Source organism: Ananas comosus, linkage group 7, assembly GCF_001540865.1.
Source record: "Ananas comosus cultivar F153 linkage group 7, ASM154086v1, whole genome shotgun sequence".
NCBI lineage: Eukaryota > Viridiplantae > Streptophyta > Magnoliopsida > Poales > Bromeliaceae > Ananas > Ananas comosus.
The window spans coordinates 4842276-4914364 of NC_033627.1; the positions used below are offsets into that span (position 1 = coordinate 4842276).

At 36.8% G+C, this 72089-nt stretch overlaps 1 protein-coding gene and 1 pseudogene across 3 annotated transcripts; both read left to right on the top strand.

Annotated features, from left to right (window-relative positions):
* Window positions 4353-9188, top strand: LOC109712793 (annotated as a pseudogene).
* LOC109712954 (disease resistance protein RPM1-like) lies at window positions 12883-50040 on the top strand. Of its 3 annotated transcripts, none has more exons than XM_020236796.1 (3): window positions 12883-13153; window positions 35246-38112; window positions 49752-50040. In XM_020236796.1, exon 2 carries the CDS (start codon window positions 35325-35327, stop codon window positions 38067-38069), a length of 2745 nt encoding a protein of 914 aa, XP_020092385.1. In that variant the 5' UTR covers window positions 12883-13153; window positions 35246-35324; the 3' UTR covers window positions 38070-38112; window positions 49752-50040. The 3 variants fall into 3 exon arrangements, with proteins under 3 accessions (XP_020092385.1, XP_020092384.1, XP_020092383.1); XM_020236795.1 differs by having other exon boundaries at window positions 12883-13148; window positions 49758-50040; XM_020236794.1 differs by having other exon boundaries at window positions 12884-13153; window positions 49758-50040.

Consider the following 72089-nt stretch of genomic DNA (forward strand, 5'->3'; position numbering starts at 1 on the left):
CAATTCTTCGATTGCTGTCGAGGATACCGAGGGGGTTTCTTTGCATTTGGCCGGCCCCCGGCACCGCCCGCCGCCCGCTTCTTCCCTTTGTTTCTCGATTCGGCCATAGACTCGTGCTCCTCTGGCGCGTAGGCGTTGCCATGCTCCGCACACAAAGCTCGATCAAAGACTTCCGCAAAGGTAGTAAGCTTGAGGATTTGCACGGCCTCATAGATCCTCGGTCGGAGTCCTCGTAAGAACCAATCAGCCTGGTCTAGATCATCTCAAACAACATCCGAAAAACAATTGATGATGTGGGAGGACTACTGCTCGTAATCCGCCATCGAGCGATCTCCTTACCTCAACTTGCGAAACTTTTCTTGCATCTTCCGCTTCACCGTGTCAGGAAAATAGTTAGCGAACATCGCCCTCTTAAACTCCTCCCATAATATAGGCAGAAGGTCAAAAGACCGATCTCGCTTCATCCGCTTCCACCACACCTTCGCTGCCTTCTCAAGACAATGAGTGGCGAGGAGCACTTTGTCTTTCTCCAAGGGATAAATATCCTCGAAGAGCGTCTCCATGGCATCGATCCACGACTCCACCATCGCCGGCTCCACCTTTTCCCCATTAAACATAGGTGGGTTGAATTTCTTGAACATAACGAGAGCCGCCAACGCACGCTCTCGCTCCGCCTCTGCCGCCGCACTTTCGGAATTTAAAGTTCCCGATCCGGCCGGCACCGCCGTAACGGGCACAGCCGCCGCGGCCACGCCCTCCTCCACGATCGGCATCGCTACAGGGGGCGCAGAATGCTTGGCCCCTACTTGAGCCGCCGCCGCCTGCTGCCGCTCTAAAGCCTCTCGAAGACTTTGAATCTGCTTCCTCTGATGCTAAACCGCCTCAGCATGTTGACGCATCAACTCTGCTTGTTGCCGCACAATGCCGACAAGAGCGGACATCTGCTCCCGAAGCTCCCCGTCGCCACTAGCTTCGGATTCCATAGGAGCCGCACTCGATTCCTCGGGCGTAGACCTCGTTCGGGGTCGACCACAAGGCATTGCTTCCTGAAATGAAGCAACTCATATTAGTTACATAACCACTATACTCGGACATACCCAATCTGGCGAAAACAAACAAGTGTATTTATTTCCATTCCAAAGCAGTATGTCGTCGGCCGTCGATCACAAGACAAGGAATAGAAAACAATATCTACTTAAAGTTTAGCCCCTAACCACATTAGAGACATATTAATATCAACCCAATCATAAAGCTTTCGCTATAATTTAGTTCCACGTCACTCACATTTTCTAGATCCTTAAGATTTTTCATTCCTAATGGTCTCTAGGTCCATTCTATACTTTCACTTTTGGGCTCTGATACCATTATATTTGTCATGCTCCGAGACCGGCCATATTTGGTCCGTTCGGGCTCGTCGAACAGACGCCGAATGGACAGTACCTCCCTTGTCCGCCCAAGGCTCAACAACAAGTACAATTTCAAGTAGAAAAATTTGAACATGCGGAAGCATACATAATTGGCTTGCACGAGGGCAAGCAATAGCCAAAGTGAAAGTACTAAACTAAACCATTCATACAAGTAATATGATTAGCTTTTAACTACATACATAGATACAACTTGGCTAATCTTTTACATTCTTTGCTTTAACATTATTTCTTCTCTTTTACATTACATGATATCTCAAAATATAACTTGCTTTTACATTTAAACATTTATAGTCATCAGAATACAAAAGATGACATAAAAGGGTATGCAACTAAACCAAAATGTGACCAACTCGGGTAGTCCCTATCTATGGCGTGATACCTTTACCGCGATCACTGGCCAGCTCACTCAGTACCGGCTCTGTGGAGAAAAAGGGGGTGAGAACTACAATAAAATTTTCAGTGGGTTCGGCCGCTGACCTCGCCGACTTTCCTACTAGGTCTAAATCAGATATAATAGAAGAATGGGTAGATAGTAACCAACTAAACAAATACAGCTAATATGCCTGAGCAATATATAATCCATGATTATGTTCAAATAGAATTCTTATGATGAATGCAAGATTACTTTTCAATTCTTAACTTTCTTGGCTAGCCCGTAGGTTTCGCCCTCAATTAATTTTACCAATTCAAGTCCCTACTATCGGGCCCTCAGCTTCTTCCCGACGGGCCAAATCTCTAATATCGGGCCCTCAGTTTCCTCCTGATGGGATCGTCTTCTTGGGCTTACCATTTCCAGTGATGACAACTCCAGAGCTCATCACTCGAGAGGGAGCGACCTCACTCAAGCCAAGACTTATAGGCGAGTATGATCAATCCTTAACTTTAAGGATTCCAAGTTCAATCCAATTCTTACTATAAGAATGCAATACTCCTATGACCCTTAACTTTAAGGTTGCTATGTCATAATATCACTATCTCATTTACTTGCATTATCACTTTTTTTTAGTGTCACTTGCACTATTGTTCTTTGTACTCATTCACATGCATTCTCAATTCACTAATGCCACACACTAAGTGTTCAACTCTAGCATTCACATTATGCCACACACTAAGTGTTCAACTCTAGCATTCATAACTCATTGATGCCACACACTAAGTGTTCAACTCTAGCATTCATAACTCATTGATGCCACACACTAAGTGTTCTTTTCTAGCATTCATTGTTTACTAATACCACACAATCCATATGTCATAATGTTATTTTGTTCTTTGCCTCATCTAGATTCATTACTCTTTCCTAGGTTCTTGTCATTACTCATACATACATAGGATTTTACAAGTTCTTATTCTTTTACTATCATTTCATATGCATTTGTACTTACAACATGCATCACATGCTCTCAAATAAATCTTATTATGCACAATGCTCAATATACACGTATGCTCAAAAATGACACTTTAGATATAAAAGAAAATTCAATAATTTCGAAAAGCACCACCCAACTCGTATGGTTGCAAGGGTGCTACAGTTCAATTTTTAAAATTTTAGAGTACTTATTCTCTTACCTGCGGCAAAACGAAGCCAAATTAGACTTTTTATCCAAAATCATTACTTATACTGGTCGGATCACCGAACCGAGTTTATATAATAGTTAGAAATATCCCTAATTTAGTTTCTATAAGGTCAATCTGTCTTTAAACCACTGTAGGGCAAAAGCTCCAATTTCGATGCCATAACAATGCCATTTGTCCAATCTCTTGATTTGATATTTAAAACAAGCAAAAGCAAGCTTGTTCAATATCTAGAAGTTCATCTAGAACCTTTTATAAGCCATTCAAATCATTTCTAGGGCATACAAATCGAGCCCTAGAAATCCACCATAGAAGTACATGAAGAAAACTTGATTTTCATGTATTCCATGGCCTCTAGAAGATTCCTACACTTGTAAGAAGATCAAAACCAAAAATTTAGGGCATAAAATTTAAGCTCTAATCTTAATCTTACAAGAAAATCTTACCTTTGCCCAAAGCCCTCCAAGGTCCACCTTGTAAGAGAGCTCCCAAGCCTTCAAAACCCCAAAAATCTCCTCCAAATCCTTTTCTAACTCCTTGTCTTAGCTCCTTAAGTGGGCCCATTACTCTATATTCCTGGTTTGCCAAAGAGGCCCTGAGTTTAAATTTTTTTACCTGCATTCAAGTTTTTTCAAATTAGTGATACAAAATTAATGTCTAAACTAGAGAAATTTACAAGTTTTTTAAACATATTAAATATGTTAAATTTAAATATCTACCAACATTAAAAATTTAAATAGTAATACAAATTTCTTCTAATTTAAATTTAAATTTTTAAAATTTAAATATTTAATATTTAATATTTAAATCAACATATTTAGAAATAGTAGTATTTCTAAAATTCCTAAAATTCAAATTGATGCGTAAATTAGGGGAACACTAAAATTCCTAAAATTAAATGCATAAATTAGTGCAAAATTAATGCCTAAATTTGGGATATAAGTCAATTCCTTAATCAATGCTTAAATTAGTGCAAAATTAATGCTTAAATTTGAATTTTAGGAATTTTAGAAATACTACTATTTCTAAATATGTTGATTTAAATATTAAATATTAAATATTTAAATTTTAAAAATTTAAATTNAAATTAGTGCAAAATTAATGCTTAAATTTGAGATATCAATCAAACTTTCTAACATTGCACAGTTTAATTACAAAAATACCCTCGTCGTAACCAGCTACATATTAAAATAACATCTTTACTCTTTATTAATCAACGGATAGAATTTTTTAAATTTTTTTTATTTTTTATAAAATAAAGTACCGAATCATTTCTCAACCAGTTTTAACTCAGCCCAACACTCTAAGAACATACTAACTAATAATCCAAACTGTAACTTCGCCAATTTGTCTATGTCCGGTATATTACACTATAATATTATCTTAATTGGTGTAAGGATTGACTTTTTTTATGATAAACAATGAGTTTAGTTGATCGAAGGGTTACTTATTTAATATGTACTAATTGCCCCTGAACTCTTTTTTTGTTATCCATGGTCCATCTGATTTGTATTTCTCAGACTCAAAAATTAGTTAATTCCATAGCCATATTAAGCAAGCATTTAAAGTTGTTTTTTCATAAATTTTTAGCATTCATTTATTTGTATACAACATCATCACTAATTTTCAAAGCTTTTACTTCTAAGCTATTTTAAAGTTGTTTTGTTTGTGCACTAACATTTGGTTCTTCTTTCGGCAGATTAGATGTGCGAGGATATCAATGTACTGAATTTCTAAGCACTAAAATCTTAAGAATTTTCACTACCGAGAAACAATAATAGCCGAGGTTGCAGTGTTTTTAGCCATTGAAAAGCTTGGTGATGCATTAGGAACAGAACTGTTGAACCAAGCTAGCTCTCTATTTTCAAAGCTACTAGCATCATTGGCAGAGCTCCCTGATAGTATGGGACGCATAAGGCGTGAACTCCACATAATGCAAGGATTCTTACATCACATTGATATGGTAGATAAAAAAAATCAACTCCTTGAATCTTGGATAGAGGAAGTGCGAAAAGTTGCATATATTATTGAGGATATTGTGGATGAGTATATCTATCTTATAGTTCAAGATCAGCGCCGACAAGGTGGACTAGTTGGTTACATGAAACAAGTGTTGAAGCAACCAAAATCGTTTGGTAGCTTCTGTCTTATTGCCTCTCAACTAGAACGAGTAGAGAAAGACCTTGACCACTTCTCACACTTAAAAGATCGATGGATTCAAACAACGAGTATTGGCCATAGTAGTAGTTCAGATAAGGTGAGCGAATGGACACAACATCTTATGGGAAGCACTTCTCTTTTCATGGGCGAGGAACAACTCGTAGGGATTGACGAAGACCAACATATGTTAACTAATTGGTTGAGGTCTGAGAAATTAGATCTCTGCATAATAATAGTTTGGGGTATGGGCAGGCTTGGAAAGACTACTTTAGTCAACAATATTTATAAAAGTGAAAGTAGAACTTTGACTGCCGTGCCTGGATTTCTGTATCTCAAACTTTTAAAGTAGAAGATCTTCTCCGAAAAATGATTACTGAACTTTTTGGCAACCAAAAAATAGTTCCAACTGATATTGCCACCATGGATGGTAAAAAGTTGGAAGAGACACTAGCGGAATTCTTAAGACAAAAGAAGTATCTAATTGTACTAGATGATGTATGGGTTCCAGAAGCATTTTATGTATTGCGTGATTCTCTTGTCGCTAATCAGAAAGGAAGTAGAATATTTATTACAACAAGAATTGCAGAAGTAGCATCACTTGCGAACGAAAACTATAAGCTTGAACTCAAACCTTTATCTGGTCTTGATGCATGGAAACTTTTCTGCAAGAGAGCATTTATGAATTATCCAAACCAAGAATGTCCCCCAGAGTTAGAAAAAATTGCAAGAGATATTGTGGCCAAGTGCGAAGGGTTGCCACTAGCTGTTGTATCACTAGGCAGCCTCCTGTCCTTAAGAGAGAAGAGTGAGACTGAATGGAAGCGAGTTTATAATCAGCTTAACTGGGAGCTTACAAACCACCCAAGTCTTGATCCCGTGAGAAACACTTTGAATTTAAGCTTCAACTATCTTCCTAAATATCTGAGGAATTGCTTCTTATCTTGCAGCATGTTTCCAGAGGATTGCCTTCTTAGAAGAAAAGGGCTTATTAGAATATGGATAGCAGAGGGTTTTGCGGCAGAAAGAGGATCAAGCACGGCTGAGGAAGTTGCAGAAGGATATCTCATGGAGCTTATCCGTCGGAGCATGCTGCAATTGGTAGAGAGAAACCACTTCGGTAGGGTAAAGTTTTGTCGGATGCATGATCTCGTGTGCGAGCTGGCTGTCTCTTTATCTAAAAATGAGAAGTTCCACATTATTTATGAGGATAATGGGATGGAAAGAATGGTGGATGCTAATGCTCGTCGCCTGTCTGTTCTCAAACACAGCAATGATATTGGATTCAACATTGATCTACCGCGGCTACGAACCTTTGTAGCATTTGGCACTACTATGCCGCCGTCCTCATTTTTATCTGCTTTTCCATCCAAATCAAGGTATATTGCAATTCTTGAACTGCAAGGCTTGCCTATTGAGGAGATACCTGATGCTATTGGAGACTTATTCAATTTGCGATACTTGGGTTTAAGAGAAACGAAGGTAAAACTACTACCAAAATCCATTGGCAAGCTTTCCAACTTGTTGATCTTGGACCTCTATCAGTCAGCTATACAAGAGCTGCCTCGTGGGATCACAAATCTCAAGAAATTGCGCCACATGTTTGTTGAAAGGGTAAATGACCCAACCGGGAAAACCTTTCGCTTGTGTAGTGGTATACATGCACCAAAAGGTTTGTGGAATTTAAAAGAATTACAAACATTGCAAGCGGTTGAAGCGAGTAGTGAGTTGGTTGGGCAACTGGGAAATTTGACCAACCTGAGAAGTTTTAGAATATGGAACGTAAAGGAAACCTACTCTGCACAACTCTGCGCAGCATTATCACAAATGCATCATCTTTTTAACTTAGGCATTAATGCAAGTGATGAAAATGAGTTTCTCAATTTGGAAGGCTTGAACCCCCCACCCCCGAATCTTAAAAAGCTTAGTCTAACAGGTAGATTGGCACCAGGAACGATGGTGTCTCCTTTGTTTCGAGCCCACGGGAAAAATCTCCAAGAATTAGGACTATCTTGGTGCCAGCTAACTGTGGATCCTCTTCCGTCGCTCGCTTGGTTGTCAAACCTCACTGCCTTATGTCTTCACAGAGCATACGATGGAGAACAGTTGTGCTTTCGTGCTAAATGGTTCCCTAACTTGCACGAGCTTCGATTGATTGACCTGTTGCAACTCCGACAAGTGAAGATAGAGATGACGGCCTTGTCAAACTTAGAAACTCTATATCTGGAAAGCCTAAGTAGCCTAGTAGAGGTCCCAAAAGGCATTGGATTCCTCAAATCATTGCAAAAGCTATTTTTGTATGATATGGATCGTCAGTTGACGAGTCGTTTAAAAGCCAATGCCAAGCTTCTACACATCTATTTACACTTATTTGAAGTGCCTTCCTTTCATCTGGATTCGCTCACAAGTAAGTTTCTACATGTCACACCCACGCATTTCTTTTGCAAATTTCCAAATTTTACTACGTTTAATTTCATGCTTAACCCAAAACTGCTTACGGCACATAAAACTATGTTAGTATCTTATGTCTAATTTATTGATTTTCTCTCCTTTGGTTTGATTTTTGTTCATTTTCATCTCATTTGGAGCCACCAGTATTCGATCAAAACATATTTTTATGAACTTAAATTCCATAATAAAGTTCCTAGTTAGGCAATTGCTTAAACATTAATTGTTTCTTTCAGTACACTACTTTTGATCTCATATTTATTTAGTCAACATAGAAATTGCTACTATATTGAAAATAAACCAATGATATTCACTAAGTCCTAAAAAGAGCTTTTGCCAATTTAATTTGTATATTTTTTAGACTCTATGCTTTCTACTAGCAATGCTCATGCAAATTGACAGTTCATTACATATTCAACTTGTTTTCTTACTATATAATTTAAGTAATAAATTTACTAGTGCAACTGTACAGATGTACTATGCATTTTTTATTATTATTTTTTTCCATCACATATTTCGTTACCATGCATTTATGCTACTTTTATTTTTTTTCTATACTATGATTGTGTGCATGCAACATGCGCTTTGCACAAAAATAAAGAAAAAAAATTTAAGGAGATGCTTTTATAAATTTTGAAAATTTATAAATTTTATCTGATTGTAATCATCTAATCTGATAGAAAAAATAGGAAGAATTATATTAGATTTAGTCAAATTAGGTTTTTTTTTCAAATTTCATTAATTTAAAAGTTAAATATCATGTCGGTTAATACATGAAAAACTTACTGTAGAATAAAATCAAATAAAAACTGTTACGTACGTGTTTCAAATATAAATGTATTTTTATAATAGAGGAGTATTTTTTTTAAAAAAAGAGTATATCCTACCCTTTATCCATTCACTGGGTGAGGTGTTTTCACCGGTCACTTAATGTGATTGGTAGTTAACACCCCATCCTTTGGATGGATGGGGTGTAACTTGTACACCTCCTATGGAATGTACAAGTGGCATTTTTCAAAAGGAATTTGACTGGCCCAATATTTTTACTCGCTCTTGTATTTACACTAGTTAAAGTGCACATGCATGTAATGCACACTTTGCACAAAAAAGAAAGTAAAAAAATAAAAAAATAAACTTGAGAAATAATTTTAAAGACTGTGTTTGGGGGGAAATTTGACATATTCAAAATTTTTATTCGCTGTTTTATATATAGTACAATTTTAAAATCCGATCAAATTTCAGAATCAATAACTTGTAAACTTTAAGGTATAAAAACATCATAAATGTTATTTTTCTTCACTGGCCATCATTTCCTTCCATGGTCAATTTATATGCACACACCTCACCTTTTTTTTTTTTGGAAATATATAAATAGTCTATTTTATAGTTGGAATTAACTATCCCCTTAGTTTTTTTCTTGTTCACTAGTTTATTCTGTGCATGTGAAACTTGGTGCTAATTTTTCAATTTGTACTTCTCAATTTATTTCTTTTTCAATTTTTTGAAAATTCAGGTCATCCTCTCCTTGGTTTTAAGCCACCGAGTACTTCTCAGTGTTTGTCGGTCATGCCATTATTTGCTTAATATAGCATTATTATTTGTTTGTCCACTAAATTATTCCTGCAAACTCAAACAAAGTTGTTGTATGTATTTTCTGTATTAGTTTAGTTCTTTCAATCACATGCTATATGTGTTGTTTTACAATATAATATACCGACCGTCCTTAGAGCAAATGGCAAAGGGCTTGGTGGTTAGTACCCGAGGTCCTAACTTCGAATTCTAGTTGATTCACATTTTCTAGCTAAGTTTATTCTAAATGAAATAAACGAAACAGATAACATGCTATCTATCTCTCAAAAAAAAATATATATACGGCGCATGATATATGATAATATCTTGTGGAATTATTCTGTAAGAAAACATTATTGATAATAATGTGTCATTTTGTTGAAACATTTGCATCTACACTAACTTGATTTTCCGTATTCTCGATGGATTTACATCCGTTGTATACAATAGCAGGAACTCTTACAATAGAAATACAAGTAACTTCTATCCAATAGAGGACATTGATTGAGAAACTCGGTAAAAGTGGCAGGTTTGAACGGATAGTTTCGATCTATTGTGGGCGTGCTGACTCGATCTATCAAGTAATGGATTGTTTAGCACATTTTGATCTTACAAATAGTTGCGAGAGTCTATGTTAGCCAATCACTTCAATGCCCTATACAATTGCCATTCATGCAACTGGCTCACAGTTACAGAAGCCCTAAAAAAATGTCTGGATTTTGTTTTCCTAAAAATATTTGAAAAAGAAAAATATTAATTTGCGATGAAATTTTGAAAATAAATTTTTAAAAACTATTTTTTTTTAACCAAATGAATGGAAAACTGAAAAAAAAAAATTCCATAACATTTTCTTGGCAAAAAAAAAAAGAAAGTTTTTTTCACGCTTTTTCGACAAACAAAGCACCCCTTAGCATCGCATAAAGTCGACGTTTCTTCGGCATTTCCTTTCCCGCAAACGCTTTATTATTAGTTAGCACCTCCACTATCTATCTCGATATTTTCAATAGAATTGTATTAAAACCATATCCGTTTAAGGGTTGTTTGGTTCCTCAAAAAAACGCGAAAAAAGAACTTTAATTTGAGAAAAAAGTTTTTTAATTTTCCGTCTATTTAGTTTCACCGAAAACTAGATTTTTTTTTTTTTTTTTGAAAAGAACCATATCCGTTTAAGGGTTCTTTGGTTCCTCAAAAAAGCATGCAAAAAAAAGTTTGAGAAATTTTTTTTTTTAATTTTCCATCTGTTTAGTTTCATGGAAAACTAGATTTTTTTTTTTGAAAAGTTTATTTTCAAAATTTATGAAAAACTAGTATATTCATTTCCTAAAAAATTAAAAAAATTAATAATTTGTGATGAAATTTGGAAAATAAATTTTCCAAAAAAAACTAATCTTTTAAAACTAAATGGACAAAAAACTGAAAAAAGAAATTTCATAAATTTTTTCTAGGAAAATTTTTTCTCGCTTTTCCAACCAATCAAGCACCCCTTAGCATTGGATAAAGTTGATATTTCTTCACATTTTCTTTTCAGCAAATGCTTTATTATTAGTTAGCACCTCTACTATCTATCTCGACTTTCGCAATAGAATCTATTACTATATATAAAAGTAGAACCCTTAATGAACCCTATGTGAGAAGCTGGCACGTGGCTTTCTATATGTTTGCCACGTGTCAAACTCAAATATGTATATTTGGTTACGAATTATTTGAAATTATTGAAAATCAATATCTTTTGCTATATTATTAAAAATCACCTATAATGAAGGAGAAATTATTTCAAAGTCACCTATAATTATGTTGAGATATTTAAAAAATTCACGGATATTATGTGGCAAAAAAATTGACCGGTGCAGATATTATGCGTGAGAAGAAAAATATTTATCTTTATTTGGGAATAAATTACTACTTAGTTAATTATTTGAAATGATTGATCGAAAATTTCTGGACATAAAAATATTAGTAAAAAAGGATAGAGACATTTTTGGAAAGAGAAAAAATTCAAAACTAGTGTTTTTATAAAAAAATAATATCTTTTACTATATTATTAAAAATCACATATAATGAAGAAAATTTTATTTCAAAGTCACCTATAATTATGTTGAGATATTAAAGAAATTTATGGATATTATGTTGCAAAAGAATTGGCGGTGCGGATATTACGCGTAAGAAGAAAAATATTTATCTTTATTTAGGAATAAATTATTACTTAGTTAATTATTTAAAATGATTGGTTGAAAATTTCTGGACATAAAAATATTAGTAAAAAAGGATAGAGGCATTTTTGGAAAGAGGAAAAAATTTAAAACTCACATCACTCCTGTAATTTTCTTCGCTCTTAAATATTGATGCTTTAAAATAGAACATATTATTTCCCTACTGTCACTTCTGTAATTTTCATTTCGTAATTTTTTTCCCTTCTGTCACTCATGTAACTTTTTATCTTCATTCAACAAAATTTTTTTTCTTTATATTTTCTTGAAAACCAACATCTATATATTTTTGAATCTTAAAAGCGACAATAGGAACATAATATATGTATGCTTACTCTAATTTGTGTCAAATATAAAAGTTTAGTTGATCTCATTATATGCTTAAATATTAATGCCATTTATAATTTTTCATATCAATTTTAGTTATCATTTTATTTCGCACATCAATATGTAAATGTAAATTGTTTTGTATACCAATTCATAAATAATAGAGCAGAATTGAATTTTGCATTTTAGTTGAATATTTACTTTGGTCCATTTTTTTTTTCTCTAGCTTGTGTACTTTAATATGTACTATAATTAAGATTGATAGTATATTTTTTTATTTATTAAAAAATATAAAATTAATTAGAAAATCTCTTTGTTATTATCACATAATAATTTTTATTATTCTATATTATTATATTAGCCGTGCATCGCACGGGTGAAAATCTAGTTATATTCAAAATCATATCCGTTTAATGGTTGTTTGGTCCTCGAAAAAATGTGAAAAATTTTTTTGAAAAAAAAATATTTTTTTTTTTTTCAATTTCCATCTGTTTGATTTCGAAAAACAACCAGATTTTTTGAAAAAAAAAAATCCAAATTTTATGGAAAAACCAGCATTTTTATTTTTCTAAAGAATGCAAAAAATAAAAATATTTAATTTGCAATGAAATTTTAAAAATAAAATTTAAAAATTAATTTTTTAAAACTATACGAACGAAAAATTGAAAATAAAAAAAAAAAGCACAAAAGAAATTTTCTCAAAATTTTTTTTTTTTTTTGATTAAACAGGGGAATACCCTATTTGAAACTTGGAACAAAGTAACAGAAGTTGTAAAGAAATGCAAAAGAGCAAAATAACAGGCCACATAGAGATAACAAAACAATCAGGAGAACAACATTATGGTGTGGCTGCTGCATAACTGCAAAAGTGTGGACTGCCACAGCACAAGCAGAACAACATTTTGCTGCATAACTGCAAAAATTTTTTTTCAAATTTTTTTTTTTTTTCATGCTTTTCGGACCAACCAAGCAGCCCTTACCATCAAGACGAATTCGGCGCTTCTTCCGAATGCAGTACCCTTTCAACAAACGCCGTAGCATTAATTAGCACCAACCACTCTCGCTCTTCGTTTTCAATAGAATTGTACAATTCCTTCCAGATTCCAGATCAGCAAACGCTTTAGCATTAATTGGCACCTACCGCTCTCTATCTCTTTGTTTTGCAATAGAATTCTATTCCTTCCACGTTTCTTTATCATTAGTTGGATCCTCCTCTATCTATCTCCCTATTGCTAGTTTCTCCATCATTTCTCTCTTCTCTTATCTTTCTTTAAGGCTGCCAGGCAATGCATGGTGGATATCTACATGATCACTAGTTAGCTTGAGAAGACACTGGAGGAAGAAGAAAGAGAAGACGGCAGCTGCTGCCGTTTGCTGCCACCGCGACGCGACGGCTGTTGCCATTGGAGGAAGAAGAAGGAAACCATGGCTATCGCTACGGGTCTGGTTGGTTTCGATAAAACTTAATAGCAGATTACTGCACATATAAGATTATCATATTTGGTCAGTAGATTTCAATAATGCTAATAATAAAATTTATACTATTTTAAAAATATTCTTACACTATATTCATTTAAATATCAAACTTTAATTGTAAATTCAAGGTCTAGATTTGAATTTGAATTTTAGATTCAAGTTCTGATTTTCAATCCAAAGTTCGATTTCAATTTTTAATTCGAAATCGGATTTTGTTTTCAAGATTCTAATTTTGGATTCGAAAAGGAAATTTAAATAAAGTTTCTAAAATCAAATTTCAACTTTCAAATTTAAATTTAAATAATTTAAATTTATTAAAATTTTAAATGCAAATTTAGATTTTGAATTTATATTTCAGTTCGACTTCATACTTTTAATCCAAATTTAGAATTGGAGTTCATATTTTATACACAAATTCAAATTTAGAATTTAAATTTAAATTATTTAAGTTTTAAAATCAAATTTAAAATTCAAATTTAGATTGGAATTCAAATTTTAACTTCAAATTGAAAATTTAAATTTGGAATTAAAAAACTTAAATATTTCAATTAAATGAGAAATTAATATTTAAATTAAAATTTTAGTCAATTGGTGGTTGGGTAGGGGCCACTTTGAAAATTTTCATAAATTACAGAATTAACAACAATCAGTAACATAGGACATCTATCCCCTCATCGGTAATATTTTGTAAGTAATCTTACGCTGTCAGTAAGTCTATAATTGACAAAATTACATACCAGGTGAATCAAACACAATAATTTGAAAAGATTCATACATAATTTTCGATAATCCTGGTAGGATAGTACAAACCAAACAGGGTCATTATAGGCCAAGCTCTGACTGAGTCAAGTTCGGAATGATAGGCCAAGCTCTGGGAATAATTGGCTAAATTAGGACAAGTGAGACAACTCTTAAATCTTCTAGTGATCTTGGGCTCTGTATGTAATTGGGTTGACGACAACGTCAAGGTTTAAGCGGGGGGAGTCAGTCTGTGACATCCCAACAATTTTACATCGGATAGGAAGAGAGTTATGATTGAGTATATAAAAGACTATGAAACCTATAAATAAAAATTGGGATTAAGCATTTTAGGTCGGTGGTTTGAGCCTAACGAGTTATTATTGCTAATAGATCGTGTCATTATAATTTTGGAAAAGTAATTTTTGCAGAACTAATTTTAGTTTTGGGAATTGATTTTTGTTAAAAGTTATAGAGTGTTTAAGTGAGTGTTTAGAGGAAAACTTATTTTTTCTGAAGTGATTTTGTAAAGCTGTTTGACAAAAAAAAAATTTACTATTTGCAAATAATAATTTTTTTAAAGAATTTTATTTTAAAATAATTGAGAGTTTGAATTTAAATTTACTATTTTAAATTTTAAATTTGCATAAAATTTAAACATTTTAAATTTTAATTTGAAATATGAAATTTATAATTTATAATTTTCGCCCGGCCGTTTTACACCCCTATTTGAACCATTGAATTTAGGGCATGTTTGGTTCACCTATTTTAGATTATGGAATCGGAATGTAATTCATTGATTCCGATAGTTGCCTGTTTGTTTTATAGGAATCAGATTTTTCATTTATGATCCAATCCGGCTTTCGATCCTGGATTGACTCATTTCAAAGTAAATTATTCAAAATTCTCTTTCATCACTACCTACCTCATCTCCTTTCATCACTTTTCTCTCTCTTAATCAAAACCCTCTCTCAAAAATTTTGAATTTTCATTCCGATTTCTATTCCAATAATGAACCAAATATTTTTGGATGATTCGTCATTCCATTTTCCATTCCAAAGCAATTCAATTTTATTTCTCATTTTTATTTCAATCATGAACCAAACATGCCCTTATAGTTTCAGAACGTTGACTCAAGGACTTTATTCATAAAACGAATATGACTTTCTCGTTTTAGCTACGTGTGGAACAATCTAATTATTGTTAGATTTGTTATTGAATTTCTGCCTTATTATGCGATCAATTCAACCCATAAACATTGTAAACTTGGACTGATCAGCCAAAAAAAGAAAAGAAAAGAAAAAAAGAAACGAAACTGCACATTAGGCAGAACTTGCGTGTTAATTTCAACTCCAATTAATAATTCAAGTGGTGTTAGATTCAGATTAAGAGGATTATTGAGTCTAGTAAGAGTTAAAAAGAAAATAACAAGATTAAAATTTGTAAATAGTATACTCTTGCATATAATAATACAACTATATATAATTTCGGTTTAGAGCGTGATGATCAATCCAAACTAATCAAATATTTCTCTAATACAACCAAATGCATGGTGGCTACTCTATGCATAGTTAGTAAATTCGCGAATTATTCGCGAATTATTCGCGAATTTTTGAGAAAGCGAATTAAACAGCCGAATAAGTATTTTTCCAAAAATTTGGAAAAAAACGCATTTTTTTGGAGAAAAGTAATTATTCGCGAATTATTCGCGTTTCGCGAATTATTCGCCCAAAAAAAGGGCCCGCCCGCGCCCGCACCCGGGCCCGCCCCCTGGCCGGCGCCCGCGCAAGGCCCGCGCCATCACCCGGGCCCGCATCCTGGCCCGCGCTTGCGCCCAGGCCCCCTTCGGCGTCTTGCGGGCTCGCGGCTCGGCTGGCCCGAAACAAAGAAAAAAATAAAAAAAACTTTCCAAAATCCAAATTCAAAATTCAAACCTCGCACCAAAAAAATAAATAAATAAATCTTTTCGAAACGTTCACTCTCCTCTCCCCCCCAAAAAAAATCACTCGATCAAAAAAATTTAATCTCTTATTTATTTAATTTATTATTTATTTTAAGGTATAATATAGTTTGCTATTTTTTTTACGTAATTAGCTTAATTTTGTAGTTTTTTTCTTATATTCTTAAGAAATATGATTATTTATGCTAATAGCAAAAATTTTGAGAGAAAAAAATTTAATTTAACAGCCGAATTTTTGATCCCGAATTTTTAATTGGTAAACGTATAATATCCGTATAAATTACGTATCCGAATAATTGACGAATCCATTTTTTAACCGTATTTTTTAACGAATTTAAAAATTAAAAGACGAATTTTATTCAAATTATATCCGTACTGAATTTTTGCCGAATCCGAATTAACTAACTATGACTCTATGCTGAGATTTGAAACTGTGTCGCTTATATTTGATTTAGATATGCTATGCTTTTGACATTGGCATATTTCTTTCATGCTGAGGTAAATTGCTTATTTTGAATTTTTTACCTTGACTTCATCCTGAGCATATCTTGTCATTGCTCAAATCTATTGAATAACTTTCTTGAGACAAAATACAAATCTGAATTTTCTTGCACATAGCGTATAAATAAAAAAACATAATTGTTGTCCCAAATGGGGACCCTACTAGTGATCATGGGTCAATACAAAATAGTAGATGCTTCTCAATCTTCTTTGCTCTTGTTGGCGCCATAAAAACGGCGCCACGTGATAAGATAGCTTGCACCACGTAGAGGGCTCCCGAAGCCGAAAGTGGAGCGGCATGTGGTGCGCTAGGATTTGAGAAGAACACGCCCCAAATCGAAAATTGGTTAGGCGAGATGCGGTTGAGACCGTGGCCCAAGAAATAGGGATATGGCCGAGATACACCCCATAATGGGGAATAATTGAATAAGAGCAGACGCGACTAAATATACAGAATACACTTGCTAGAAAAAAAAAAATTTCCTGCGAACAAGAAAACCATTCTATTTCCAGTATTTGCTTGCTTTTCTAGGAATAGTCTACTTGTAGTATTCAATTTCTCTCCCATTTTCCTATTTTCTTAGGAGTAGTTTTTAAGATAGAATTCCTTGTAACAATGAAACCCATCATTCTATAAACTTCTTTTTTGCTTTTGAAATACATATCAGAATCACTCGGCTCATTTTAGCCGAATATATAATGGAGTGCTTGAACTCAGCTGAGTGGATCCCTCATCAGCCTATTGCTTGATTTAGTCATGTGCGCACACTCGATGGTCACTGTCGGAAGTTGTTCCTTTCTCTGCTCCTTTCCCACAACGAATCTCTAACCGAATCAACAGTCCAGGAATTCAGTTCCTAACAATTTTTTGGCATGCCGGTGGACATTCAGGTAATTCCCAATTTACTTTTTATGTTATGGCCGACGACGACGCTATGAACCTCCGGAGCAAAGTTATTCCCAGACCTTCAAGGAATGACCAAGCCAATAACTTCGAAAATGCAAACAAGCATTAGGCGATGTTACCGATCGAGGGTGAGACTAGCAAATATTCAGCTCATTAGGAGCCGAGTTTAACACAGGCACTCGGTCAGATGACACAAGTCCTACAAACGTTGGACCAAAACAGTCATCAAAGTACTGCTAGACTAGACGTGGTACTGGCCGCTATTATGGTCTCCAATGAAAATATTGCCAGAATTGGACAACTTTTGGCTCGAAATGAGCAAACTTATGGAGGTCCACAAGGACCTCTAACAATGCCGGTGACACAAACCCTGATTGTGCCAACTGCCGCGCAAACGCAGCTGCAGATGACACCCTTCCAGGCTGTGTAACAAACGAACAAATGTAAACACCGGTCCACAGCCGAAGATAGTGTGACACCCCAACTTCCCAGGGGGTCACCCATCCTAGAACTACTCTCGTCCTATCACGCTTAACTCTCTTAACCTCTTGAGCCTTGCCACCACCCAAAATGCTTAAGCCGGGTTAAGAGTTTAGCCCTATTATATCTTATATATGGGACTATCTGGGGTCTCACAATCTTCTCTCCTTTAAGCCCTGACGTTCTCGTCAGGCTCAGACTCACAAGTACCAGGCGATGTGAGACTTGTCTAGCTAACCTTGTCATTCCGACCTCGGCTTAGCCGAGACTCATCTCACACTTCCGGCTGGTAATTGGCTCTGATACCAATTGTGACACCCCAACTTCCCAGGGGGTCACCCATCCTAGAACTACTCCCGTCCTAACACGCTTAACTCTCTTAATCTCTTGGGCCTTGCCACCACCCAAAATGCTTAAGCCGGGTTAAGAGTTTAGCCCTATTATATCTTATATATGGGACTATCTGGGGTCTCACAGATAGCATGGGGATTACCTCCTCCCCCATCCTTTCTAGTCTATCAACCCCAAAACGGGGACATGAGGGCTAGAGGGCAAGGCCCCAACATATTGCAGGGACTCAACCTTGCAGCGCAAAACTATGGACTTCCTCCTGGGCCAAATGCGGTTCAGGCTCTAGTTCCTCCTCCAGCGATAGGAAACAATGAGCTATATGCTCAGATTGAAAAAGCAATTCGAAATACTTTCAGCGTAGGGGCTAGGCTGACAATGCAACTCGTATTTAGATCCGCTTATCTCGCTAACATCGATAAGGAACATCATTATCTGGCAAATTAAAAAATACCAAAATTTGACAAGTTTTCTGGTGATGAAATTGAGAATATGGTCGAACATATAGCTCGGTTTACGGCCCAGTATAGAGAAGCGGTCGCGGATCCATTTTTAAAATTCCAATTGTTCAATACGTCATTGACTAAAATGGCATTTACCTGGTATACAAGTTTACTAGCCAATTCTGTCTGAGATTGTGACGAGATGGAAAGAAAATTTTATGAACAATTTTATAGATCAGAACTGGAATTATCGGTAGTCAATTTGGCCATTACCGGTAAAAATCGGGTGAAATGGTTAAAGAATATTTGAACCGTTTCAAAACGGCGAGGAGTCGGTGTTTTGTAGGAATGTTGGAGTTTGAATTTGCCAAAATGGCATTTAATGATCTATATTTCAAAATAAAAGATCATTTTGAAGATAAATATTTTTCGAACTTGTTCGACTTGGGCTTTCATGTTGCCCAACATGAACAATTTCGAAAAGAAAATAATGATGATCGACCACTATGGAGCCGAAACAAAAAATGGAACAAAGGGAAAGAGAAGAATATCTCTTTCGTTGAAGAAAGTTTGACTTGGGATAGGCTGAATACCTCGAGTAAGACCGAGGACTCAGCTGACGAAGTGGCGGTATATGCGGCAAAAATGGTGAAAACCCGACAACTTTATAAGTGTACGCTGCTTAAACCAGCAAAGGCTAGCGAGACAAGTGCGAGTGCCAACGTATATTTATTCTTTCCATGTCGCCAAAACTGATAAGATATTCGATCGGTTACTAAAAGATGGGAGAATTAAACTCCAGGAGGGAAAAATAATACCCTCCGGGTAGGAATTAAAAAAAAGAAAATATTGCAAATGGCATCATTCTTGGAGCCACAGAACTAATATGTGCACAGCCTTCAAGAGGCAGATTCAGAAAGAAATAAATGAAGGTCGGCTAGTATTTGCCGACCAAGAAAATAAAAGTGATATGAAAGTTGACCAAAATCCTCTTCCTTCTCAGGTCAACATGGTGGATATTAAGGGCAAGAAACTACTAGAAGAGAAGGTCTAGGAAAGCATTGCCAGTGCGAAGAGAGCACTTCGACCCTGCATCAGATGCAAGACTGAGATGACACATCGAGATTGGGAGGCTATAATTCAAGAAAAAAAGTTATATGGAGAGTGAAAAGAATCCATGACTTCCCCCAAAGAATGGAAAGACTTACCAAAGGCCGATGGGAATTCAGACGAATGTTCAGAAGAAGCCTCGAATAAATCTAAAGAAGAGGTGGAATCCAAGAAAGACAAAAGGGATCTCTTGATCCGAAAAGTCTTGGACGATTATTACCATTCAAGAGAGAGAATAAGCCGAGGGGATTACCCAAAACAACCCTTCAGCGTCCAGTACAAACACCCGGGATATCGGCCCATATAGCACCAGCAGTCTAGGTCAAGACCTGAACCAAAATTTGAAGGAATAATCAAGGGGGATATAGAATTTCTCGATCACAAGTAAATGAACGAGCTCGGCATCCATCCATGGCGGAGATCGTAGGAAAGAAGAGAAATATTGAGGGAGCACCTCAGGGCGTCAAGGTACCAGCCAATGTACCGACTAACCAGTGGATCACGGTAAAGCACCGACTAGATAGCATGGGCTGGTGTTAACGAAGACAAAAGCAGCGACAGCAAAGAATACAAGTCGAGATGAGAAATCATTGGGAAGAGGCAAAAGGGATAAAGTCGAATACATAGAGACGACCTGAGCAGCGGCCACTTTATCGGCTTATGAAACATGACAACAAAGTGGGCGATCCAAACCTCGTACCATGGTTAAAATCTAAGATTGAGCGATCGGTTGCAGTAGAGCCGACGAAGAAGGTCGTTCGAAAAAAACTAGAGAAGATTGCTTCTCTTGACACCATTATTAACCGAGATAGGTGACCTCCTAAGGAAAGGAAAATTCGGCCGAAGAGTGATTCTTCAGCCGAATTGGCGAAAGAATCTGAGGAACACCTATCAAGAGAAAGAAATGAGCAAGCAAACCAATTGGCTCAATCGGCTTCAGAATATAAAGAGCCGAAAAGAAATAGTCAGATCAGAATGGGAAAAAGATAGCTATCGTTGGTTTATACACGAAAGCCAATGATGATACCTCCCGTTGAAGTACAAGATGATTGGAGAATACCCGTGGTTGAGTTTCTCAATGATCCCAATAGATGAGTCAGTTATCAGTTACGAAAAAGACCACTTGGCTATTGTCTATTACATAGCCAACTGTATAAGAGAACAGCGAAAGAAGTGCTCCAGAAATGTTTAGGAGCTGATGAAGCTTTGATAGTCATGGGTGAAACTCATGAAGGATTATGTGGGGCATATCTGGCCGAAAAAAGATTGAGATGGATAGTTCGGCAGCTGGGATATTATTGGTCAATCATGCATGAAGATTGCATAAAGTATGCCAAGGAATGTCAAGAGTGCCAGTTTTACAGCTCGGTACAAAAAGTGTGGGCTTTTGAGATGCATGCAATTATCAAGCTATGGCCTTTTCGTGGTTGAGCTATGAATCTGATTGGAGAAATTCAGTCGAATTCATTGACTAGACATAAATTTCTAATAGTACCCATAAATTACTTTACGATGTGGGTGGAAGCAAAATCTAAGAGAATGGCCATTCAAAAAGACATTGTAGAGTATGTGGAAGACTACATCATTCATCATTTTAGGATTCCTAAGACGATGACAGCCAACCAAGGAACAATGTTCATAGGGCAACAATTCTCGAGGTTCTTGGAGTCAAGAGAGAGCAAGCTGCTTCATTCATCACCATATTATGCACAGGCCAATGAATAGGCCGAGGCAGTGAACAAAGTTATTATAAATCTTATGAAACGGCATATTGGAAAACATCCAAGTGGAGCGAGAAGTTCTCCGAGGTATTATAGGCATGCCGGATGACCGTCAAGACAGCAACAGGAGTCACACCCTTTCGATTGGTCTACAGTCATGAGGCTGTATTACCGGCTAAAATAATGATTCCCTCGTTTAGAGCTGAACGACAAAAAGAGTTGATATCAAGAGAATATGAGATCTTCATGTATGAAAATTTTAACAAAATAGATGAGGTTCGGCTGTTGGTGCTTGACTATCTGCAAGCTTATCAGAGCCGAGTAAGCAGTACATACAATAAAAAAATTAAGGCTAAACTTTTCACAGTTGGAGATTTAGTCCTAAATTTGTTTTACCGATCGACCGAAAAGTCTGAATATATGAAAAATGGTCTCCAAATTAGGAAGGCCCATTCCAAATATACAAAGTTGTCAGAGGCAATGCATACTTTCTAAAGACATTAGATAGATCAGAAAATGACAAGCCGATTGATGAAAAATATTTAAAAAAGTATTATCCTTTCATGTGAAAAGGCGAATGAAAATGTCACTATAAAACAAACAAAATAAAAGTCAGAATATATTACAACCGAGGTATAAATAGAAAGCCGATTAAGATAATAAATCCTTGAGTTGATTCTATTCGGCTTCCAAGTTAGACTGAGCAAGATCGATTGTGTGTTTCCTTCATTTCATCATAGGATGGAGTTTATAGAGTTGGGAGAGCTAATCATGTATCACCATTCCTTCATCTTTCTTGCCCTGGTATTGAGTTTGCAAGAAAACATGCTCTTCAGATGTATGGGCCAAGGTTTTCACGGCTTCGGCAAGTTCCTCTCTGAGGTAAGCAATGCGCTGCCGAAGAGCCGATTCCTGATCTTTCAAAACATCATCCCGCTTGTTGTAGTAGGTTAATAGAGCTACTACCTCACTAGCCTTTGCCTTGAAGGAGCCGACTTGCGAGAAATGGGCATTCAAAGCAACATGCTCGGTAGAGAGTGCTTGCTGTCAAGCCAAAAAAGAAGAAACATTAGCACACAAAGTTTCCGCGAAATATCAACCTAAATAAGACAAATCAGGCTAATCTAGGAGGTTGAGGAGAAGTGCTCCGAGCCAATCGAATTGTATCAAGCTCCAAGCCAAAGTAGGAAGACCGCAATTGTACAGTCTCAAACACTCATCCAGTTTTTGTTGAGTGTCAGCCGATGAAATGGTGGGGAGGTCTTCTCCTTCATTGGACATAGGGCTCTAAGCAACCAATTCTTGGAGAGAAATGGCTAGAACATCTGCCAATCCGGGCGTCGAGATAGCAACTGAAGTGGAAGTCTCAACTGGAGGCTCGTCGGAGAAAACTGGACCAACTCTCTCCCTCATCCTGGTTTTGTCTTCTACTTGTTTCCTCTTCTCCTCATCTTTCTTTTTCTCTTCTTCTTTCTTCTTTTTCTCCGCTTATTTTTACTTCTTTTCTTCTTCTTCTTCTTTTTTCTCCTCTTTTTTTTTTTTTCTTTCTCTTCCACTATTTTTTTTTTCTTCTTGTTTCTTTCTTTCTTTCTCCCTCTCTTCCTTACTTATCTCGTCTTTCCGCTTTCTCTCTTCCGCTTGTTTTTTCTCTTGGTACATCTCCCGACGAAATTCCCTATCCCGTTGGAGAATCACTGACTTAAGTGCCGACAAGAATCTAGTTCGAGGAACTATTGCTGGAATTCCGCCAAAGGCTGGCTCCTTCAGTTGTTCGACTGTCGACTCATGCGGTAAAGAGTGAAGAGGAGAAGGAAAATCGATTAGAATAGGCTGAGGTGTATCTCGCTGATGGAGGAGTCTATTGTGGGCCTATTTCGGCAGGTATCGACTCGACAGAAGCCTTTGCTCGAACTGACTCGAACCCCTCTTCGACAGAAGCAGTGGCGTGAACCGAAGACATAGGACCAGTGGTCGGTTCTTTGACAAGTGACATGCTTTCTTCAGCCGACGCAGGTGAGGGAGGAGCGAATTTTGACTGTAATTATTTTTTGCTGCTTTTGGTTCGACGGAGAAATTGAAGAAACAGATCCAATCAATCGCTTCTCTAACTTGGACAATAGAGCGGGAACACGTACCGACTAAACAGAATGAAAAGAATAAAAACAAGTTGAATAGAAGTAGAAGTACTAAGAGAGACGAAATATACGACTGACGGATGAGGCAAGATCTCTAGATCCTTGTCAGACTCCTCACCTAAATCCTTTTGTTCTGGAGAGTCAGGTGCGACTTCTTTACTCATAGAAGCACCAACTAAGGAGCAAACAAAAGAAATTAAAGAAAGAAAGAAAAAATAATCGAATTGAATCGAGAGTAGATATAAATACTTTCTTCTGTATGGAGGATTTTTGTGAAAGAAATAAGATAAGGTCTTAAAAAAGATATAATTGCAGAAATATTCCCAAGCACCTCAGAAGTGACAATCAGTCACCCCTGTGTGATTTGACCAAAAACCCATAGGGGTAAAAAAGTGCCGGAGACGATTCCTATAGCCAAGAGTCGATCTGCCTTGACTGCGCTCTTCGTGGGAGGATGGCTACTGGCGGAGTTAACTGTAAAGAACTTGGATAAAGCCGGGATTGCTTGGACAAATCCAAATTGACGCACCATATAATGGGGCAATAAACTTTAGTACTCGGCGTCAACTTGGAACGAGTCTTCAAGCCAACGTGAAAATCTCGTGGAGCCAAGAATGAGTACCAAACCTCAAAATATTCGCTGGCGAAGTATGAGGCCTTCTGATCCTGGACAGCCTCCTACCGAGCGATGAATTAGACTGGGCTGGTTAGTCGCTCTCCAAAAAGGGACCAGTTGATAGAATGCCGATGGTCTGTGGCATAGAAAAGCCGAAAGTATGTCGGAAAATCAACAGGTTGGCCCCAAGTAAAGGGCTACGGGCAGCCGAGAGCCAGACTATATGTGTCAAATTAAGGAGCCGAATCTAGATCGAGGGGGGTTTGGCACAAAACTGGAAAATAAATTTGCAAACAAAGTTGCAAAAACCAGAGAATGTCGCAACAAGAGTCGATCACCACACTGTTCTTCGATGGCAGTGGCTTGATCGACTCAAAGATCTCTCGATAGAGGAAAGATTGAAAGGACGAATGGAGTGCCAACTTCTCGCCATAGGCCAACGCAACGGCAATGGGGACAAAATCTCGGTTGATCTTCTACGAACAAGTGCCAAAAAGATTGTGGCAGAGTCAGTAAAGGAGAAAAGCAATACGCTCCTTCTTCGTGACCGGAGCAGGAGCCTGACCGGCAAACCGTCGCATAAATTTAGTGTAGACAAGGTCTGCCTTGGGATCAAGATGGACCTCAAACTCCGCCACACCATCGAGGTTATAGGTCATAAATAAGATGACACCATAAGGGTAGAGACCAATGATCGCCGCTATATCGAAAAGGGTCGGGATGAAAGGCCCTTCCTTGAAGAAGAAAGTATTAGAAATTGGAGACCAGAAACATAGAGCCGCAAATTGGCGTAAGACACCTCAACTCAGTTCAACCAAGCCAAAAGGCGTCCGAAACGCGAGGCCAGGTACGAAGATTTTTTCCTAATGGCTTCAAGGTAGACCAAAAAGGGAGATGAATGACATCGGCCATTAGGAAAAGCCCTTCGGCCGAGAAAGAAAAGGCATCAGGTGTAGGGAGGCGCCATAAAAGAAAGGCCAAGCACAAATCGATATGGGTCCAACTCGACATACTGTCTGAGAAGAGTATAGTCGAGAGACAGAGAAGAAGGAAGAGAAAGAATCGGTGTCATCGAAGGAGACTTGGAATCGAAAGGAAGAAACAGAGGTTTGAAGAAGAAAACCCTTAAAAAAAATGAGGAAAATGGAAAAAGAGAAGACGAAGGGTTGCAAGAAAAGCGAAGCTGTTATGATGACGAAGTGACGGTAGCTATTAATGCCCTAGATGAGACAAAAGGGTACAAGAAATTATAGCCGTCAAAGAATGAAATCAAGTACAGAGGTACGGCTAGGAAGAATGGGCGATGTAGAGCGTTCAATCTCAACGTTCTATAGCGGCTTTCAATCTTGGCCATTGCAAAAAGTGACGCCAATCACCCGAAATAGTTGTTCGAGAGGTTGCCGAGGGGGTATTGTTGGCGCCATAAAAACGGTGCCACGTGGTAAGTTAGCCTACACCACGTGGAGGGCTCCCAAAGCGAAAAGTGGAGAAGCATGTGGTGCGCCAGGTTCTGAGAAGAATACGCCCAAAACCGAACTTTGGTTAAGCGAGATGCAGTTGAGACTGGGCAGGAGTGGCCCGAAGAGGGACCTGACCGAGATACACCTCATAATGGGGAATAACTGAATAACGACAGGTGGGACTATAACTATACAAAATACACTTTCTAGAAGGGTCTTTTTTTTCCAACGAACAAGAAGACCATTCTATTTCCAGTATTTTTCTGCTTTTATAGCAGTAGTCTACTTGTAGTATTCAATTTCTCTCGCATTTTTCTTGTGAGACCCCAGATAGTCATATATATAAGATGTAATAGGGCTGGAACTCTTAACCCGACTTAAGCATTTTGGGTGGTGTCTAGTCCCAAGAGATTAAGGGAGTTAAGCGTGCTAGGACGGAACTAATCCTGGGATGGGTAACCTCCTGGAAAATTTGGGCATCACATTTTTATTTTTCTATGAGTAGTTTTTAAGATAGAATTCTTTGTAACAATAAAACTCATCATTCTGTAAACTTCTTTCGCTTTGAAATACATATCGGAATCACTCAGCTCATTTCAGCCGAATATATAGTGGAGTGCTTGAATTTGGATGAGCGGATCGCTCATCAACCAATCGCTTGATTTAGTCTTGGGCTCACTCTCGAGGGTCACTTTCGGAAACCGTTCCTTTCTCTACTCGTTTCCCGAAGCGGATCTCTGACTGAGTCAGTGGTCCAGAAATCACTACAACAAAAACAGTCTATAGCGACACTTTTAAATATCGGTACAGGTCAAAAAAAGTACTGCTAGTTAAATTACCGACAGTTTTGAATAGTGTCGCTATATGTGGGTTCGCTAGGTATATAGTGACAGTTAAAGAGTATTGCTATAGGCTAAAAAGAGTGCTGCTAATTTACCAACACCTATTTAAGCATTTAACAACCGCCGGAACTCTACCTCGTTGGCTGCGGTGGCGGAGGAGGACAAGAGGGAAGAGATCTTCATCTAAGATTTCAGTAGATTAAGTGAAGGGAGAATGGGGATGGTAATTGATTTTTTTTTTTCTTTTTTATTTGTAATAGGCCGAATGGGCTAGGTAGGGTGGGTTGAGTAGAGTAATCTTTTATTTTTGGTTGGATTGAGCTTTATACTTAGTCATTAGTATATTTTTTTTTAAGTTTTGATATAAATGAGACACTTATATAAAAATGTTCTAAACATGTGTCTCTATAATTTTATTTTGTTGCAGTGAATTCGACTCCCAACAGCTCAATTTTTAATAATGACTAGTGAAAAGTACCATTGAACATGTCCAAAGGCCATGGCTCTTGGTGAAATATGAATATTTCTGTTCAGTAACTTTAGTTTGACAAATTTAATGTCTGATATGGTACATGCTATTATTAAATTCTACAATACTTCACTAATCAATATATTTTAGTTCTGTTTGAAATTCAGTTGGACAAGTTATATTTCTTAGAGGCGTGCTACAAATACAATACACCACTTAGATCATAGCTATTAACTTTTTAAAAAATTAACGGCTGAGATGTCACTTTGACTTCATAAGAACCGACTATTGAAGCCCGGTACGAGTCATCCAATAGGAATAAAAAATTACTAGTGATCCGCGCAATGCAGCGAATAAATATATTATAATTTTTTAAAATTTAAATTCGAAATTTTAGATCCTTATATTTCTATAAGTTATTTTGTAAAGAGTAGAATACATTTACTTTAAAAGTTTTAGTAATTTTAAACTATATTAAAAAGTATGAAGATTCTTTTTTGAACATTTCAATTTTTTACACTGAAGCATCACGATAGATATCAAAACACATTTATTTCTGACAACTTTATATAGATGGCTTATTATATAGATAGTGACGTGTATGTTTAATAAGAAACAATAGAAAATATATTTAGCAAACAAATTCTAATATATTCATTAGATTGCGCTAAGTATGGCGTTAGGTTGCGTAATAATTGATCATTGCAAAACTTCTAAACCCTAATATAAACAAATCTACCAAAATTTTCAATACAATCAAATCATTATACAATGGAGATATTATGATTTGTAAACAAAAATAAATATAAAAATTTATAACATAGTAACCAAAATATTAAAAGCAAATATTAAAAAAATATAGAAATCCTAAAAAAAAATTATCTTAAATTTGAAGAGTCGAATCTCACGTAATTTAAAATATACTGTACGGTAGAAAAATCTGATTAAACAAATAAAACATCAAATTCAAATCAAAGAAAAACATTTCAAAATATAGTTAATCGTTACAGGCAGATACGGTCAATTTTCTTGAGACAAAATAAACAGTATTTAGTATATCATTTTTTATTCATCCAAAATGAGTATGAATACAACCCTTTATATAGACTCTAAAATAACATTTAATATTCTAGGATGACTTTTCATTTTCTTGTATTAAAATATATGACTTTTTATATTTCCAACTTTTTAAATTCTTAAATTTATTAAGTTATCCAATATTTCAACTTCTAATTAATTTTAAAAAATAATAAAAAAATTGGTGGGTCCGACACCATTAATTTAAGGGGTAGTAGGGCCACATTCCCAAATCAACGGGATGGTGATCTATCCATAGAAAAAAAAAATGATGAATGAAAAAATTCAATTAATTTGAAAAAATAAAAAAAATAGATGACTTTTCATATTTCCAACTTTTGAAATTCTTCAATATATTAAGTTATCCAACCTTTCAACTTCTAATTAATTTTAAAAAAATAATAAAAAAATTGGTGGGACCCACACCATTAATTTAAGGGGTAGTGGGGTCTATCCCCAAATTAGAGGGATGATAATCTAACCATAAAACAAAATGATAAAAAAAAAATTCAATTAATTTGAAAAAATAAAAAAATTAATGGGACCCACACTCCTAAATTAAAGAGGTTGGGCCACATCACTTTTAAGAACATAAGAATTCATAGTTTTATATAGATATAGATTTTGGTGCAATGAAATTCCTCAATCATATCTTAAGAATGGTATTATGAACTTTTATATTTCTAAATTTATTCCTAATTTATTCCTAACTAGCGTAGGGACCTACGCTATGCGACGGATAAAAATATTTTAGTAAAAATCTAAAGAGTACAGATTTAATAAACAAATGTTAAAAAGAAACAGAAGAAATAATTAAAATATTATGAAAGATAATAAATAATGAGAGAAAAACTAAAGAAGCTTAAATTCACATTTAACTAATCATATTTATCTATTCTATCATCTTTCCTAACTCAAATTAGATTTCTTTTAAAAGCCAATCATTATGCGGGCGGTTTTAGAAGATGAGGGGTCTTGGAGGTTGGAAAATGAGAAGGGAACGGTTTTGAAAGATGAGGGGTCTCAGGAGGTTGAGAGATGAGAGGGGAGCAGTTTTAGGAAAAGGAGGTCACGTCACGTCAGCAAGATATTGAGAATTCATAGATTAGTATAGATACACCACTTAGGGACTGTTTGGTTACATGCATTTCCAACCGCTATGCATGCATCTATTAATTTTTTGTTTGGTTTGGTGTAGTTAGGTCCAATTGCTGCCGTTGCATCTATACGGAAAGGCCCAACTGCAGCAGTTGGTACTGCAGCCAATTTTGACTGCAGTACCAACTGCTGCAGCTGGGCCGGAGTCAACTCACCCATTAAAAAAAAACAAAGTGTGATTTCCTTTTCATTCGTTTCTTTTTTATTTTTTTTTAAAATACATATTCATGAAATCGGATAGGATTTAGTAATATTTGTTAGGGTCAATAAATTTTTTTCATACACTTCTTATTTTTCAATCATCTAGTTTAATAATATTTTTATTTTTATTTTTTACCAAATTTATATATTTATATTTAAAATTTATTAAATTCATACTTAAGTTTATAATATATAAATTATATATAGATTTAAAAGTCTTAATTAATAATTAAAACATGATTACGTCATACTCAGAAGAAGTAATCTCACATTTCTATCAAAAAATTGACAGAATTTATAAATATAAATCTCAACTGCAGACTACCAAACAGAAGAAATATAACTACAGTAGTTGCAACTGTATAAACCAAACAGACTAGGTGTAGTTATGACTGCAGCATTTATAACTGTATGTAATTTTAATTACACTATTTTTATAACTACATCCAACCAACCGGCCCTTTAATGATTTTTGGAGAGAGAAATCAACTCCTTTCTTTTGAGGTTATGGTGTTACGGTGTCGATTTTGAGAGAACTCTCTATCTAATTACACCATGTTATTTAAAAAGAAAAAAAAAACTTTTAAATATAGACATTCGAATTGTGAATTTAATATTGGAAGAAATTAAAATTTTGAAATTTGAATCAAATTCAAAATATCCTAACATATATAGTACCAATTAAAATAAAACTTTCAATTCAAATTACATTTCCATTTCAATTTAAAGAAAGAAGTTGGTTTCGTAAGTTATAGAGCATATTAAATTCAAATTTAAAATTAATATTCAAAAACAGAAACTTTATATTTAACTAAATAATAAAAGTTAGGTTTATAAGTAATAGTACAAATTAAATTCGAATTTAAAATTCAAATTTAATTTTCAAAAATAAAATTCTTTATTTCGAAATAAATAATAAATTTTGAATCCAAATTGTTAATTCAATATCGAAACAACATAAAATTTCGAAAATCTTAATCAAATTCAAATTTGTCTTGACAATAAATTCAAATTGATAATAAAAACTTTTGATTCAATTTTGATCAAAAACTTACATTTCAAATTAAATTTTAAATTCAAATTTAGTTTATTTATTGAGGAGTTAGCTACTTAACAAATTAGCCACTATCTAATTACATAAGTCGGGAAATCAAGTAAAGAAACAAAAAATTGTAGGGCACATAATCGGCTAGTAAGGAAACAAATTAGCCATTTCAATTCAAATTTAGCATTCCAATTTCAACCTAAAGTGAGAAGTTGGTTTCATAAATACTAGCGTAAATTAAAATAAAATTATATTTTTCAATTTAATTTTCAAACATATAAACTTTATGTTCAAATAAATAACTAAAATTGGGTTTATAAGTAACAATATAAATCAAATTCGAACTTAAAATTTAAATTGAATTCAAAAATAAAAGTTATATTTAAATAAATAATAAATTTTGAATTCAAATTTGTTAAATCAATATTGAAGAGTTCAAAATTTTAAAATAATGGCTTAATTACACTATACTAGCTTGTACTTCACAAAATTTTCACTTTCTACTGTGTACTTTTTTTCTTCTTTTTTTTTTTCACCGAAGGCACCACTCAACCATCTTTTTTTCAATTCCTAGGATTATTGGGGTGTCACAAACTCTCCACGTTAAGGCCCTGGCGTCCTTGTTAGTCCAATCACACACACAGCCCAAGATCACCAGGCGATGTGAGACTCGTCTCGCTAGCCCGTCATCCAGACCCTAGCTCAGCAGAAACTCGCCACACATGTCCAGTTGATGAACCGGCTCTGATACCAAATGTAACGACCCGACCCGCTAGCAATAATAACTCGTTGGGCCCAACCACCAGCCTAAAATGCTTATGCCAGTTATTATTAGCAGCGTGGAGGTCTCATATAAACTGATCGGAATCAATATCCTATCCGATGTGGGATTATTGGGGCGTTACAAACTCTCCCTGTTTAGACCCTGACGTCCTCGTCGGGTCCAAACCAGATCACAGACAGACAGACCAGAACCAGGACCATTACCAGGCGATCTGAGATTGTAGAGGTGGCTCCTACGGGTTCAAGAGGTGGCTCACACCAAACCCGTTGGTGTAGCACTTTGTCCCGCATAGCACTTAGTTCTCACACTTCCGGCTAGTATTTGCTCTGATACCAATTGCAACAATCCGACCTGCTAGCAACAATAACTCGTTGGACCCAAACCACCGGTCCAAAATGCTTAAGCCCAGTTATTATTACTAGTGTTTAAGTCTCTTATAAACCCAATGACAACAATCTCATTCCCATCCGATGTGGGATTATTGGGGTGTTACAGACTCCCCCCATTATTTCCATCCGATGTGGGATCCGTTAAGGCCCTGACGTCCTCGTCAGTCCAATCACACACATCCGATGTATCCGATGTGGGATTATGTATCCGATGTGGGATTATTGGGGTGTTACAGACTCCCCCCGTTAAGGATCTGACATCCTCGTAAGTCCAATCACACACACAGCCCAAGATCACCAACCGATGTGAGACTCGTCTCGCTAGCCCGTCATCCAGACCCTGTCTCAGCCGAGACTCGCCACACATGTCCAGCTGGTGAACCGGCTCTGATACCAAATGTAACAACCCGACCCGTTAGCAACAATAACTCGTTGGGCCCAAACCACTGACCCAAAATGCTTAAGCCCAGTTATTATAACTAGCATGTAGGTCTCATATATTCTAATCAGAATTAGTTTCTCACCCGATGTGGGATTATTGGGGGCGTTACAAACTCCCCCTGTTTAGACCTTGACGTCCTCGTCGGGTCCAAACCAGATAGCGATGTGAAATTCTAGAGGTGGCTCCTACGGGTTCAAGAGGTGGCTCCCACCAAATCTGTTGGTGTAGCATTTTGTCCTGCATAGCACTTAGTTCTCACACTTCCGGCTGGTATTTGCTCTGATACCAAATGTAACGACTCAGCCCACTGGCAATAATAGCCCAACACTGGCAATAATAACTCGTTGGGCTGTTGGCCGCATAGCACTTAGTTCTCACACTTCCGGCTGGTATTTGCTCTGATATCAAATGTAACGACCCAGCCCACTGGCAATAATAACTCGTTGGGCCTTACCAACAGCCCAAAATGCTTAAGTCTCATATATTCTAATCAGAATTAGTTTTCCACCCGATGTTGGACTATTGGGTAGAATTAGTTTCCCACCCGATGTGGGATGTGGGACTATTGGGGACGTTACAAACTCCCGACGTTAGTCTAATCACACACAGTTCAAGATCACCAGGCGATGTGAGACTCGTCTCGCTAGCCCGTCATCCAGATCCTGGCTCAGCCGGGACTCGCCACACATGTCCAGCTGGTGGACCAGCTCTAATACCAAATGTAACGACCCGACCCGCTAGCAATAATAACTCGTTGGGCCCAAACCATTGGCCCAAAATATTTAAGCCCAGTTATTATAACTAGCGTGTAGATCTCATATATTCTAATGAGAATTAGTTTCCCACCCGATGTGGGACTATTGGGGGCATTACATAAAGAATAATAAAATACATAAAAATTAAAAAAAGGAAATAAAACAATAGAAGCCGTAAATGAGTATAGCATATAGCATCAATTTATATTTTTTTCTACTATTTAATTAGTTCTTTGAAAAAAAATTGTTAAATTTTGTCTCAACTAATAGATTTGTTAACAATAGTGTAGAGATTGGTCAAATTCTTTTAACCAATGCCTTTTGAAGGAATTTGGTTTAAATTCTTTCCTCTCAAAATCATTAAAAAGATGCTAGATATCATAAATACTTCATAAAATTTCAATGTATTCTAACTCATCCATCAAACCGTCCCAAATTGGACTATTTATAATGATTGATTGGATGGAATTGCTAGTTTAACAATTAAATGTAATTCAAATAAGTTAAAAATTTGTTAGAAAATTCTTTCTTAGAGAGAATGGTGATTTTGACTAGGCTTGACAAACGAACGAATTGAATAATCCGTAGGTGGATTATTATATTCGCAGGTCATATAGGTATAAGTAAAATTTATCCATAAATTTTTGCATAGTCAATATTTTTTTACCCGTACACACCCATGAGCGGTAGGACGAGTATGCAGGTTACCTGCAAAGACTTCTTTTTTCGCTCCTATACTTTCCAAATCAAAACAGATAAATATATTTTTTAAAAGCATGAAAAACATAATTTATTTAGTAAAGTATCACAACATATAAACAATATAAAATTTTAAAATGCATAAGTTATATATAAAAGTATTTTATCATTCCAAATTTTTGAGATACAAAATTAATTAAGTTTTCGTGATTATATAGTCAATATTATAAAGATTACACTTTTTAATTAAAAAATATATATGCAGGTATTCGTAGGTATAAGCGCGTTGCCCAAAATGCCCACAATTTAACGGATACCCACCAATTTTACTTATAATTTTTTGGGTAGGAAAAACTAGTATCCATATCTGCAAATTTGCTAGTAATATGCGGATACCCGTGAGTACGGATAGAGATTGTCAAGTCTAACTTTGACAGAGACTAGAATACTTTTTAAAAGCAAACCGATGCTTTTACTTCCGCACCATTTTCAGTGATGGATCATCAAAACTGATGATCGGCGCCATTACATGAGCTAGACTATTTGAACTTCGCAAAAATTGAATTTTGTAATTTTAAGATATCATTTAGGTCAAATGATTGAAGCCTATTTTTCTCTCAAAAAAAAAAAAAAAAAACAGATAGCTCGCTATCTTTCTCTTAAAAAAAAAAGAAAGATGGTATTTGCCTATTCACCATGTGTTGTCGAATTCATCTTATATTAATCATATAAAATTGTCAATATTTAAACCACTTGAATACAAAACAAATAATTTCGAAAAATTACAAAATTTGATTCCTAAAAGATTTAAATAATTTAGATCAGGTCTCGATGGTCTTCGGATGCCCCATCGCGGAAAACAATGACCTCATTTTTCTATTCCTATAAACAGGATGGTCGAGTAAAAGTTAAAATAGATGAATGGATGATGGATTCGTGAATACGCTACACTCAAGGAACAATTTCTCATTGCCAAATGAATTTTTAGTGTTCTTAATTATTATGGCATGTGAGATTTGCACACACAGCAAGAATATTCACATTAATTAATCTACATTATCTTAATTGGTGCTAATTAAGGATAGACTTCTTGATGATGAACAAGAGTTTATTTGATCACAAAGACTGTCATGAATATTAGTCATGTAATATTTGCCCTTCTCTGCTAACTTTTTTTGTGGGGTAAATTGCATGTTTGGTCCTCAAACTATGAGTCTGGTGAAACTTTGGTCCTCAATTTTTAATTTGTTATAATTTTTGCTTGAATTTTAAAAATTATTGCAATTAAGTCCCAAACTTAACTTTGATGGCCAAGTTTTAATAGATTGTTAATGTAGAAGTGACGTGAAAGTGTTGTGATTGAGAATACATCAATAGTTAAGATGCTACATCCCATTTACATTAATGATGTATCAATATATAGTCAACTAAATTAGGTTGTGGGACTTAATTGTTGTAATAATTTCAAAAGTTTGGGGCACAATTGCTACAAATTAAAGTTTGGGACCAAGATTTCACCCACCTTATAGTTTGAAAACCAAACGTGCAATTTGCCCTTTTTCTTAAAATTATCATTTGTGATGTACCTGATTTGTATTTCTCGGACAAAAAAATTAGTTATTTCTATAGCCCTATTAAGTACGCATTTAAAGTTGTTTTTTCATAAATTTTTAGTATTTATTTTTGTCTACAAAATCATCACTAATTTTCAAAGCTTTTACTTCTAAGCTATTTTTAAGTTGTTTTGCTTATGCACTAACATTTTGATTCTTTTTTTGGCAGATTAAATGCGCGACGAGATCAATGCACTGAATTTCTAAGCACTAAAATCTTTAAGAACTTTCACTACCAAGAAACAATAATGGCCGAGGTTGCAATACTTTTAGCCATTCAAAAGCTTGGTCTTGCATTAGGTACAGAACTGCTGAACCAAGCTAGCTCTCTATTTTCACAACAACTAGCATCATTGGCAGAGCTCCCTAATAGTATGGAACGCATGAGCCGTGAACTCCATGTGATTCATGGATTCCTACTTCACATCGATAAGGTAGATAGAAAAAATCAAATCCTAGAAGCATGGATAGAGGAGGTACGAAAAGTCGCATATACTATTGAGGATATTGCGGATGAGTATATCTATCTTATAGTTCAAGATAAGCAACGACAAGGTGGACTGGTTGGTTATATGAAACAAGTGTTGAAGCAACCAAAATCGTTTAATATCTTGCCTCGTATTGCCTCTCAAATAAAACAAGTAGAGAACGGCCTTGACCACCTCTCACGCTTAAAAGATCGATGGATTCAAACAACAAGTATTGGGCATAGTACTAGTTCAGGTAATGTGAGCGAATGGACACAACATATGGGAAGCTCTTCTCTTTTCATGGGTGAGGAACACCTCGTAGGGATTGAGGAAGACCGAGATACGTTAACTTATTGGTTGAAGTCTGAGAAATTGGATCTCTGCATAATAACAGTGTGGGGTATGGGCGGGCTCGGAAAAACTACTTTAGTCACCAATGTTTATAAAAGAGAGAGTAGAAATTTTGACTGCTTTGCCTGGATTTCTATTTCTCAAACTTTTAAAGCTGATGTTCTTTTTCGAAAAATGATTACTGAACTCTTTGGCGACCAAAAGATAGTTCCAACTGACATTGCCACCATGGATGATAGAAAGTTAAGGGAGAAAGTAAAAGAATTATTAGGCCAAAAAAAGTATCTAATTGTACTAGATGATGTATGGGACCCGCGAGCATTTTATGAATTGCAAGATTCTCTTGTTGATGATCAGAAAGGAAGTAGAATATTTATTACAACCAGAAATGAAGAAGTAGCATCACTTGCAAACAAAGACTATAAGCTTGAACTCAAACCTTTATCCCCTCGTGATGCGTGGAATCTTTTCTGCAAGAGAGCATTTAGGAACGAAGGAAATCAAAAATGTCTTCGGGAGTTAAAAAAATGTGCAGGCAAAATCGTGGCCAAGTGCAAAGGGTTGCCACTAGCTATTGTATCACTTGGCAATCTCCTGTGCTTAAGAGAGAATAGAGAGACTGAATGGAAGCGAGTTTGTGATCAGCTTAATTACGAGCTTGCAAACAACCCAAGTCTCAATCCCGTGAGAAACATCTTGAATTTGAGCTTCGACTGTCTTCCAAGACATCTAAAGAATTGCTTCCTCTCTTGCAGCATGTTCCCAGAGAATCATCTTCTTAAAAGAAAATTGCTTATCAGGCTATGGATAGCAGAGGGTTTTGCAGTAGAAAGAGGATCAAGCACGGCTGAGGAAGTTGCAGAAGGATACCTCATGGAGCTTATCCGTCAGAGCATGTTGCAAGTAGAAGAGAAGAACCACTTTGGTAGGGTAATGTATTGTCGGATGCATAATCTTGTTCGTGAGCTGGCTGTCTCTTTATCTGAAAGGGAGAAGTTTCACAGTATTTATCAGGATAACGGGAGGGAAAGGGTGGTCGATGCTAATGCCCGTCGCCTGTCTGTTCTCAAATGCAGCAATGATATTGGATTCGACATTGATCTACCACGGCTACGAACCTTTATAGCATTTGACACTACTATGCCATCATCCTCATTTTTACCTATGTTTCCATCCAAATCAAGGTATATTGCAATTCTGGAACTGCAAGGCTTTCCTATTGAGAATATACCCAATGCTATTGGAGACTTATTCAATTTGCGATATTTGGGTTTAAGAGATACAAAGGTAAAATTACTACCAAAATCCATTGGCAAGCTTTCCAACTTGTTGATCTTGGACCTCTGTCGATCAGCTATACAAAAGCTGCCTCGTGAGATCACGAATCTCAAGAAGTTGCGGCACATGTTTGTTGAGAGGGTAAATGACCCGACCGGAAAAGCCTTTCGCTTGCGTAGTGGTGTACGTGCACCAAAGGGTTTGTGGAATTTAAAAGAATTGCAAACGTTGCAGGCGGTTGAAGCAAGTAGCGAGTTGGTTGGGCGACTAGGAAATTTGACCAACCTAAGAAGCTTTAGAATATGGAATGTAAAGGAAACCTACTCTGCACAACTGTGTGCATCATTATCACAGATGCGTAGTCTTTCCTACTTAAGCATTAATGCAAGTGATGAAAATGAGTTTCTCAATTTGAAAGGCCTGAATCCCCCTCCCACGAATCTTAAAAAGCTTACTCTAACAGGTAGATTGGCAGCAGGAACGATGGAGTGTCCTTTGTTCCAAGATCTCCGAGAATTATGTCTAGTTTGGTGTCAGCTAACTGTGGATCCACTTCCGTCACTCGCTCACTTATCAAACCTCACTTACCTACTTCTTCAAGGGGCGTATAATGGGCATCAGTTGTGCTTTCGTGTTCAGTGGTTCCCTAATTTGAAGCTGCTTCACTTGATTGACCTGCTGCAACTCGAACGAGTGATGATAGAGGAGACAGCCATGTCAAACTTGGAAACTCTATATATGGAAGACCTCAAAAAACTAATAGAGGTCCCAGAAGGCATTGAATTCCTCACATCGTTGCGGAAGCTAGTTTTGTATGATATGGATCCTCGTTTGACCAGTGGTTTAGAAGAAAACGACAAACTTGGACACATCAGCTCCATCTATACTAAGTAGGAAGCACTCGAGGTGCCTTCTTTTCGCCTGGATTCACTCACAAGTAAGTTTCTGCATGTTTAATTCAATTGTGTGAATATCTTGCTCACAAATTTCACCCCCGTGCGTTCTTTTACAAAGTTCACCAAGTTTTCATGTTTAATCCAACACTACTTGCGTACGACACATAAACTATGTTAGTATGCATATCTTATGTCTAATTTATTGATTTTCTCTTCTTTGATTTGATTTTTCTTCGTTTTAATCTCATTTGGATCCACAAGCATATGATTAATATATTTTTATGAACTTAAATTCCATAATAAAATTCCTAGTTAGGCAATTGCTAAAACATTGTTTTTTTCAATACAGTATAGTTCTGATCTCATATTTATTTAGCCAACATATAAATTGCTAGGAACATATGGAAGTGCGAGAAAAGAGCGAGAGTAGCGAGATTAGAAGTGTAGGGAGTGAGGAAGGAGGTCAGGAGAAGTTAAGGAGGAGCCTGTGTCGAGATAAGGGGAGGAAGAAGCGGAAGTCGAAGAGGCTAGCTTGGGCAGACGAAGTAGGTGGAAAGTTATTGAAGGTCTTCGACAATCATGATGACGAAGATGTGGCCTTTCACGCTGCATACGAGGTAGGTGGAAAGTTATTGAAGGTCTTCGACGATCATGATGACGAAGATGTGGCCTTTCAAGCTGCAGACGAGGTAGGTAGAAAGTTATTGAAGGTCTTCGACGATCATGATGACGAAGATGTGGCCCTTCACGCTTCCACCAAAGGTGACTCCCGAGGGAAAAAGGTAGGTTTTAATGATGACCCCTCCTAGGCGTGCTTAGGGCTTCACCTAAGGGGGCTGGGAGTGGGAGGCCGGCCTTACCTGCTTTCAGCAAAGGAGACCGCCGAGGAAAAAAGCTTGGTTTTAATGATGAACACCTTTTGGGTGTGCTTCGGGCTTCGCTAGAGGGTTCGGGGAGCGAGAGGTTGGTTTTACGTGCATCCAGCAAAGGCATCCCCCGAGGGGAAAAAGTGGAGGTTAATGCAGATCACCCTCCGGGAGTGCTACAGGCTGCGCCTGACGGCTCAAGGAGGGGGAAAAAGACCAGGGGGGAAAGTGGCGACATTTACTACCCTAAGCTTGCTTCTGGGTCCTATAAGGAGGCGCTGATGAGAGCTCCGAGAAAACAGCCTCCTACTAACACTCGCCAAGCTTTTCGTATATCTCATCCTTCTGGCCTCACGGGTTTTCCGAACCGTAGACGAGAGGTGAGGTGCTTCCGGTGTCTCGCGAGAGATCACAGAGTAGCGGAGTGCCGCGACCCTGTGCGGTGCTCCAGGTGCTGGAAAACGGGACACCGAGCTCGCAGCTGCGGAGGACTAAGGAAGAGAGGTCACTTCGGCATGAATAGGGAGGTGCACCGTAGAGCACGAGTACCCCTGCCGAAGGTGTACATTCCGTACACGGAGGAGTACCTGCGGAGAGTGGAAATGAGACGGAATGCCATCCTTGCGGATGTGATCCAGCCGGCTAACCTTGGACCGGATCCTATTTCTACCATCAAGAGTGCCTTGGCGAGTCGGTTCGGGGGGTACAAAGATGACTTCGCGGTGGCGCGTTGCAGGGAAAGGGAATACGCAATATTCCTACCGGAATGGGCCCTGGCACCAGCGCTCGTCCGAAGGGAAATCCTAACCCTCAACAACTTCTGGTTAAGGGTTTACCCCTGGGGTCAGTATCGCTATGTTCGTCCACACCCTGCTCGCTTTCGAGCTTGGATCCGTCTTATAAATCTTCCATTCGAGATATGGTCGGTGGCGCGCGTGGCGACGCTAGTCAGTGGTTTTGGACGCTTCATAAAGGCGGACGGAGTGACCAAGGCGATGACGGATTTTCGAGCTTTTCGGTGCCAAATCAGCCTTGACTCGATCGGTGCTATCCCCCAGAACCTATTGGTCATTATCGGCGACGAACTGTTCTCGGTTATGGTCCATCTGGAGAGCTAGGAACGGATAGAGAACGCGGGGATTCCGGCACCCCCTGCGAACGGGCAGGAGGACGACGGGGCGCTGATGGGAGACCGGCAAAACAGGCAACCCGATATTGGAGGAAACAGAGGAAATGACCAGACGGACGAAGAGATGGAAAACGAGGAGGGAGAGCTAGAGGAAGTTGAGCCCGCTCTGTCGACGCAGAGGGGGAGGGGGACCTCAAGGGCTTCTAGGCTGCCCATGGTTACCGACCTGGCTTCTGCGGCGGCGAGGTTTCGGGCGACGGCGAGGGTCTGCGCGGTGCAGGGACGAGTGGTCTGGGTGGCAACGGGCCGTTCCTGTGCGAGATTCGAGGCCTCAGGTGAACCCGAATCGAGGCACGCAAGGAGAGGCGGGCCTTCCAAGACTTGCAGGATTTTGGACTGTTGGTCCAGTGGGTGTTGGGGAAAGCCTCTCTCTCTCTTTAGCTCTCGTTCTGGGGGCGTATCTCGGGAGAAATTCTCTCCTAGCAGGGTGGGTGAGGGGCCCATTGTATTTAATGCTAATATGGGATTTGATGTGGCCGCATGTATTACTGAAACTAAGTGGGAGGGAGGAAGGCATAGTGCTCGACTAGCGAGACTCTGGAGACTAGCAATGGGCGTCTGCAGTATCCCGTTTCGACTTTTGAATCAGGTGCGGCGCAAGGAGGTACCTTAGTGCTACCTTCCACGGCGGCGGACTTGGTCATGACGGGGGCATCATCGAATCTCCTCTTGGTCCGTTCCGGCGAAGACAGCCCCCTCCTTAACTTCCGCCGTCGCAGTGAGCGCCTTAATAGTGTTGACAAGAGCTCGGTCCTGCACAAAGCTATGTCGTGGAAGGCTAGGCTACTGGAAGGTGAGGGCAGCAGGGTGGTTGACCATACTGTTCGAAAGGCCATTCATAATAGTCGGTCCTGTGGGGTGAATCTGGGAGTGGCGAAGGCGGAAAGTTTCGTCGGCTTCGCAGCTTATTGTGCTTAGGGTGGGACGGTCTGTTGGTTTACTGGTTGACCTTTGGGTCTCTTGGGGTCTTGGGGTTCAGGGTGTCTTAGTGTCTTTTTAGATGTTTCGTGTTTGTAGTTGGAATGTTAGAGGGCTTAACGACCCGTCTAAAAGTAACGCCGTTAGGGCGGTGATCTCTAAGTTATGTAATGCGGTAGTGTGTCTTCAGGAGTCTAAAGTGAGTCATGTTTCGGGATCCTTTCTGAGAAGCTTTGGTGGTTCGTTTATCGACAAATGCGTTTTTGTGGAATCTAATGGTGCCTCTGGGGGTTTAATATATTGCTGGAGTTCACGTGTCTTCTCTTGCCATGAAGTCATTGTGCGACGATTTTCCATTACGACACTGCTGACTCATGTAGCATCGCAAGCTAAGTTCTTTGTTACTAATGTGTATGGACCCCCCACGTAGGAAGGCAAAGAGGAGTTCTGCTCGGAGGTTGCTCAATTGAAAGTATGCTGCACGGGGAAATGGATTGTCTGTGGAGACTTTAATAGTACTAGAGGACAGAACGAGCGGAGGGGGAAAACCTGGAGCCTAAAAGCAACCCACATATTCAACGATCTTATTAAAGGACTGGCTCTGATCGATCTGCCTATGGTGAACCAATCCTTCACCTGGTCTAACATGCAGACGAACCCGACTCTAGCTAGACTCGACCATTTTCTAGTTTCGACCGAATGGGATTTGGATTATCTGCTGACCAAGGTTGAAGCCTTACCCAGAGTGACGTCAGATCATTACCCTATTCTGTTGACTACCAAGCGATCCGATACGCTGAAGAACAAGAACAAGATCTTTCGCTTTGAAGAGGCATGGTTGAACCACGAGGACTTTGTATCAAAAGTCTTGGACTGGGGGAGGGAGGGGGCTCAGAAGAAATCGGCTGTACTAGCTTTCGCCGAGAAACTTAGACACTGTAGAACAAGAATTAAAGAGTGATGTACGAACGAATTTTACAGCATCCGTGGACTTAAATCTAAAATTATGGGAGAGATCCAGGAAATCGATGGCTGTGAAGAACTGCGGGAGCTATCACAAGACCAGTACTCGAAAAGAGAGGAGCTCAAAGATAAACTTCGGAAGGTCTTAAACGACGAGGCGGACCTGTGGAGAATCCGGGCCAAACAGCACTGGCTGCAGGAGGGGGACGGAAACACTAAATTTTTTCATTCCATAGCAAACGAAAGGAAAAGAACAAATGGTATTGGTACGATTAAGGACAACGGAGGTGTGTACCAATCAGACGACGAAAAGAGGAACTATTTTTATCGCAAATTTAAGGAGCTCTTCACGTCGGATGCGACGACCCCGACTTCCTTTGGGGATTGGAGCGGCCTCTTCACCACGAACCGCGTGTCCAAACCCAATATAGCCCGTCTGACCGAACCATTTAGTACCGCAGAAATTAAGGAAGCAATATTCCAACTAGGGAGCGACAAGGCGCCAGGTCCGGATGCATTTCCGCTAAGGTTTTATCAACTCTTTTGGGATTCTTTAGAAGGGGATATATCGGCGCTCTTCCGCGACATGCATGAGGGAAGACTTACCACTGACCCTATTGACTACTCGTTCATCTGTCTCATTCCCAAAAAAGAGGGGGCGGAGCGGGCGAGCGAATTCCGGCCTATAAGCTTACTTAACGGTATCCAGAAAATCCTGTCGAAGGTCTTGGCTAACCGGCTGGAACCGATTATGGATGACCTTATTTCCCCTTCCCAGTCGGCATTCCTGAAGGGGAGGAGCATATCTGACGCCTTCGTTGCAGCATCTGAATTACTTGGCTGGGGATGTAAGAAGGCTATCGAAGTGGTCGGGTTGAAGGTGGACTTCAAAAAAGCTTACGATCGGATCAGTTGGCCTTTTCTATTCCAAATTCTAGACTGGTTCGGCTTTGACACTAAATGGATCGATTGGATCAAGCTTTGTGTGTGCTCGGCAAAAGTAGCGGTCTTGGTTAACGGAGCGCCAACTAAGTGGATTAAGACAAAAAGAGGGGTTAGGCAAGGGGACCCTCTATCCCCCTTTCTTTTCTTGCTAGTGGCTGAGTGTTTGGCCAGGATGACGACTGTAACATTTAATAACAATCTACTCAAGGGCTTGGGTCCATCCGAGGCGAGTAGGATATCCATCATCCAGTTCGCGGACGACACTTTCTTCTTCTGCGAAGCTAAAAAAAGGTATATTAGAAATTTGAAGTTCTTGTGGCAGCTGTTCAAATGGGCCACTGGAATGAAGGTCAATAAGGAGAAGTCAGAACTGTTCTATACGTGACGATTTGAAGGAAAGGCAAGAAGCCTGGCGGACTTACTTGAGTGTAGTGTGGGTACCCTCCCTACCAAGTATCTTGGTCTTCCACTATCTAGTAGAGCTCCTTCGAAGGCGGACTGGATGGGAGTAATCCACAAAATCCAAAGTAGAATCGACGGATGGCAAGCTAAACTTCTCTCCAGAGGAGGTAGACTGGTGCTGGTGAATGCGGTCTTAACCAACATACCTCTATTTTACTTGTCTACCTTCAAGGAGCCCAAATGGGTGATCAAACGCATTGAGGCACTTCAGAGAGACTTCTTTTGGAAAGGTAGTAGCCACACCCCAGGCAAGGGTAGCCTGATTGCCTGGAAAAACGTCTGTATAAGCAAGAAAGAAGGAGGGCTCGGTATCTTGGACCTAGCCGTTATGAATCAAGCGCTACTTGCCAAATGGTGGTGGAAGTTCCACACAGCACCTCAGCTACAGTGGAGCAAGATTATCCGCGATCTATATTACCGCAAAAGAAGACCATTAAAGGAGGGAAGATCCTTTAGGCCCCGGTCACACTGGTGGAAAGGTGTCCTATGTCACTCCGATATCTTCAAATGGGGAGTATACTATAAATTGGGGAATGGAAGCACTATTGATTTTTGGTTGGATAGATGGTGTGGGGAGAAGACCCTGCAGCTGGCCTACCCAGAGGTGTATGATACGGCAGAATGCAAGACTGTTAAAGTTAAGGATTGTTTGGGAAGCGGTGGGTGGAACTGGAATATGATTCTAGGAGGCGAAGGCGTAGGTAATCAGGTTTTGAGCCCCACCTGGTCAGAATTTTAGGATCTTATCTCTGCTAGCACAGGTAATCAAAACCCTGACACGATCATTTGGCGGTGGGACCCCGGGGGGCGTTTCTCGGTAAAGTCGACATACTCTACGCTGACGGACGGAGGTACGAGGGATGGCTGGGCAAACGCACTGTGGAGGCTTCGTGTACCCCTAAAGGTTAAGGTGTTCTGCTGGCTCGCCCTTAAAAAGAGACTACTTACGGCTGAAAACCTTATACAAAGAGGGTGGAGCGGTGACACGACTTGCGTCCTGTGCGGTTCTGAGGAGGAGATCGTGGACCACTTGTTCTCATTTTGTGTCTTTGCTAAATTCATTTTCGTGATGGCACTGGAGGGTGACCAAGTTCTGGGTTCGGGAGATGGTGTTCTAGGGGTGTGGGATAGATATACGAGTTCGAAGAGCACACATTCTAAGTTTACCAAGCTTCCGGAACTAGCGGCTTGTTGGTGGATCATCTGGGAGAGCAGGAACCACGTGATCTTCAGGACGACCCAGCCGGATCCCCTGGGATCTTTCGGTAAGGTTAAAAGGCTGGTGGGGCATTGGGAACTATTGCCGTAGAACCCTTTTTTTTTTTTTTTTTTGAGGTCTAGCTGCCTCACTCCCGTAGCCTAATTCATTTGATCAATGAATGAAGCGGGTAGCAAGCTACCTTTTTCTCAAAAAAGTAAAAAAAACATATAAATTGCTACTGCAGAGAAAATATTATAAACCAAATATATTCGTTCAAGTCCTAGAAAGAGGCTTTGCCAATTTATTGAAATTCACAATTTATATTTTTATTTTACTGTATGCTTTCTATTGGCAATGGTCATATAAATTGGCTATTCATTACATACTAGTGAACGCCTGCGCTTCGCGGTGGAAAATTTACGTAATTTTTTATATATTTTAGTCAATTTTTTTTAATTTTTAAATTTTAAATTTAATTTTAAATTTTAAACTGCAAGAAATTGAAGAAAGAGGACAATTAAAAAACTTATTTTATATGTATTATTTATAAACTAATTAATTATATCAGAATAAATAAATTTAATTAATTATTTAATTTATAGAGTTTAAAAAATTAAAATTTTAAACTTTGAAGTTTAAATTTGAAATAAATATTATATATCAACATTTAAATTTTAAATTTAAATATAAAGTATAAAGTTTAAAAAGTAAAAAGTTAAAAAACTCTCTCTCTCCCTCTCTCTCTCCCTTTCTCTCTCTTCCCCCTGGCTCCCCCTCTCTCTCTCTCTAGAAGAGAGAGAGAGAGAAAGAGAGAGGACAGAGAAGAGAGAGAGAGAGGGAGGAGAGTTTATATGTATTATTTATAAACTAATTAATTATATTATATAAAACAGAATAAATAAATTTAATTAATTATTTAATTTATAGAGTTTAAAAAATTAAAATTTTAAACTTTGAAGTTTAAATTTGAAATAAATATTAGATATCAACATTTAAATTTTAAATTTAAATATAAAGTATAAAGTTTAAAAAGTAAAAATTTAAAAAACTCTCTCTCTCCCTCTCTCTCTCTTTCTCTCTCTCCCCCCTGGCTCCCTCTCTCTCTCTTTCTCTCTCTCTCGCTCTCTCTAGAAGAGAGAGAGAGAAAGAGAGAGGGGGAGAGAGAGACAGAGACAGAGAAGAGAGAGAGAGAGAGGGGGAGAGAGAGAGAGAGAGGCAGGGCGGGGCGTAGGTTCCATCGAGCCCGCCAAACGCGGGGAGAACGCCGTACGAACTCTTCTTTCATTATATTTACTAGTGAAGTCCCGCGCTTCGCGGCGGAAAATTTAGGTAATTTTTAAAATCTTTTAAACAAACTTTTTTTGCTTTTTTAATTTGTTAATTTAATTTAAAATTTTAAACTTACAAAAAATAAATATAAAATTATATATAATAAAGAAATATACATTATAAATAAAATTATATATATATAATATGTAAGTTAAAATTAAAATTTAAAATTTAAAATTTTAAAATAGTAAAATTCTCTCTCTCTTTCTCCCTCTCTCTTTTTCTTTCTCCCCTTACTCTCCCTCTCTCTCTCCCCGCGCACGCTCTCTCTCTCTCTTCCCCTCTCTCCCTCTCCCCACCTCCCCTGGTGCTCGCCCTCGCGCCCGCGCGCCCGCCCCGCTGCCTGGCCCGCGCCAGCGCGCCAGGCCTGCTGCTGCCCCCCGCGGCTCCGCGTCCCACTGCTGCCCGCCCGCGCCTCCGCCTTCGCCTCCCGCTGCCGCCCGCTGGGGAGAGGGAGAGAGAGAGAGAGAGAGAGAGAGAGAGATGGCGGGGGGAGTAAAAGAGGGAAGAGAGGGGAGAGGGGGGTGGGGGGGGAAAGAGAGGGAGAGAGCAGTGGGGGAGGAGGGAGTGGTAAAGAGGAAGAGGAGGGAGGAAAGGCGCGCGCGGGGGCCGCGGGCCGGGAACCCCCCGGCGCGGCCCGCACCCGCCGGGTGCGGGTTGAGGGCACGTGGGGGAGAGAGAGGGGCCTCTCTCTCTCTCTGTCTGCTCTCTCTCTCTCTCTCTCCCTCTGTTCTCTCTCTCCCCCCCTCCCCCTNCCTTTCTGTCTGTTCTCTCTCTCCCCCCCCTCTCTGTCTGTTCTCTCTCTCCCCCTCTCTCTGTCTACTCTCTCTTTCTCTCTCTGGCCTCTTTCTCTCTACCCCTCTCTCTCGCGCGTGCTGCGGGCGCGGGTGGCCTGCACGCAGGCCCCCCGTTCTCTTTCTTTCTCTCCCTTTCTCTTTTCCTCGCGAGCGCGGAGAAGCGGCCACGTCGGCCACAGGAGAACTCTCGATTCAATTTATCTATAGATAGATTCGATTTGTTTTCTTACTATATAATTTAAGTAATAAATATACCAGTGAAACTGTACAAACATACTACGCATTTATCAATTATTTTTTTCCAACACCTGTTTCCTTACCATGAATTGAGTTTCAATTTTTTTTTTTTTTTCCCTATACTAGCGAAAGCTTGAATGCAACGCATGCATTGCGCAAAAATAAAGGAAAAAAAAATTAAGGAGATAGTTATACTTGTATAAATTTTATCTGGTTATAATTATCTAATCTGATAGAAAAATAAGAAGAATTATACTAGATTTATTCAAATTTGTTTTATCTATAGAGCAATACTTCAATACACCATATAAATCTTTACCATTTATTTAGAAAAATAGCTGAGATATAATATGACTCTAGGGGTGCGTTTGGTTCGCGCTATCTTTTAAAGATTCTTAATAATCCAATGGGAATAAAAAAATGTGACGGTGTTTGGCTAAACGTACTAAGTAATCTAGTTAGTAATATTGGATTCACTTGGGAATAAGATTCACCCCAAAGTACTAATCTCATTCCCTTGAGGGAGGGTGGGTATTCTCATATTAATGGATTGAGGTAATCATAATATGTCTAATCTCTTTTTTTCTTCCTACCCGCCAGCTAATTGATATTATTTTTCTTTACACTCTAACCCTATATCTCTCTCTAAACTTATATTTCTCTCTAAAATTCAACTTTTTTTTCTCTCTCTAAACTAAGCTTTCTCTCTCTCTCTCTTTCTAAAATTTCAACTCTCTCACTCCCTCTAATTTCGACTATATTTTTCTTTTTATTTTTTTAATTATACTCGTTCTCCCTTTTTTCTAAAAATATATTGAAACTTTTGGTAACATTATTTAAAATTAAATAAATTAATTAATTAATTAATTGTATATTTTTTGTAATATTAAATAACATGGCTAATTAATATTACTATGCGAACCAAACACAGGAATTCCGCATTCTTAGTAATAGGATGAATAGGAATAAGATTCTCGGATATCTTTTATTCCTAGTAATCTTTCATAATGCGAACCAAACCCACCCTAGAGGTGACCTACTATTGAGTTATAGGTGTCATTCACCATATATCTATTTAGTGGGTATTTTGGTTTTTACAGAATATTTTGGCCCATTAGATCAGTTTTATCCAACTAAAAGTACTATAAACTTTTCAAATACCTACAACAATAATTAAAATTTAAATTACATCCAAATTGTAAATTTTATTTGGAAACAACATAAAAAACTTAATTATGAATCAAATTCAACTTTTTAAAATAAACTACAAATTTAAAATAGAACTTTCAGTTCAAATTCAAAATTTCAATCTAAATCAGAAATTAAAATTTGGCTTTAAGATTAAGGACTTGTTTGGTTCATCCATTTTAGATATGGAATGGGAATCGGTTTGAGCAAATCCGGTTAATTTTGTTTGGTTCGCATGAATCGGTTTGGGATTCCTATTCCGGACTGGAATGGGAATGGCCCATTAGCCTTCAACTTGATTCCGGTCTTTTAGCTCGGATTGAGATTTCATTCCGAAAGCCCACTAAGTTTTCAAAGCCCATGTGACCATCTCACCCTCCTTCTCTTCATCCCTTTCTCATAAAAAAAAATATATATATTCTCTCTCAAAATCCTATTCCTAACCCACATTAAAAGTTTTTAAAAATAAATTTGATATTTTTTTTGAAAAACTTATTAGAGAATAGTATTATATTTTTTATAAATTTTAAATAATATAAATTTATATTTGAGAGTAAAATTAGTATTATAGTATCCTATAATTTTTTTAGTTTATAGGAACCAAACAATGAAATGTGAATAACTCATTTCAATTCCCAATCCACAAATAAACCAAACGTCTTGGAGAAGTGGGCCATTCCAATTACCATTCTAATTCATTCCCATTCCATTATCCATTCCAATTCCACCCTTAAACCAAACAAGCCCTAAAAGTACAATTTAGATTCAAATTTTAAAAGTTTAATTTAAATTTCAAAATTAAAATTTTACATTACAATACCAAATTCAAAAATTAAATTAAAATTTAAAATTTATAGGATACTAACAAATTTGGTATATACTACTAATTCTTTTCTAATATTGTCATATTAACTAATCCAAATCTGTAACCTGTTCAGCAGGTTAATTTATTTAAAATCCAACAATCCATACCCTTTACTAATTAAGGATTAGATTTTAAATTCATGGTGTATTGATGAAACATTACTCTTAATTTAAAAGTTAAATCATGTCAGTACGCTAAAAACTTTTGGAGAATAAAATCAAATAAAAATTTATAAGGGCATATTTCAAATATAAACGTATTTTCAGAATAGGATGGGTATTTCGAAAGAAAATTTTACGGACCTAAGATTTTTTATTGGCTCTCATGTACACACCTGCACGAGAAAAAAAAAAAGGAAAAAATAAAAAAATAAATAAACTTAAAAAATAATTTTAAAGACTGTATTTTTAGGAGAAAATTTGCCAGATTTAAGATCCGTCAAATTTTTGTTCGTTATTTTGTATATAGTACAGATTTAAGATCTCACATAGAAGATGTGATTTTTCGTCATTGGTCATCAATTCCTTCCATTGTCCTTTATACTGCACACACCTCACCTTTTTTTTCTTCGGAAATATGTAAATAATCTATTTTATAGTTGGAACTGTCCCCTTATTAGTTTCTTTCTTGTTCACCTATTTATTTTGTGGATGTGAAACTTGGTTCTGATTTTTTTAATTTGTACTTCTCAATTTGTTTTTTTTAAAAAAAATTTTTGAGATTCAGGTGATCCTCTCCATGGATTCAAGCCAACGTATGCAGTATTTCTCAATGTCGGCCAGCTGTGTCATCATTTGCATAAACACTATTATTTATTTGTCCTCTAGATTGTTTCTATAAACTCTGATGCTGTTATCGTATGTATTTTTTGTTTCAGTTTATTCTTTCAATCGCGTACTCTGTGTGTTGTTTTGCACAATAATGTATAACGTATGATATATAGTAATATTCGATGGGACTTATTCTGTAAGGAAAATATTATTGATAATAATGTGCCGTTTTGTTGAAACATTTGCATCTGCACTAACTTGATTTTTCGTATTCTCGATGGATTTACTACTATTATATACTTTACGAAGACTAACCAAAACACAATACAAGGAACTCTTACAATACAAGACAAATAGAAGCAACTTCTATCCAGTTGGGGGCGTTTGATTGAGAAAATGGATAAAAGTGGCAGGCTGTGGAAAGGATAGTTTCGATCTACTATGGGCATGCTGACTTAATCTATCAGTAATGGGTTGTCTAGCATATTTTGATCTTACAGATGGTTGAAAGAGTCTATTTTACCCAATCACTTTATAGGGAAAGTTACATAGGACTAACTTTCTAATTATTGCGATTACTTTCTTAACCTTTTTCTCGGTATTTTAATTGGATCTATTCTGTTGTAATCTCCATTAATTTGTATGGATCTTCCCATCTCAGTAACAATGTAATGCAGATAAATCTCGTGGACTGATTGTTTAAATACCTGAAGAAGTCAATCAAAGCGAATATTTGAACAACAATCGACTAAACAAAAGCCTAGCACGTCACCCAATCCGCACTCTGAAAAACACGCAATTTATAGGAACACTTGAAGAGCTTATAAGAAAGTGGAGTACAACACTCAAAAAAGTTAACATTTGCTAATTAAAATCTATGAGCTCACTTTTAGTCTCATATTTGTTTATATGTTTTACTTAAATAAATAAGCATATTCCGCCTATGACATTATTTATTTCATTCCGGAAAAAAGTGCACAATTGTAGTAGATAAACTACGTGCTCTTCACATTGATCAATTACTGCATGCCCTGCCCCTTAAGTAGTGAACAAAAGCAGTGCTCAAAAAGAGAAGTGCTGAACAAAACGTTCACGCATCCAACAGCGTACCGAGATAAGATGCAATTGAGAAGTGCTGAACAAAATGTTCATGCATCCAACAGCGTACCAAGATAAGATGCAAGCGGCGTTTGTTTCACTCTCACACACAAATTACAACCACAGTTTAAGATCAGGATGCCTAAGCATGACCATCTTTTCCTCTTTCTGCCTTCCTCCCTTTTTTTCACTTTCCAATAAACAAACTGCAAATATGGAATAAATTCTAAAACTCAACGCATTTTACCTTCTTCACAAAATACCTTAAAAAGAATGAAAACGAGAATAAAATGGTTCAATTTTAAGGAGAAGGAAGGGTAGTTGCAAATTATATTATATGACCAGAAATGTATATTACAAGGATCTTTCAACCATTTTGGACCTGAAAAAGGTAGCACGAAAACAATTTAAACAAGAAGAAAAAAGTGATGCTAAGAAAATATAGTTAAGCAAACATTTATACACAACAGTAAGATAATATTGGCACTTCAAGTTTAATCGGGCAGTCATAAGAAGCGCAAAGCTCATTTTACAGGTTGAACTTCAATAGCTATGTAGCTAACTCGCTTTCCGAACAGAACATCAAAATGCAAATAAGCATTTCCACTATCTGACTGAATTGATTGAATGCAAATGCAACTGTCAAAATTACTTTGGCATGGCAAGTAAGATCCATGACTAGTTCATCAGTTTCATCCCAAAACTCAATTTAAAAAGACAAATATATGGCATAATTTGCATTTAAAATGTTAGTTATATACAGTTTTATGTAAATATATTGAATAATAAATATATCTCTATATTCAACTTTTTATATTTATCTCTGCAAAGGTCCTAATGTTATTAAATATGCCTCTACTATTAGAATCCGTTAAAAAATTATAGTTAACTATAGGTAAAATACTTAACTCTGGTTAGTGAATGAGGTAAATTGATTATTTTATCTTTTTATATTATTTGTGATGACAGAAAGAAAGATGTCCATTTGAAATTTTTGGAAGGATAATTTTGTATAATTCTAACCGTTGAGACTTTAGGAGGGATATATTTATGATGACAAAAATATCCTTTCACTTATCTTCTGTTAAAAAATAAATTGTTGCCTAGATCCAATATTGTTTGCACGGAATCTACTTTTTAATAGTTAATATTGCAAAATCAAAATCTAATTATATATATGTGATTTATACCATATAAAAAAACTTATGTAAAAAAATTATAAAATTTAAAACTCGCATGAATGAATTGATGTAAAAGTATTATAAAGATATAAAGTTTAGATAAGGCCCGTGGGTCGAACGTGCTAGGCACTGTCCTAAAAGTAAAATTGCTTCTCCACGTGCGAAATTCTGACGACCACTTCTAGTGATATAACGATCACAAGCTCTCCCGAACATCTTCAAGGTAACGCATGTAAATCAAAAAATTTTCTGAGATCCAGCAAATAGAGTAAAGTTTAAAAAAATAGTAAAGCTCAATAGAATAAAGCGCTTTTATTGTAATAAAAGTTCTTATTTAATAAGAGGTATAAATTTGATTTTTAGTTCAAAATCAGAATATCTAATAATTTGGAGCTACCAGTATTTGATGAACAAAAAGCGGTTGAAAAAAAAAATAAGCTTAATTACACTATGGGCGTGTTTGGTTCGAAGTTGGAATTAGAATCGAAATAAGCTGGAATCGGAATCGGAATGGAACTCCCGCGTACCAAACACCCACAAACGGATACGCTCATTTCGATTCCGATTCTATGGTGCCAAAAAAGTGAACCAAACATTCCGATTCCGATTCCATGGTGCAAAAAAAGCGAACCAAACATGCCCTATATTAGTTGGCTCTCCGTTTTTCCACTTTCTATATTGTATGCTTTTATTTTTTATTTTTTTTCCAAAGACAACAGTAAACTATCTTCTTCTTCTTTTCAATCTTTACACTATAATCAATAAATCTATAATTTTTAGATGGTAGGCGATAAGTTGTAAAAAAAAATGGTTAAAAGTAGGAGAGTATATATTCAAACTGTTTTATCACGAAACTTTTTTAAAACATATATAAAATAAGAAAAAAATATGAAAATAATTTTATAGAAGCTTTCAATTAATCTACCCTAGCAGTAGACTCATTTTTGTGTGTGTGTGTGTGTTTTTTTTTAATGTCTAACCAGTGTCTTTTAATAAAGTTGTTAGATCACATCAAAATTAATAAATTTATTAATAATAACTTAAAAATTAGCAAGAAAAAGATAGTTCAATGAATTTGTGAGAGAAAATACAGTATAAGATAGAAAAAAATCAAAAATTTTATTTAGATATTGATAAAAAAATTGATAATACAATAGTGTCTTTGAAAAAAATAAAAATAAGTAGCAAATAAAATAAAGATAATATGCACAGTGTGATAGTGTACAATTAAGCCAAATTAAATAATAGATAAAATTTTTCTTAATAGTTATTTTGAGCATATTTTATCAAATAACACTTTATATATCTGCAGTAGGACCAAACAAGCTTGATGCTCAAAAATATAACTTTCAATGTACAACTTCTGCGTTGCAAAAAAGTAAATTATTGACAAAGTTTTATCAAAAGGCTTCTACTGCAAATGCTATATTTAAACAATATTTTATTCGATAACACTGCATTCTATATCAAGATCAAACGGGCGAAAGCTGGGGGAAATTTCGCCCTTTAATTTTCTATTAGTTGACCCGAAGCAGTCTCTTCTACTAAGTCTTCGCCTGATCAAATGTTGAGAGTAGAAGATGATGCACTTGCCATTTTAAAAGGGAAGGAATTAAGGCTTCCAACAATGAGTACTCATTATTGTAATGTTATTTGGGCAGGGCTGCTAATTAACCAATCCTTGTTGGAATATTAAAAGCAGTACACAATGATTTTAATTATGCACCCAGTTGGCAAGTTGCTTTTAATTATTCTTACGCGCTGATTAGTACACAATGATTTTAATTAGTAAGTTGATTTTAACGCGCTGATTAGTAAGCTTAATATAAATATATTCGCTCATTTTATTCATAGTATTTTAAATAAGAAAAACTATTACACGTACATATCCGTAAATTCGTAGAAAGCTTGTGTATACCTCTCGGAGTAAGTTGAGATTGCAAGGCCTAATTACATGCGATGAGGCCAAAATATTTGATTTATTTTCTTAAACGATAATTTATCATCCTTTCATACTAGATTGCTTAAAACATATATAGTTTCTCCAGTTCCAACATGCTACCTCCTTCTGATCTGATTACATTATGCCGCTCTCAATACTAATTAATAAGACCCAGGTATATATATATATCACACTCATAAATTTCCGATGTCTATATATTATTACGTCAAAATTAATTGTAACACCAAAACTATCAATATAGACCGAATGGATTATTATTTTATGTAGAGGAAGTAGGTATTCAAAATTTACAACTTTTAAAATATAAGCTTTGAAATATTTTATAAGATGCGTTTGTAGCTCACGTACGCTGTGGAATGTACACCAGGCACACGCAATTTCTCCTACATAGGAACCAATAGAAGTAGGTTAATGTGAGAGCTTGGTTATAAAATCATTCTCAAAGTTGGAATTAGAGGATGCAGGTGCCATGAATGCTCTCTAATTCTTTCCATGAGATAGGCAAAAACATGGCGATGTGGAGGAGAACATGCACCACCAACACCACTTGAAAACCCTAATTCCATTGGGGACGAAAATGCACAACCAAATCCCTGGTCCATCCAATTCATTAGCAGGTACGTACGGTGTGGTTACAATGATCACTTAAATCGTTGCCTACATGCTATTAATTTGAACTTTTTTGGCTAAACATGCTTGGTTAATTCTTTCAGCATCATCTCCCTAAGCTTTGGCTGGGGGATCTGTTGAATATATTAACACCAAAAACACCATTTTTTAATAGCTTAAGGTTTTTTGGGAGGAAAAAAGAAAAGCTATTTCACATAGCTAATTTTTACGTAGTATCATAGCTGGAGATCCTAGTTTCGAGTCCCCCTGGCTCCTAGTTTTTTTAGTTTAATATGTTCTCATTTAATTTAAATTTATATTTTAGATCTATCAAAACGCTCTCTCTTCAAACGGTGCTGAATATATAAATGTTAAAAATATCATTATTTGGGAGCTTAAACGTTTGGAGAAAAGTAGTTATTTCGTTTTATTTAACAAAGTCGGCTGAGTAGACTCATGCATGCTAGCTTATGTGACTTTTGATGCCTGTTTAATTTCAGCGCAAGCACTACTTACTAAGGGCTATTGGCCTGTTTGGACTTTGGATGCATATATTTTTTATTTAGAATACTTTTTATTTACTTAAAAATTTGTAGTAATGGATAGATAAGGAGTAGAGACAATTCTTTGAAGAGGAGTGCTAATTCTATAGCCCACTGTAGATTGAACTTGTTGGGTCCAAACCAACGGCTCAAGATATTTAAATTCAATTATTATTACTAAGGTTCTAAATTATTATATTCTTATTCACAAACTTAAATCTTTACATCTGATATGAGATTATTGGGACGTTACAGCTTCTCTTCCACATATATCCACTAAGAGTGTTGATCAATGGATGGTGGATATATAATGTAACACCCCATTAATCCCATATTAGATGAAGAAAAGATTTTTTTTTTTTTTTTTGAGAGAGAAATGTAGCATGCTATCCACTTCGTTTGTTTCTTTTAAAAATAAACTTAGCTGGAAATGTGAATCAACTAGGATTCGAACATGGGTCTCGGGTACTAACCACCAAGTCTTTTTGCCACTCGCGTTAGGGACGGTCAGTATGAAGAAAAGATTCTGATTTGAAATATATGAGGTCTTGCATCCTAATAATAATAATACTAAGTTTAAGCATTTTGGGCCAATAGTTTGAGCTCAGTAAATTATTATTACTAGCGGATTGGATCGTTACATAAATATTAGAGCCGAATATCAGCCGGAAGTGTAAGAGTTAAGTGTTATACATGCTCGGAAGTTAAGTGTTATACCTGATTGGGTTTCTGTGATTGGGTTTGGGGGAGTTTGTAATTTCTCAATAGTTACATATCAAATGGGGTGGAGTGAACAACCGTCACCTTCGGAGGCTTCACCATGGCTGCATTTCTAAGGTTAGTTTGGACAGGAAGAAGAAGATGAACGTGACCACAAGTTTGACTTAATTAGATTACCCTTCTCATTAAGCTTAACTAGATGGCCCCGGCCAGGGCTTCTCAGCGCAAGAAACCAAACCTTAGTGACTCCTATAGCCTTAAAATTTCTTACTTGGCCCATTTGATATAATCCCAAATTTACAGTAGTTTTGATGAGAGCTAACCCTATGTTGTGATTTGAATTCTTTGAGGCCTGAATACGTTAGAGTCTGGTTCTGGTTTGGGCCGTAATTTGGTCCGTTGGGAATTTAGCCAGAGGTCCAATCTATAATATTTGGAATGCTGATCCAGGGAGTAATTTGTAGAACGGGTACGACCTTCCCATTTTAACTGCGTATTGAAAGATTTAATTATTGTTAGATTTGTTAAGAAATTCCAGTCATTATTGTGGGATTAATTTGACCCATATTAATTCCAAATTGGGGAAGATCTGCAAAATAAATAGCGATTAAATTGCCAATTAGGCATAACTTCTCCGTTTCAACTTCAATTTCGGTGATTCAAGTGCTCTTGGATCTAGGTTAAAACGAGAAACCAAATCACTGAGTCCAAGAATAGTTAAAAGAATAATAACAAAATTGAAATGGGAAGTAAATGAACCTATTTTTCTTTGTTCACAATCAGGATGGTCGAGTGAATGTTGTTCCTCTATTTTGGGCCGGTGGATTGGACTCAATAAATTATTGGTTTAGATTACTCACTTTACTAAGGCATGGGCTTGGGGATGGGTGATCTCTTGGAAAATAGAATGTAATAGAGTGGTATCAGAGAAGGTTGATGAAGCCCCACATCGTCGGGCAATTTTGGCTATGTGATGAGGTCTTATGGTCTCATATTGCCTGGCTATCTTGAGTTGTGTACGATTGAGCCTGTGACACCCAAAGTGTAGTTGTAATATTGGATAGGAAATCCATGTAGTATGGGTACAAAAAATTGGGTATCTCTAAATTTAATAACTGGACTATAGTATTTGGGTCAATGGATTGGAACAAGTAGGTCATTAGGTTTAGGGTACCCACTTAACCGAGTCGTGGGTTCGATGATGGGTGACATTTTAGGAAGTGGGATGTGCAACAGGTTATTAGGTTTAGGGTACTAAATTAATCGAGCAGTGGACTCGGGAATAGGTGACCCCATGGGAAATAGGATTAGTGACATCCTAGGAAGTGGGATGTGACAATATGGTATCGGAGCTAGTTATTAGATCTAGGGTACCAAGTTAATCGAGCCATGAACTCAGGGATAGGTTACCATCTAGAAAGCAGGATGGGTGACCATGTGCGGATAAGAAAATCATATAATATGCGTATATAAAGCTGGGCATCTCTAGACTTAATAATTGGGTTATAGTATTTTTGGCCAATGGATTGGAACTAATAGGTTATTAGGCCCAGAGTACCTAATTAACTGAGCATAGGTGCAGGGATGAATGATCTTCTGGAAAATAGGATGTGCAACAAGTTATTAGGCATTTAGTTAATTGCGCCGTGGACTCAAGGATCGGTGACGACCTAGGAAATAGGATAGGTGACATTCTAGAAAGTGGGATGTGACAGTATGGTATCGAAGCAAGTTGTTATATCTAGGGTACCAAGTTAATCGAGCCGTGGGCTTGAGGATGGTTGACCCTCTAGGAATACGATAGGTGACTACCTAGAATATGGGATGTGTCAGTGCGGTATTAGAGCAAGTCAACGAGCTGGAAGTATCCACACCACTTGGTAATCTTGGTCTCTATATGTGACTGTGTGATTGTTCAAGGCTTAAAAGGAAAGGGAGTCTGTGGCACCCTAGTTTAATTCTCATATTAGATAGAAAACTCATATATATATATATATATATATAGAGTGAGGCTACTATGCTATCGGAAGTACGGAGCCTTCCGTGCTTCCAGCTCGTTTTCGATGTTGTGACTTTCGAATCGTTGATCGGCTCCATTAAACTTGATCTAGAGTATTTGAAGTACCTAAAAAATAAATTTTATGATTTTACGATATCATTTGCCTAGTGAACGAAGGGGCTCAAAATCAACGGCTGAAAATAAAAATCTTACAAAATGTAATAATAATATGACATTAAAATTTTAAATCAAAAATATTGATCTTGTTTTATATAGTATAAAGAATTTTCTATCAAAATTTCACGTGATTTGGATATTTCCTATGACCGTCTCAACATCTTAAAACGGCCTCACTACGGGCCATTGCTGAAGGCATTTGATTGATGTGTGAGCCAAATTCGAGTTACTAGCCAAATGATATCGAAAAATAATAAAATTTATTTTCTAGGTACTCCAAATACTCTAGATCAAGTTTAACGGAGCCGATTGAACAATTCGAAATCGCGCAACATCGAAAACGAGCTGGAAGCACGGAAGGCTCCGGTGCTTCCGATAGCATAGTACCCTTCTCTCTCTCTGTCATCTCTGGCCTCTCCTCTCCCCCCTCTCTCTCTCTCTCCCTCTATCTCTCTCCTCATCTCCTCTCTAATATATATATATATATATATATATAGTATACAGGTCAAGTCAAATGACATATGTGTATATGGTGAACAGTGTTAACTCTTTTGGGCCGTAGATCTAAATATATCCAAGGATCCAGCAAGGTGGCAACTTTTTTAACTGTCATTGAGTTGAGATCAAATAGTTGTCATATCTCTCACCATCACTTTAATGCCTGACGCGATCTCGCACTAGCACTCTCTCTCTCTCTCCCCCGGTCTCCCCTCTCCTCTCTCTTTCCCAATATCTTTTGGGTGCATGCATTCATGATTTTTTTTCTTCTTCTTGGCCTGAACTTTGCATCTCTATAGCTCCTTTCACTTACTCGCAACACATTAGAGGGATAAAGAATCTGATGCCTTAACCATTTATCTATACAACATGTATGGTAAATTAACTAGACACCTTTTTTCTTCTTTCTTTTTTATTTTGTGGGCACATGATATTACAGGTTTTTTTTTTTTTTGTTATATTTTAAAGACAATTTTTCTTGTTTATAACTTTTACTAAAATTTTTCAACTATTCTCTTAATTTTATATTTCATTATCAATTAAAGTTTCTTTTTACAAGATTTAACTAAATTAGATAACTAAAAGTAACTAAACAAATATTTGCCTATTTTAAAATATCCGGTAATGTTTCTTTTTTAATTTTGGCATCCATTTATTCTTAATTAATTATTCTGATTTAGTTAATTTTCTAGTCAAATGAGGGATTTATAAAAATTAGTTGTTTTGTTAGTTATTTGTCATCATCATTTAAAAATTTCATAATTCTATCAACCTGCAAAAGTGTCTAAATAAATTAAATTTAATCTAGAGTTACCATCAAACTTAGAGAAAATATCTCATACATTTTAACCTTTTTTTCTCCTTTCATGAGTTCTATCTTTCATTGAATTACTTGTTTAACCACCATGAAATTATTTTTGTATTGTGTTTTATTTTATTTATTTTTTTTTCTGTTGAGCTTATGTAATGTGTGCTCTTGTTGGATGTTCTTTATAAATAATTCAAATAATTTGCAAAAAAGTTTACTTTGGAACTTTTTTGTTTCCAGAACAGTGGCTAAATGTTGTTATGGAGAATTCATCACCAACTGTTATTCCACTTGCTTGTACTATGCATGATGCAAATAACTACATATAAGAAGACAACAAATGCAAAATGTACCATCTTGAAACTAATTCAGAAAATATACAATCAAATGCCTCTGTTGACAAAAAAAAAATTCAATGAACCATATGTTGAATGGGGTTTGTAACTCTTTATGTGATGCTGAGAATTTCTACAAGTCTTTGCAAAACAGCAAGGTTTTGGTATTCGTATTCGAACAAGTCAAACAGGCTTTCGAAGTAATGAAATTAGAAGTCGTATATATGTATGTTGTTTCGAAGGCCATTCAAGAGGATTCCAATTGAATGAGAGCACAAATAAGAGGAAAAAATGAGGAGGAGGGTGTTCAACCTATAAGAACTGGTTGTGGGCGCACTATTTAAGATAGCACGAAGTAAAGAATAGTACACGTTGGGTTGTAAAATCATTCAAAAATGAGCACAATCATAGCATGATTAGCCCTAAAAGTGTGTCATATTCTAAGATGTCATAGAAAAATGACTTCCACAGTTAAAAGCTTGTTGAAAAGTTTGAGGAAGAAGGAATTCCCACAGGCAAAGTTGCATCAATATTTTGTAATGTTGATCAACATTCTCTAATAGGGATTGTTGGAACCATTTAGAAACTTAAGAGAAGGACTTGGTAATGGGAGATGCACAAGCAGTCCTAAGTTATTTTAAAAAGAAGGCAGGCTGAGAACCGAATTTCTTTTATGTGCTATTCAATGTGATTGTGATGCGCGATTAGAAATTATTTTGGGTGGATGCCATCTCTTGGCTTATGAATAGTTTTGGTGATGTTGTTCATATTGACAGCAACATACAAAAACAAAAGTACACAGTGCCATTTGCCACCTTTTGTTGATTGAGATCATCATCGTCAATGCATTTTATTGTGTTGTGCTTTGTTACAAGGATGAATTGAACAAAGTTTTTTTGGTTATTTGAAACTTGGGCCTGGAGGCAATGATAGGAAAGTACCCATCATCTGTTATTACTGAGTCAAGATTTAGACTATGGGAAGCAGCTGTGAGAAAAATGTTTCCGCGAGGGCATCGTTCGTTTATGCCTTTGGCATATTAAAAAAAAATTTTCAGAGTAACTTGTCACATAGTAATATCATAAAAACTCGACTTCAAGCTGTGATTTAAAAGATGGCATTCGTATTCACTTCTTACAGAAGCACGGTTTGAAAGGGATTGGCATGAACTGATGATCCCGAATGGCTTAGAAGAAAATTATTGGCTTTCAAGAGGCCTTAACAAGATTAGAGGAGTTAGTGGATACTGTGGTAGAACGAAGGACTTTTTTGCGGGAAATGAATACAACCCAGATAGAAGTGAAGCGTCCAACGCATGTTTTGATTTTTTGTTAGATTCACAACTTCATTAAAAGAGTTGTACAAAGTATGAGAAGAGTTTGATAATTTTCCCCTTATGACAAAAGAAAAGAAAGAAGATTTGATTCAAGGCCAAATCACTGCATTTTAAGAGAGTTGGTTCAAAAATAGAGCAACATGCGCATCAATTTTACAACAAGAAATATTTTTAAATATTTTCAAGATGAGTTTGTTAATTAAGCTTTCACTTCACAAGGGAAAGGTTGAAGAATGGGGAGGCTCTGTTTGTCATACAAAGTGTTGCAGTTGCTTTGATCTCAAGTATAATTTTGTTGTTTGTCTAGATTAGATCAAAAGCTGGTAGTTGTGGATGTTCATCTCTCTTTGAATTTATGGGTATTTTGTGCGGCATATGTTAGCGGTTTTTCATTTGAGAATATTTTGAATTTCCTAGCCATTACGTTTTACAACGGTTGGACAATAGAAAGCAAATAGAGCTATAGATGTTATGGGACATGAAGTCGGTGTCCGAAATTTGATCTCATATGTCATGTGCATTACGAAGCATGAATATATGTCTGTATATGAACAAATTGTCTTGTTATTTCGCTGAGAAATCTGATGAGAATTTATAGAATTTCATGCGATTGAGTCACTTTGCACGGAAGGTTTGTATGATGGACGAATCAATCTTCTGTATGTATGAAAATGATGACACAATTCAAAAAGTGATAGATCCAAACACTGTGCACCAACAGAGAATGAAGCAACTATAATGATCCACATGTATCGCAAACCAAAGGTCGTAAAAAGTTACGAGAAGACGAAGTCACACAGTGGGAGATTAAAAAAGTGGTCTTGAAGTCTCGTTGTCGCTTGTAGCACAAAAGAGATCATGTAGTTGTGAGGCAGGGATATGGTGCATGTAAGCGTAGTTGTAGGAGAAAGAGATCATACAAATGTGAATATCTGCTAGTTGAAATCATAATTTACATGTGAATTTTGCTATATACTATATTTTAGTGTAAGTATTACTATCAATATATTTTCTATTTTTATTGAAGTTGGATGTAATTAGTATTTTTTGTTATTAATAATAGTTTCCACATTTTCAATCTTTTCCAATATCTTCGGTACACTTTTGTATCTTACTTATAGCAGAGTTAAATAGGAGTGCAAAGATGGCTTCTGCAGGTGATTAAGCGCTAAAGTCGACTAATACTCATCTTAATACTTTCACTTTTATTATAGATTGTAAGTTCTGACTTGTTATTTTAATTTTGACTACTTGGCAGGGTTCTTTTTTGGTGTATCCTGTTTTTAACATATAACTTTCATAAGAATATTTATTCTGATATTATATTTTTGAGACTTCAACTGATTAAACCTTTAAAGATTTGTGATGACATTTTCGTTGTGTATATGACTCAATTATAATCTATAGGTTGCAAGATACAATTGAAAGGTGATATTTTTTTCTATTTTAAGATGGTTGAAATAGTGTAATGTGAAACTTATGAAGGTTTTCTTTTTTTTTGGGGGGGGGGGGGAGGTTTGAGCATGAAAGTTTACATAATTTTTTTTATTCCCATACTCAGGTATAAGGTTTGTTACTTCTATTATTTTACATTAATTTTATGTCACAAAAAACATTCGTTTTTTTAAAAGTGTGAAAGCAATTACATGCAGCTTTACAGAAAAATATTTATATAAGGAGTTATTGCATATATTGGCCCTTGAACTTTAATTAATTGTTAATAATTTCTTAAAATTTTATTTTTTTAATGTGACATTGTTGGCTAGTCAATTAAATTTTGATTTTTCTTATAAAACTTAAATTTTAGTAGTATTAAAATCAATTGCAACCATCTAGTTAATTTTGAAATTAACTGAATTTTACTAAAATTCTAGTGTATAAAATTTCAGATTCTTTATCCGCTTCTAATGTTGTTGCGAGTAAGTGAAAGGAGTATAGAGCTGCAAGTTCAGGCCAAGAAGGAGAAAAAAAATCATGAATGCATGCGCACCAAAAGATATTGGGAAAGAGAGAGAGGAGGAGAGAGAGATGTAAGTGCGTGTGTGTGCGCTAGTGCAGAGATCGCGTCAGGATTAAAGTGATGGTGAAGATATGACACTATGTTGATCTCAACTCACATGACACAGTTCAAAAAGTTGCCTTGCTGGATCCTTGTTATATTTAGATCTACGGCCACAAAAATGAGTGTAACACCTGTTCACCATGAATTACACATATTGTCATTTGAACATGGACGTCATATATAATAATATATATATATATATATATATATGCAATTCTTTAGCTCCTATATATATAGAGAGTCCAGTATGGTGCTTATAAAAGCCACCAAGCCGTGGCTCGATCAAGTTTTTTACTGTTAGATCTACTCTGGGATCATTTTCACCCATTAAGATTATACAATTCAGCCACACCCACTCAACCCTAGGGGGCCCACATCATCCTACGCATATCTCTTAATCCAATGTGGTAAAATATATATAGCACCAATAACTTGGTACTTTTAAAAGCATAGGAGCTCAATTATAATATATATAATAGTAAAATAACTATTGAAATACTATCAATAGCACTAAACTATTGGTGCTATTAATTTTTTAGCCCTAGATTAATAAATGTACGGTTAGGATGATATGGGCCTCTTAGGGTTGAGTGGTGGTTGGTTGAATAGTATAATTTAACAGATAAAAATAATTAAAGAGTTAAATCTAACGGTAGAAAACTCGATACGCACCAAGTCCTTGGTGCTATCGATAGTATCCCAGCCGGACTATATATATATATATAATATATTATATTATATTAGTATATGACTGAGAGAGAGGAGAAGAGAAGAGACGAGAGAGAGACGAAGAGAGCTAGGCTCCTATACTATCTATAGTACCAGGGCTTTGGTACTATAGTCTTGTTTTCAACCTTAGAATATTCAAATCAATAATCCACACCGTTAAAACTGATTCAGGGTATTTGAAGTTTTTAGAAATAAAATTCTATATTTTTTCAATATAGTTTACTTAATGATCAAACCGTTTCAAAATAATCAAATTTCGAAGGCTACTATGGTAAATTTGTAGTTTAACGCTATCGAAGAATCTAAATTTATTCAAATTTTGATAGAAAATAATTTAAACTATTTAGATCATGGTCAACATCCTTGATCTTGAATTCAAAAATCCTATTCTCAAATTTTAAAAATTATTCAATTTCCACCATTCATTTTGACATGATTTACTTACTAAGGAAACATTATCGAAAAAACTAAAATTTTATTCGTATGAATTTTATATACGTTAGATCATATTTAACGGTATGGACCATTGATTTGAACACCATAAGATTGAAAATGAGACTATAGTATCGGAGCTCCGGTACTATAGATAGTATAGTAGCCTCATTATATATATATATATATATATATTGTTACGACAAATACACAAACGGAAACGAAATGACGAGCAGAAAATAAACAAACCACAAGTAGAGACAAAAGAAGACACACAGATTTACGTGAAAAACCCTTTGCAGGGAAAAACCATGGGCGAGGGANATATATGGTTAGGATGATGTGGGCCCCATAGGGTTGAGTGGGTGGTTGGTTGAATAATATAATCCAACGGGTGTAAATGATCAACAGTGCTGATCTAACGATTAAAAATCTACAAGCACAAAGTGATTGGTGCTTTCACAAACATCATAGCTGAACTATATATATATATATATATATATATATATTGTTACAACAAACACACAAACGGAAACGAAATGACGAACAGAAAATAAACAAACCACAAGTAGAGACAAAAGAAGACACAGATTTACGTGAAAAACCCTTTGCAGGGAAAAACCATGGGCGAGGGAGGAAAGAACTTCACTATCGAACAAAAAAAAAGAATACAATGTTTAGAAGATTACAATCGACCATGATCTCACGCCTCTAGGGCAAAAACAAAAAGGAAACACATAACGAGCTCGGGCCGATAGGCCTGAGCCTTCCGCTACCCACCACAGACATTCATTTTTTTCTTCACAATTTTATTTTTCCAATTTTGGTCACACCGCGAAACTGTCGGCGAGTCGAAAATCCGAACTTGAGTCGATTATCAATTTCGAGTCACATCTAACAAATCTCCACCTTGACGAGAATTTTTTTTTAAATGAAGCAGCAACCATAACTCTCCACCTTCTCCACAAGCCCCTAAGGGCGATCCAATCAACAATTAATACTAATCAAGTCCAAGCAATACTTGAACTTGAGAGGAATAAGAGGCTTCGTCAACATGTCAGCAGGATTCTCAAGAGTGCTGATCTTTTTCACTCCAATGTCTCCTTGAGCAAGAACTTCGCGAATAAATGATATTTGATGTCAATATGCTTTGTTCTTTTATGAAACATTTGATCCTTTGTGAAATAAATTACACTCTAACTATCGCAAAATACAGTGAGTTTCTGACTGCCTCCGCTTAGTTCACCAAGTAGGCCTCTTAACCAAATACCTTCCTTTACAGCCTCCGTGATCGCCATGTACTCGGCCTCCGTCGTAGATAATGCAACAGTAGGCTGTAAATAAGCTCTCCAACTAATAGCACATTCTCCAAATAAAAAAATATAACCAGTAAGAGATCTTCTTTTATCAAGATCTCCAGCATAATCAGAATCCACATAATCTGTCAAACCCGCTTCAAATCTTCCAAATTCTAAAAAAATATTAGTAGTGCCTCAAAAATACCTCAAAATTCATTTCACAGCTTGCCAGTGTTGTTTTTCCGGATTTGCCATGTACCTACTCACCACGCTTACATCATGCGCAATATCTGGTCTCGTGCAGACCATAGCATACATAATGCTACCGACTGCGCTGGCGTTGGGGACTTGTACCATGTATGCCTTCTCAGCATCAGTTTTCGGAACCAAATCAGTTGAAAGTTTAAAATGTGTAGCGAAAGGCGTACTTACGGGCTTAACATCTTTCATACAAAAGTGTTCCAACACGCGCTGGATGTATCCCTTTTGAGTCAGCTGTAACTTCTTTAGTTTTCTGTTTCGCTGTATCTCCATACCAAGTATCTTCTTCGCTGCACCTAAATCTTTAACATCAAATTCAGATTTCAACTGATTTTTGAGGTCATCAACATCAGCCATATTCTTAGCAGCAATCAACATGTCATCCACATAAAGTAGCAAATAGATGAAAGAGCCATCAATTAATTTCTTTATGTAAACACAACTATCATAATTGCTTCTATTAAAATCATTGCTAATCATAAATGAATCAAACCTCTTGTACCATTGCCTTGGAGATTGCTTTAACCCATACAGATATTTCTTCGATCTGCAAATGTGGTCTTCTTTTTCTTCAACCACGAATCCCTCAGGCTACTGCATTTAAATCTCCTCCTCTAGCTCACCATGTAAGAAAGCCGTCTTCACATCCAGTTGCTCAAGTTCTAAATCATTCATGGCAACTAATCCAAGTAGAACTCTGATGGATGTATGCTTCACTACTGGTGAAAAAAATATCATTGAAGTCGACACCCGGAATTTGACTGTATCCTTTCGCAACCAAACGGGCCTGATATCTTATACTCTCAACTCCTGGTATGCCTTCCTTCTTCTTGAACACCTATTTGCAACGAACAGATTTCTTTCCCTTTGGAAGCTTCACTAGATCCCAAGTTTGATTCTTGTGAAGCGATTCCATCTCTTCTTCCATAGCGAGCAACCACTTCGTAGATTCATTGCATGAAACTGCCTCTATATATGTGCACGGCTCCTCAGATGCATCTGTCTTTTCAGCAGTCATAAATGTATAAGCCACCAAATTTGTTTCTTCATATCTCTGCGGTGGTCCAATCTTCTTTCTCGGTCGATCTCTGGCTATCGTATATGTGTCTGTCTGTGGTGGCGCCTATGGTTCTGTAGGAGCAGAATCGTCTGAAGTGGTATCTGGTGCTGGAGTGATCTAATTTTTAGAGTGAGTTTGAAACTCCACTTCGACAGTTTTCTTCGATCCATCTGCACCTCCACCTAGACATATATATATATATATATATATATATATATATATAGAGAGAGAGAGAGAGAGAGAGAGAGAGAGAGAGAGAGAGATGAGAGAGCAGTCGAGTTAGAATACTATCGATAGCCAGCAGGCTCCGTTGCCACCCATTTGTTTTCGATGATGGAGCCTCCAAATCGACGATCGGTATGGTTGAACATGATCTATACCACTTGAAGTATTTAGAAATCAAATTTCATAGATTTTCGATATTGTTCTCTTATCCATCGAGTAGACACAAAAATGAACGACTGGAAATGAATATTCTTTAAAAAATGATGATAGGAGTCTTATAATTAAGATCAAGAGTATAGATCTTGTTTTAAATAGTTTAAAGAATTTTCTAACAAAAATTCAATTGATTTGAATATCTCTACGCCGTTAAACGAGAAAACGTCTCATATCGACCAATAAAATTACAAAATTTAAAACACTTTGATCATTAGGCAAATGATGTCGAAAAGATTTGAAATTTGATTTATAAACACTTCAAGTGGTATAGATCATGTTCAATGGTGCCGATCGTCGATTTGGAGGCTCTATCATAAAAAATAAATAGGTGGCAACGGAGCCCGTTTGCTATCGATAGTATTCTAACTCAACTCTCTCTCTATATATATAACTATGTTGGAATACTATCAATAGCACCAAGCTATTGGTACTATTAGGTTTTCGGCCCTTGGATGAAAAAAATATACAATTAGGATGATGTCGGCCCCCTAGGGTTGAGTGAGTTATTTGTTTAATAGTATAATCTAATGGGTGAAAATAGTCAAAGGGTTAAATCTAACGGTGGAAAACTCGATAGCACTAAGTGCTTGATGCTATCGATAATATCCCTGCCTGTTTAACCCTTAGATGAGAAATTGTAGGGTTATGATGATATTAGTCCTTAGGGTTGAGTGGTCCCCACTGGTTATAATATTTAATCCAATGGTAAGAAATGTTCCAAGGAATTAATCCAAAGACTAAAAACTTGATAGCAAAAAAGGGCAAATACTATTAATAGTATTCTAGCTCAACTCTCTCTCTCTCTCTCTCTCTCTCTCTTTCTCTCTCTCTTTCTCTGTAACGATCCGACCCGCTAACAATAATAACTCGTTGGGTCCAAATCAATGGCCCAAAATATTTAAGCCCAGTTATTATGTCTAACCCAATTAAGCTTATATATTCCCACATCTAGTCATAACTATCCAATGAGGGACTATTGGGGTGTCACAGCCTCCTCTCGTTTAGACCCTGACGTCTTCATCAGCCCTAAACACACACATAGCCTAAGATCACCAGGCGATGTGAGACTTGTCTCGCTAGCCTTTGTCATTCCAACCCTGACTTAGCCTGTCAATCACCGACCCTGACTTAGTCTGTCATTCCAAACCTGGGTCAGCCAAGGCTTATCTCATACTTCCGACTGGTGAACTGGCTCTGATACCAAGTGTAACGACCCGACTCCCTAGCAATAATAACTCGTTGGGCCCAAACCACCGGCCTAAAATGCTTAAACCCAGTTACTATGTCTAGTCCAATCAAGGTTATATACTCCCACATCTAGTTATTGGGGTGTTACACATGCACCGCAAGGACCTGAATGGCCAGGGACCAAGTGTATAACAGTCAAACTACAATAACCTCATTATGAATAGTCGAGGTACCGCAGGTCAAAGAACCAGTCACACTACTACAATATTGAGTAAGTCACTGATGAGTGAGTAGATATCTAAGTGACTTCTCACATTAGTCACGCTCGGTACCCTTATTCTCTAATAACCACTGCACATTCACTCCAGTGTCTCCACACTGTTGACTTGAGACTCGTCTACCCAAAACGGGAAGCGACCTGTGCACCAATCTCACCGGATCAATCACCGTCCCCGTGATGACCCATCGACCGGGAGCATTTAGGAATTAACCACCAATGACACATGTCTCAAATTCTCAACTCTTGAGAATACGTGTGATCATCTTATTAATTTCTTGGATGATTTATGAACACATATACAACATGAATGGAAATAAGAATCCAAATTTATTTATAATATTTTAAATCAAATATAAATTTATGTTCTAAAAAGAATACATGTGTCGGCCTGGTTGACTTCTAGGGCATACATCTAACAATCTCCCACTTACACTAAAGCCAATCAACTATATATCTAAACCCCATCTTCTCAAGGTGGACTACAATTTTCTGCTCGCTAAGTAGTTTAGTCAATAGGTCTGCCACGTTATTCGTAGAGTCTACTCTCTGCACCTCGATATACTTCTTATCGAGATAGTCGCGTATAATATGAAACCACCGCTCTATATGCTTGAACTTCTGATGAGACCTGGGCTCCTTAGCTAGGGCTATGGCGCCATTGTTGTAGCAATTAAGTCGTATGGCATCCAATGGCATCACACTTAGTTCTGTGACAAATTTCTTAAACTAGAAGGTTTTCTTTTCAGCTTCAGATACGGCGATATACTCTGTTTCCATAGTAGAGTCAGCAATAATTGATTGTTTGGAACTCTTTCGATACACCGAGCCACCATTGCAAAAGAATACACATCCTGACGTAGACTTTCTATCGTCAGCATTAGATATAAAATCTGAATCAGTATATTCTTATATTTTCAACTCTCTTCCTTCAAATACCAAAAAGATATACTTAGTCCTTCTCAAGAACTTGAGTATATTCTTCATAGTCGTCCAGTGCTCCTTGCTTGGATTAAATTGATATCTGCTTGTGACACTCACAGCAAGCGTGATATCAGGTCGTGTACACAGCATGACTTACATAAGACACCCTATAGCTGAGGCATAAGGGATCTTACTTATACATTAAATCTCTTCAAATGTATTGGGGCACATTTTCTTGGAGAAATAAATCCCATATTTGAGAGGTAAAAGTCCTCTTTTTGAGTTTTTCATGCCGAATCTTTTCAGCACCTCCTCTATATACATTTTCTGTGAGAGGCCTAACATTCTCTTAGATCTATCTATAAAGACCCTTATCTCCAAAATATAGGATGCTTCCTCTAGATCTCTTATAGAAAATTCTTTAGACAACCACATCGTAACTGAAATTAGTATTGAAATATTATTCCCAATTAGGAGAATGTCGTTCACATACAATATGAGAAATGTGACAGCACTCCCACTGACCTTCTTATAAACATATGATTTCTCCTCGTTCTTAACGAAATCGAACGATTTAATCACGTTGTTGAAACGAGTATTCCAACTCTTAGATGCTTGCTTAAATCCATAAATAAACCGTTACAGCTTGCATACTTTGTGACTTTCGTCACCAGAAGTGAAACCTAGAGGCTGTTCCATATAGATATCTTTCTCAAGATATCCATTTAGGAAAATAGTTTTCATATCTATTTGTCATATCTCATAATCATGGTATGCTGTAAGGGTAAGCAATATTCAAATAGATTTAAGCATGGCCACAGGTAAAAAGGTCTCCTGATAGTCAATGTCTTCGCGTTGACTATAGCCTTTCGCCACCAACCTTACTTTTTAGGTCTCCACCTTTCTATTTGAACCTATCTTTTTTTTATAGATCCATTTACACCCAATAGGTATTATACCTTCTGGTGGATCTACCAAAATTCAGACCTGGTTGGAGTACATTGAGTCAATTTCTAATTTCATGACTCCCGGCGATTTCTCGAAATCGATATTAGACATCGCCTCGTTGTAGGTTTTGGGATCATCTCCATATTCCTATCTCCTTCTTTACATCCTCTGTAAGAATAATTAAGTATTTTTTGGGAGGATAAGAGATTCTACTCGACCTATGAGGTGGAGGAGGTACTATATGTACTGGCTCAGCTTGAATAAGTTATGAAGGTTTGATGGCTCATTACTCTTCAGAGACTATCTCTTCGAGCTCAATTTTTCTTCTACTAGCTGTTTCTTGAATAAACTGTTTTTCCAAAAAGATAACATGTCAGCTCACAAATATATTGTGATTATCTGGGATATAAAAATAGCAACCTAAAGATTCTTTAGAATATCCAATAAAACGAGCTCTCTCAGACCTAACCTCTAACTTGCCCACGTGTAGTCGCTTAATATGGGCCGGACACTTCCAAATCTTGATATGATCAAGACTTGGTTTATTACCATGCCACATCTCATAGGCGTGATATGAACGAATTTAGAAAAAAACCCTATTAAACAAGTAAGCTGCGGTAAGCAAAGTATGTCCCCAATCATAGATCGAATCATATGTAATAACATTCGGTTTCTCCGTTCCAACACCCCGTTGAGTTGAGCTGTTTCTGGAGGAGTCCATTGTGAGACTATACTGTTTTCTTTGAGATAGTTTAGGAACTCTCCACTAAAGTATTCTCCTCCTTGATCTGATCGAAAAATCTTGATGCATTTTTCGATTTGTTTTTCTACTTTATATTTGAATTCTGTGAACTTTTCAAAATGCTCAGATTTGTCTCTCATAAGATACACATACCCATATTGTGAATAATTATCGATAAAGATTATGAAGTAGAGAAAATCACCTCTAACATGCACATCAAATAGGCTATACACATTAGTGTATATCAGAGCAAGTATCTCAGTGACCCTTTCCCCTTATCCTATAAAGGGTAATTTAGTTATTTTTTCTTAAAAAAATGATTCACAAACTAGATAAAAATCTGAAGTCAATGAGCTAAGAAACCTATCTTTATCCAATTTGTTAATCATTTCTTCTCCAATATGGTCAAGCCTAAGGTGTCACATATATTTCAAGTTCATCTCATCTCCAGATCTCTTAGACCCAACGACACTCATTACTTGCTCAAAAATATTTACTGATACATCCATATATAAATAATAAAGACTGTCAATTATAAAATCACAGCTAATAATTTTATTTGTAAAGTAAATTATGCAGTAGTTTTTGTCAAAATTAAAAATATAATTATCCTATGCTAAAGAAGAAATATAAATCAAATTTTTGTTACCAGTAGGTATA

Excerpts from the sequence above, each read along its gene's own strand:
- LOC109712954 (XM_020236796.1), top strand. The coding sequence starts at position 35,325 with ATGGCCGAGGTTGCAATACTTTTAGCCATTCAAAAGCTTGGTCTTGCA.